This window comes from Dama dama, chromosome 8 (genome assembly GCF_033118175.1).
Source record: "Dama dama isolate Ldn47 chromosome 8, ASM3311817v1, whole genome shotgun sequence".
Classification (NCBI taxonomy): Eukaryota; Metazoa; Chordata; class Mammalia; order Artiodactyla; family Cervidae; genus Dama; species Dama dama.
The window spans coordinates 38,392,902-38,464,990 of NC_083688.1; the positions used below are offsets into that span (position 1 = coordinate 38,392,902).

A 72,089-nucleotide genomic window follows, 5' to 3' on the forward strand; every position below is an offset into this window, starting at 1 on the left:
CTAATTCAGATTATTTCTCCTAATCAACAACTTACCAAGAACAAAGTTAAAAGATCTGACCTTAGGTAGTGAATTAAGGTGGGTGAAGACACAAGAATACTACCAGGAGTGATGGAGTACTGCGAGAGTGCAGTGACCAGGGTCCTAGAGAAACCTGATGGTGGTCTGGTTCATCACATGGCTTGTTTAACTTCACCCTCTTTATAACAACACAGTTCTACTTCCTCTCCTTCCATTTTCTTTCCTGTTCAGTGGCTTGAAATCCTCAAGTAACTCATGTTCTGATTCAACAGTATTTCTGTAACTCCTTTCTGTGTTTTACCTTTTATCTTCCAATGTGCTTTTTTCCCCTGTTGGTACAACACCACACAATTCCAAAGTGCCATCTAATGCACTATGCCACTGAGCACCACAGCCAGTGCTTTTAAGTGTACTAAATTATCTTCTGGTTGAAAAGAACTTAAGCCAAAGAAATAAATGCCCACCTCTTAACTGAAGGTAACGGTCAAAACAACTTTTGAATGGTTAGTCGGAAAATGCTTTCAGGCCTGCCTATCAGAGCTGAAGAAAACATTTGCGCTAAGCAGAACCGTGATGTTATGTGAACAATGAGAAGGTGCACAACAGCCATGTATTTTAATTAAAATAGAGTTTATTAGCTTTTCTTTTAATATAAACATGAGGAAGAAAAACCACATAAGTTGTAGCATTCTTTTCAAAATAAAACTGCAATCAATACTTGAATCTCCAAGCTCCATAAACAATATTTTTTGAGGTGGTAGATTGTAATATTTTATATCCATTATTTATCATTTATGTCTCTGTCCTTTAAAAATGATGGAACCTGTGGCACTCAATATAATGTGAAGCCTTGCTATAAAGAGAGAAAAGTATTTCTGGCCCAGAAATGCTTTGTTTACAGGCAAAATTCCTAGGATTACATTTGAGAAGGAAGGAGAAAGATTTTACATAGTTGAGAACACTTTTTTTTTTTAATGTTTCAAGTTTAGGTGACATCATTACCCATTTCCTAAAAGTCTGATTACTGGACCTCCCTGTCTTTTAATGGGCTTCCTGGTGGCTAAGTGGTACCCTGTGTTTTAAAAAGCCTGAGGTAAGGGTTCCTAAGATTTATCTTTCCTCAAATAACAACTTGAAGTGACACACCTATAGCCAGGTTAACACGCAGAACAGAAACGCTGTTTCATGTCACTTACTTTCTTGTCACTACTACTAGGGTCCAATTCCTTTCAATTTATTACAGGAGAACTAATGCTATTCATAATTCCTTTACCAAATCTAGAAAAAAGAAACTTCAGTGCTCAAGCAGATAAACAGCCCAGCCTGGCAAAGGACTATTTTAAAAAGAGGAGGCCAGATCTATAAAGATACAAGATATCCTCCTGAAGTCTTTGTGCAATTTGAAGCTTTGATACTTGTAGAAATATAAATGCTACAAACTTACAAAACATCACCTGAGAGTTTACTTGAATTTCTTCTAAACTCATTTAGTTTTGTAAATTTTAAACATTAAGCTCCTAATTTTAATCTTTTGTTTCAGCCTATTGTTTGCCATCTTCAAGAGGGACTGAAACAAAAAATTCAAATTAAAAGCTTAACATCTAAGATTTACAAAACTAAATGAGTTTAGGAGAAATTCAAGTAAACTTTCAAGTGATATTTTGCGTCTGTAGCATTTATTCTTCTGCGGCAGTGTCCTGGAGTGTCCAAGCACACTGTATTAAAGCTTAAAATTGCACCAAGACTTTTGGGACACCTTCTTTCACTATCTGCTTATTCCTGGACTAACAGGTTGGCTGGAATTATGAAAATATCCTTTAATACAAGTATTTAACAAAGAGGACAATCATCAGAAAATGAGAAGCACCATTAGAGTTAACAAGAAATGCAGCACGGACCCAGTAGAAGTAGGTAACAACATACTTTCTCTGCTTGTGATCCCAAACATGCTAATCTGCTAATAAGTAGTGCTTGCAAAAAATCTGAATGACAAGTGTTATTCAGCAGCTTTTTGGTTTAAACTGATTGCCAAAAATGACTAGCAGCTTCAATGAAATAGTAGGGAGGAAGAATCCTTCAAAACCTAACAATGCTACAACAGTCTGTCCCTAAGTGGCTTTATGGGTTGTCAGGAGTCCCGTGTTTGAATGGCAATACTGCAGTGATTCTAAAGGAATATGCAGCAATATGGGCGAGAAAAATAGGAAAAAGTAAAAGTTATATAGTTAGTGTCTTTAAAGTCTAAAAATTTAAACTATTAAAAAAAACCTCACATAGTTCACAGTTATCGGCCTACATAGTAAGCAAATAATCTGTGGGTGGGTTGGGAGCTTTTAGCTTTGGAGTGGTTTTTGTAACTCTGTTTACATTAAAAAGGACAGAAGAGTGTGTTGCCTTGACAAGGTCCAGTTTTTTCCTATGACCATAATCTTTGCTGTCCGCAAGTCTCTTGAATTCAGTGTCTTTCTTCTAGGTGAAAATACTAACGTTGCTGGTTTCTGAGCAGGAGAGGTGGTATTTCTCCAGTCCTTGTTATGAGGGGTTCATGATGTTACAACCCCTCACCTCCCTCTGTTTATGAGAGGATGGCATTGGAGCGCTGAATACCAATGAAATTATCAGCGCTGAAAGACCTTCTCACAGCAACTCTGCACAAGTCTTTGTATTTGTCTTCACACAGTCTGGAGATGGCCTAAGAAAGTCAATCAGACAGAACATAAGTATAATTGGGAGAAAAAAGTTCCAACCTTAAAGAAAGCAGCATTGAAGATAAGCCACACATCTGCATTCATTTAGGTTCACAGTTGCTGCTACTTTGGATAGTTCACATCTACACTGCTGATTCCCTAAGATAATATTCTTCAAGGGCTATGATGAGATTGCTGGGGCAGGGAGGAACATATTTAAAAACTGGGTTCCCAAAATAGGCCCCATCTAACAGCAATATGATGTTACCTACATACTAAATCCTTAAACATAATGAACATACCTGAGCAAAATCAGTGTTTACCCAGCTATTCAACTTCTATTCAGTCTTCATTATTTACTACACACTCTAACAAAATTTTAACGAGGTAGGTGTGTGTTAAAGGCAAGAAGGGTCTAATGATGAAGCACTACAAGGTGCTATTTCACATGCATGTAAATTATTGTAGAAAAATGTCTTATTTCTAAAGTACCAAGGTACCAGAAAAAGTGTCAACTTTATATGTATTCATTTCAGTTGTAAATTTTGCTGTATACCCACCAGAAATCACAAACTACTTCAAATTACTCTTCAAATCACTACTACAAATTACTTCATTCCATGTATGTTACCACTTCCATTAAAAACCCACCTACACTATATCCAGTTTCTGAACCCACATTATAATTTCCAAGTATAGGTCTCACAGGTTAGCCCCTGATGCTTCTGGTCTAATAAACTCATGGGGCTGAACTGTGATACACCACACACACTGCAAGCTCAGACAGTTAACAATGGTAAGTAATTATCAATGTACATATGATTAGGGATACAATTATAAGAAATTATTCCTGTATGGTTATATGTAAGTGGAGGTTCAAATAGAAAACCATTAAGAACAATTAAATCTGATTTAAAATATTCTGAATTATGGTTACATAAGAGATATCTGTAATTTTTTTTTTTAATAATGTGAGATCCCTGTCTAACCCATAAAAGACACAGGGAATAAGATGCCAGTGGGTTAATAAGCTCTTCAAACTGTTAATTTAACAGCTTTCCATAGTGTAAGTTAGCCACAGATGCTGGCTTTGGTGGCTAACAGAAAACCCAGTTAGTGAATCCACAGTCTTACCTCTAGGTTCTGTGCTCTTTCTTTGCTAAGAGGAGCAAATAGAAAACTCAGGTTGTTGTCATCTGCTAAGGAGCGAAGGTCAAAGTAGTATTTGGCATAAACACTGGCGGGAACATTAATATTAAACTGAAGGAGCTCCAGAAAGTGCCTCTCCATCTCATTCCTGGGGGAGGAGGAGAAGACAAAACCAACATAGGACAATTTTAGTCAACTGGGCTATCTTCAGAAACCCCATTCTGTGCCACGACAGCTCTAAATACAGTTTTGAAACAAATAATGGCTCCCCAGCTGGATTAATACACTAATGTTCAAACAAGGTGCAGCTATTTGTGGTTCTTCCTGCGTCCTGGCACTTGGAGTTTGGGACAAGGGGGGGAGGTTACAGCCCTCTTATGCACCCGTGCTGCTGACTCGGGGGCTCATTCTTCAGAGTTCCATTAGTGCAGCCGTGCATTCATGCTCCACGCTCACTCACAAGGCCCCGCTATAGTCATCAGATGAAAGGAATGATGTATGCTGTTTATTAGCTCTGGAGAACTTGCAGACATTTTCACCGGGCGATAACAGGAAGGGGCTTATTGAAGTAGAGACACGCCAACAAAAGGAGTAGGCACATCACCACGGCAACAAATGGGGCCATGGAGAGCCACTGCTATTATCTCTGAGGGGAGAAGACTCTTGAGGCAACAAGGATTCATCTCAGATAAATAAATAAATAAGCTACACTCGATGCGAAAGGGAATCCCCTCCCCCGGCTCCAGTGCAGGGGACTGTGGCAAAGGGCAGAATCCAAGTTTCTGTTCCTCTTAACCCCAGCAGGATGAGAAGGTGTTCCTGGGACAGGATGGGATACACTTTCTAAGCTATGGGAGGCAGTAGGATTAAGGGGAGACGTCTTGGCTAGACTAAATGCACCTGAGCAATGACCCCGATGGAGCAGTTCCCCCTGTGCACCATCCGCCAGCCCTGACTAGGACAGAAGGTGCATACGCATGCAGGGGGTGAATTCAATGAAGTGGGAAAGTAGGGTGCTGGGAGCAGGTCTTTCCTATGGGACCATACAGAGTCATTGCTTGTCTAATGTTTAATAAACAAAATCACAGTAAGTCTTACCACTTTCACAGCAATCACTTTAAAGAGTTAATTATATAAAAATGATAAATACCCAGACAAATAAAAATGACTTATTTTTCAAAATATTTGTTTCCTGGTTTTAAAGTCTTAATATTTTATCCATTGGTAAGTCATCAAATGTTTGATGTTCTCCTGCATGGAGAGCAGAGTGTGAGCAGAAATGAGGTTTCTCATTTGTTGAACTTTAAACCTAACTGAACCTACCTCCAAAATTAATTTCCTGTTCATATGGCCGTAAGTCTATAGAAATGTAAATCAGATAATGTTTTGATAATCAGCTAATCAGGACTTAATTTACTACAGGAATAAATGCACTTCACTATCCCTTTTATATTCTCTTCCACTAATACATTTTAATTGTGTGGAAATACAGTACTTCATAGGATTAACATGTCTATTAACAGAGCTTTACCTACTGAAGAAAAAAGCATTAGGACTACAGAATACGCTTCTGCGTTTTTTTTTTTAAATGACTAGATGACTGAAGAGCATGCCATTTATAGGCGCAGCAAATTTTCTGAACAGCAGCTGCTCAATATATTCAAACAAGATACATGGATGTTAGAAAACTTTTAAGGAAAAGCTGATAGATGCCAATTTTTCAATTGAGACTCAAAATGAGACCATTACAAATAGCAGCCAACAGCAGGGGGATGAGACAAATGTGACTTGAACACTTGGTTGTAATGCTTTCCAGTTTCCAAAGATCATAAACAAAAGCAGCCTATTACGAACACAGCTCCTGGTGATTCTGTTTTACACAGAAAAGTGCTGTTTACAATTAGCTCCTTCCTGTAGCTAGACACTGCCATCAGTGCTATTGGGCTCACATCTATGAACACCCACACACTTCCCTGCATATTCTCTGATGCTGTAACTGGACCCAGAGACCCCGTCAGCTTAGTTGCAGGTTCTGAGAAAATTTCAGCTGCCATCATGGCAGACCTGGTGTTTATGATTACACATTTTCCTTCCTTCAAGGAACCAGTTTAAAGATGGATGATAGTGGTGCTCAATGTCACTTTAGTTTCTACAACTTCCAAAAGTACTTCTACTTATCTCGAATTATCTGCCGTTAACACTAAAGTGGCTACCAGCAATATCACCATGACACTTTTTATCATCAAAGTGGACATTTTCACCAAAAGCCACTTGGACAGCTACCAACAATCACTGGTCCCTTCTCTTAGTCACAAGCTTCTTTGCTTCAGTTGTAAATATGCACTTTGGTAATTCTGAATTAAGAGTCAGGGGCAAAGGTAACAAAAACAAACTCTTGCCACTGCTGCCTGCCATGACCTTGATCGTCCTCTGCTGTTCACTATAATAAAGAGGTACCCCTTTACGTTTTCCTAAATGCCACCCACAAGGACATTTTCGCTGTCAAGTGAGCACTTCTAGAGTCTGCTGCAAATACCTCTCTGGTTCCTGCTGCCTCCCACCCTCGGGGCCCTTCCCCGCAGCCAGACTGCAAGCCTGATGTTTCATGCCTGTGTAAGCATGCCATCTGTGAGGAACCCCCCAAGTTAACTCAAGGCCCCACCAAGTACCGCTGTGGTTGCTGAGTGCCCCGGGTGAGGCCCCACTGACACTTCCTGGGCTACCTGAGACAAAGGAGTTTCCTAACTCAGCAGACCTATTTCTAAACATGGGGAACACTCCTGACAGTGGAGGAGACAGAACACAGAGATCTGAAACCTTTCTGTTTGGTCATCTGTCCCATCATGGTTTCCGTAACAACAGAACCTTAGAGACAACCTCAGATTACAAAAGAAGACAAGACCTGCAAAAACAAATATACAATGTATGACTCAAGTTGAAGTTATAACTTCAGTAGTCTGGAGGTGCTAAGACCTCAGCAGTGACCACTTAACTTCCAAGGCCGGACATGTGTCTCTTAAAAACAGACTGGACCTGGTAGACAGCTTTAAGAAAGACGTGAAGTTATTTACTGCATCATGTTGTTCTGGTAGTGAGCTTGTAAAATGGCAAAAACCACCAGAAAAGTAATTTCAATTTATCAAGCAGAAATATTACAACAATAACACACCAAGATTTAACTAATTAATGATGGGAAATACAAGTTATACTACAGCTAGACAGAAAGAAGTCTAATTTTATATTTATACCTAATTCACCTCTCTGCGCAACGTAACCTTTCTTAAAATGTAACATTTCTTAAGATGTAAACTTTATGGGAGCAAATAAGGTATTGGAAAATGGTTAGACAGTTCACCGTAACCTTACACACTCACATGTCCTCAACTGTAATGTCCTTGAGGATCTGGCAGTAGTCCACATTCCAAACAGCCTGATCGTCCCAAACCTTGGAGGCAAGAAGAATGGCTCCCAAAACAATTCTTTTCCAGTTAGTGGGGCAAATGTCGATCTCAGCATAAGTTAAAAGCCTCTCTAAGTAAACCTGCAAAAGTAGAGGACTGGTCTTTGATTTTAGTTCCGTTTAAGGGCGGTGATAGAACTGTTAGGAGCGATAGGTTTCATCTGTTTTTAACAAGTCTTTTTTCTTTGGTTCTGCAGAGACTTTTGCTCGGCCAGCCAAGGCCAAAGGCCAGGTCACAGTTGTAAGGCAGATATTTCTGTTAGTCTGGTATTTCTACTCTGCCCATGTGAATTTCCAACCCAATTTTGGTCGCAGGAATGAAAGGACATCTCAGCATTCTAAAGACAGGCATTGTGTTATTACCTTCCCACTTGTAAAAGGCAGCATGTATAGCCCAGCATCAATTCAACCGTTCAGTAAATGCTTGAGTGCCTACCGTGTGCAATGAACCTACCATACTGGTGGTGGGTACGTGGCAATTTTACATAAAGCTTGAGTATGTAAAACTCTGGTAAGACTGAGCAGTTCTTTATCTTCTCTTCAGAGGATGAACTTGAAGATAATAACTGGTGGTCAAGAGAGCCTCCCAGTGGCTGCTGCATGGCACAGCAGGACAGGCGGTACAAAGCAGCTTTACATCACCACATTTAGTGCCTTTTTAGGGAAGATTCATGCACAAAAAGAGCTTTTTGTTCATATCCCCTATTTTTCACATCTCCATTATTTCATAACTCATTTGTCTTACATATTCTGCAACTTAGCCAATTTGTTTGGTTCTAAGGTGGTTAAGAGCTGCCGGTGTCTGAATCCCTGGGGCTCCTCTAAATCTGCCAGGTAGTTTGTGGGATGACTTCATGGCTTCTTTTATATGTGTCAAATGGCTATTCTATAAAGAACCAGACCAAGTTAACAGCTGAGTAAAGATTAAAGACATAAGTTGTGATGGTGTTACCTCTGCAGAAGAGAATATATGCCATTTGATAAAAAGAAAAACGTCCCGTTATCAGACTGACATCTCCGATCTGCCAAAGCTCTCCAAACTCAATTGTGTTTCAAACATGGTTACTGAGATTACATACCCTTAGTGAACTTCTGCCCCTGACTCCCCAGCGAACTCTGCATGCGCCAGTACTCTCTAAGAACGAGTCTCCCACAGGGTCCGCCCCTCTACTTTATGGCACTGATAGAAGCAGTTCAACCTTAGGGGCATTCCCTCAGCTTCCTCTCAGCTTCACTAAAGGCAAACCTGGTCTCATTTACACCACTTGCCCTCCTGTCTCAGTGGAAGTGACATCTCTTTCTTTTCCCTGAAGCTAACTCTTCTATGAATGAAGTCAGTCCCACCTCTCATTTCTGCAGGACACTGTTCCCACAATTCATCTCTTCTCCAACAACCCCCCTTCTCTGTCAGAGATTTTCTCCAATGTTCTCTTACATGTTCTCAGCCCATCCATCACCACCCCTTAGAACACTTCCCTCAGGAAATGTTCTGACACTGGCTCCTCATGACCCATCCTCTCCTTAGCCCACTTTAGTCTGCCCCTGGCCGCCACTGCCCCACTGAAACTACTGAGGCATGGTCACTGCTGCCTTCATGACAAACAGCCAGCGCTCTTCATTACAGTGCCCCACTCCCCAGGCATGCCCTCAGAGCTGAAAGACACTGCCACACGCCTGGCTGCCGGGACCAAAGACCTCCACTTGAGTTATCTCAGTCCCATCTGTTGGGAATTCTTATCTCCACTTTCACTGGTCACCTGCCGGCTCTGCTCTTCTGTCCGTCACTTCTGGCTTCTCTATCACTGCCATTGTCTCCTAACTTCCCTGCTTCCACTGACCGCCAACCACAGTCTGTTCTCCCCAGAGCAGCCAGGAGAGCCTCTCAGATTAAGTGCACTTCACGGGCCTGCCCAACATCTGCCAGGGCTCTCCCATCAAACAGGTCACTTCTGTGGCCTGCTAGTTACGAGGTCCTTCTGTGCCCTCATCGCCTGTGCCTTCCCTCATTCCCTACTCTGATCACAGCGGCGCCTTGCTGTTCCCTCAGCACAGAACCCGCTCCTGTCTGCGCCTGGTGCTCTGCCCCCTGCCTGTGCTATCAGGCCCCTCATCTTCCTCAGTCCAGCCAGGTCCTGGTTCAGATCTCACCTCTGTAAAGAGGCTCTTCCTGGTCTTTCTAGCGTGCATGCATTAAGTCGCTCAGTCGTGTCTGACTCTGACCCCATCGACCCGTCTGGCTCCTCTGTCCATGGGGAGTTCTCCAGGCAAGAATACTGCAGTGGGTTGCCACTCCCTTCTCCAGGGGATCTTCCCAAACCAGGGATGGAACCCGAGTCTCCTGCCCTGCAGGCAGACTGCTTCCTGTCTGAGCCACCAGGGAAGCCCCTCTAATCTCTCCATCCCTCTACCTTGCTTTCTCTTTCTAGCTTTCACTACCACTTCAAACAGTCATCTTTTTAAAAATACTCATTTTAAAAAGTCTTACTCTCTGTGGTACACCTGATACTTACACACACTGTAAATCAACCATACTCCAATAAAAACTAAAGAAAAAACAAAACCCTTATGTCTGCTATACTTACCTCAGAAAGGCAAGAACTCTCCTCTATGCCCAGCACTTAGAACCGTGACACGGGCAGGTATCTGGTGTGTATTTATGCCCTAAGGATCTCCTTGGCAGCACTCAGCACGTGCACCATGCTCTCCTTCTTCAAGCTCTCCTGGCACCTTCTGATTCTCTCCTGGGTTTCCTACCACTCCGGCCACTCCTCTGGGGATGTGTCCTGTTAAGTGCTGACAGTCCCCACAGATCTATCTTCTCCTCAACTTTTATTTAACGTACTTTCTCTGCGTTTGAACAGCTACACGTAATTCCTGCCTCCCGCTCAGCTTCAGGCTCCAATCCCATATAGTCAAATGACTGCCAGACACTGTCACTCTGCTGTCTCACAGGTCCATCGGGCTTAACTTGTCTACAGAGAAATGCCCCTCTTCCAACCCACACACCCTCTCCTGCCTGCATTTCCCAGCTCTCCACGTGCCAGCGCCATTCCTGCGTCTCTCAAGCACATGCTAACTGAGCACTGTAACTGGCTCGCAGCTCCAAGAAAAGGCCTGCGTCTGACCCGGGGCCCACTGAGGGGAAGCCTCCTCTCCTGCACTCTGCCTGCAGGGGCGCAGGCAGCGGTGGACGCAGGCCCTCCCTTCAGACCATGCAGCTGACCTTCCCCTATAGGTTTGCTATAGGGAGGAGTTAGGCAATCCCAACTACCTCTCAGCTGAATATGATATGTTATTCAAATGATAAAATCTTACCATAGGAATTCAGTATGGATGACAGAAAGGTCCTCACATAGCTGGAGCTTGGCAGGCTAACTTGAGTAAAGCCTTTCCAAGCACTACTGAACCCCAGTCCTGGGTACCTTCACACGCCGGCACCAGAGGACAGTAGAGATGGTTAACACTATCGTCCAAGGACAGGGAGGTGAAGGCAGTCGGTCTCAAGACACACATCACAACTGCCTAGGCAACACAGCCTGAGACTCAGAAACACACTGAATCTACACCTGCCGTGGGCCAGGAAGTTCAGTGATCGCCTCCATCCTACCACCCAGCACACTTTGTCGGTGTGTACCTGTGTGCACTGTGTGTGCATGCGTCCTGAGGTGTGGAAGGAGAAACCAGAAGTTTCTCCTGCTGCCTTTAACACCAACTGTTGTGTGATGAGAAAAGCAATGGCAACATTTTAAATCATGATGATTACTAAAGCTCAAATCTATATTTTACTTCTTTTTGATACATTTCTCTTTAATAAAGTTCTGATGATCATTTCAGGAACCTACTTTCATTTGAAAAACAGGCCCATACCTTCTGTACAAGAAAAAAATTTCTAGAGATGCTTCTATTAAGAGAAAAATATATTACCAAAGTCACTATTGCACATTCAGCAGTCAGCTGGGCGGCACTGAAAAGAGTACGAACAAATCTGTAAATGAATTTGTGTTCAGGATCATGCTTAAAGTACTCCTCCGGAACCTTTTCTCGCTGAAAGAAGAAAAAACACATATTAAGTATCCACTGAACAAAAATACTTAAAACTACCCTCAAGACAGCAATCTTCACACGTGGGCCCATGTGCTACTTAAAATAATTTTGACTAGGTGACATGTCTTGTAGTCTTTTAAATATAAACAATGGGATCCTAAAGTACCATAGTGATTCAATACTCACTACCATTCATTAAAGAAAAATGCAAGCACAACCTCAGAAAATGTATTTTCACCTTCTTCCCCAAAGAATTCTAACCAAATGCAAACTATTTTTAGGCTCAAAAGTCTTGCTGATCATTGTACGTCATCACACTTTTCTGCAGTCAACTATGAAAACACCTTTCCAGTGTCCTGTAACCAGAGGCGCTAAGGGTGTGCTCTCTTACACAGCAGTCACCAGTCACATGTGTCTACTGAGCACCTGAAGAAGTGAGTTTTTAAACCCTATCATTTTAATTAGTTTAAAATTTAAACAGTTTTTAAATTTTCTCCTTAGAGGTCTTACATATTTGTTAGGAAATGTTTATATTGTGTGATGCTATGGAAAATCATCCTTTAAAAAGCTACATTTTCTGTTACTTGGGTATGTTTACTTACCTGCTCACTCGACATACAAAGCGTAACTCAGTTCTTATCAGTTACACCCCTGACACAACATGCCTTTGGTAAAATGACTAGACATAACATGGGGTGGGGGAAGAAGACTTAAAGGAAGACAATCTTGGCTTTGAGCTGGAGGCAGTAATTTTCTTCTAGTAATTAATTTCAAAGCAAATCAGCATGAAATAAACACAACTGTAATAAGAGAAAAATACACCTTCAATAAAAGTGACACTTACTGTGAGTGGATGTGATCTCTCATCAAAAATGTCCAAGGACCTATTGGCATCTCTATAAAATAAGAATGTGTATTTTAAAAAATTAATTCAGGAGTTACTAGCTTAGTAAAGTATCTGCTAAAAGTAGAGAGAGGAGTAGAGGAAGCTTAATCTTAATAAAGCAAACAGTTTTACATATTCTCCTGGATTCTGCCCTTAGAAAGGTTTTCTGACCTATTTTATACTCAGCACACCAAGTTGCATAAAATCTCTTCTACAACCAGCCAGAGCTGCCTTTACCCGCACAGACCCCTTCTAACAGGCAATGTTCGTAGACCAGTACATTTCCACTTCACTAACCTCACAATGGAATATACAAGAACATTTTATAAAGTGGTAGTAGTAGGCAATAGTCTTCTAACTTCAATGAATGTAAATATCAGATTCATGCTTTTTGTCTCCACCCCCTTTTGTTCTTTATATTATATTCTTATTATTTCTTCTTGTCTCTTTTAAATAGTTTGAGTTAAAAATGTTAATTGTCTTTTAAGAGAGACCAGGCTTTTTATTTTAAATTCCACCACACTACTACACTGTGCCCATTTAAACAGCAGTTCTGCAAATGTGGTCTATAGGCCTCTGGGAATCTCCCCTGGCCTCTCTTCAGAAAGCCTGTAAGTCCAAGAGGTCAAAACTGTTTTGTATAAGAATACCAAGACATCACCTACCTTTACACTGTTTGACACTTAACTATGATTGTATAAAAGCAAAAGTGGGTAAAATTGCTCATTTCTGAGTATGAATCAAGGCAGTGGTATGAAACTAAATTAGAAGTCATTCAGTTATTCCTGGCCAAATGAATGTAAAAAATCTGCTTCACTTAAGAACATCCTTGATGAAAGAGTAAAAATTAAGTGTTCTTAAACCTTTACTCTTCTTCTTCATATTCTGAGTAAGCGGAAAGTATGCATTAAGCACTTGTATGTACTGAAATATGGCTGTGCTAAGGGAGAGCACTTGTAACTTACTGGTAACCAAGTCACTTTTTCCCCCTAGAACATCATATTTAAACCACTTTTTTCATGAAACACCAACTGACAGTCATTTTTTCAAAAATGAACAAAGTGAGCCTGTCACTTCAAAGAAAACTCTAAACTATTTGTTGCCAATGATAAAATTCAAACCATCAAGCTAAAAATATTAGGATTTTTGGAAAACCTGTACCTTCCAGTGTGAGCTTTATTTATGGTGAGCTTGATTTCTCAATACTTAAAGACTTTTCCGATAAGACTGGTAGTGATACTAACAAGAGTGAGTTTTTGACACTGTCTAAAGACATGTGAACCAATACTTTGCAAATGACAATGTATAATATTATAAAATCATGTACAGATAAAAAGATCCACTCAGTATGCATGACAGATCAATGGGCATTAATTTAACATAGTATCTACTTCAAGTTCACTGATAATGACTTGGAACTCCATCTTAACTAATTTAATAAACTAGCACATGTGGATTTTGGGGACAGTATCAAAGAATATGTCAAATTATCTCAAGGCTTTAAAAATTCACCTTTTCCCAACTATATGTCTGCATGTGGCTGGATCTCCATATTGCTTCTTCAAAGCAAATGACTGAAGACAGTGTTGACATGAGAATCAACTGTTTCCTATTAATGAGATACTCTCCTCTCCACTATTTTGTTGTGGAAAATGGTTATTTTTCATTAAAAAAATGACTTATGTTAAACACTGGGGTCCCCAGTCAGATGGTGATCTCATCCCTCAGGAGACAGTTTTCCTGTCCTAATGTGGAGAGAAGCAGAACACCTTACTTGCACCTACAGAGCAGAGGCCAGGGTGCTGCTAAATACTCTGCGATGCACAGGGCGGCAACCCACACCAAAGCCTCATCCAGCTCAAAACTTCAGCAGTGCTAAGGAAAGCCTGTTTTAACATACAGTGGATTTAATTTTTTAAATTTTCAATTTCAATTTCTAATACAGTAAATATCCATATAAACCACATAAAACTTAAAGAACTAAGAGTCCCAAAATAAAAATAAATGATTCACTTCAATACTGTAACAAAAGCACTCTAACAGTAAAAGCTTACTCTAATACTGTCTATAGTTATTAACACTAAACTTGATACTGTGTAAATTAATTAGCTGGAATAACAAGACAGGTTTTAAAAGAGCTCACCTGTTCTTTATGTGGTAATATATTGCTAAGGTCACACTGTGGAGGAAAAAAAAATATTGTAGTAATTGGTTTTTATCACATTAGGCCTGAAGACATTTTAAAGGGTTGGCAGAGAGGTAAGACCTTCCAGATGCCCAGTGGCCCCCACACCCTCTAATTCAGAGCAGTACCCATAGGTGCTATCCCCCATGTTTTAGGTTCTTTGGCTTTTAGCAAAATTAGGAGACCCAAAATGTAGATGTGCTCTTAGAAGACATGTTTGGGTTGATTATTATAATATATAAATTATTATATATTTCCCCGGTCATTTGTCCTCCTATGCACAGAATCTTTCATCCCATACAAGTTACACCATCTATCCACATGGTTAAATTTAAGCCATACAGCAGATTTTGTGTGTGTGGCTTTTTGTTAGGCACTGCATTTCAGTTGATTTAGTTTGGTACCCCCCTAACACATCTATTTTCCATTATTTATCTAAAAGTAAGTAATACAAGTGCTCCATATCAAATAAAATGGATTTAAAATCATTTTCACACTTTATTAGAAAATTTAATAGCAAAATTTTATAGTCACAAAATTGATGATAGGCCTAGTTATCCTGAAATAAGCACTGCTAATAAGGCAGCACAATACAGCACAGTACACTATTAATGACAGGTATTTCCACATTATTTTAAAAAAGTATTAACTAACCAACAGGAACAAGTCCTCAGATACTTTTTACATTACTATAGCCCTAAGTTATTCACAGATGCTGTGTATCAGGAAATTAAGGGGTTCTCTGGTTAAGTTATTTGCTTCCCTTTGTTCTCAATATCTAAAATGAAACTCAATAGAGAGAAGGCAAATCTGAATTTTGTAACTCGTCTATACAATCTTAGCATTTGCAGAAAGGCCTGTAACACTGTTAGCATCAAAGATGGATACTTCTATAGTGCTTCAAAGTTTCAAATTGATTTTAAAGTCACAGAATTAAAAGTTACATGATAAAAAGGGCAACTGAACCTAATATGACACTTAACCCATTTTACAAATAAGAGAATCAAGGCTTAAAATTGACTTACTCAAGGTCCCACCAATTATCAGAAGTAGTTCTCTTTCTCCTACCCTCGAAGCGGAGAGTGGTTCCCAAGGTCAGCTGCACACTGGATCACCCGGGACGCTTTAAACACTGCCTGGCTTCTGCTTCAAAGTGTTCTGATTTAACTGCATTAGGTACGACCTGGGCAACAGGATTGTATTTAAAGCTCCCCAGGTGACTGCAGCGTGCAGCCAAGTCTAGGAATGAATGAGTCAGGGTTAAGATCACAATCTCTCAGGATGCTTTTGTCTATGAAAACATGCCTCACACATCATTCCCCAGCTTGTCAAAAGGGGTGTGTGTGTGTAAGAGAAAGAGACAGAGGGACAGACAGAGAAGCAGACAGACCCACAGACTCTGTGTCTTGGGGGCAGGGAGGAAAGGTGGAATTCATGAATGTGTTCAGAGACATACATCTTGAAAAAGTGGCATAAGTGATTCTAATAAGGCTCACCTACCCCAATGAAAACTAATCCCACGGTATTTTTCAAAATCATTCCTAAAAGCCAATTTGCCCTATTAATTTTCTCAGTAAACCTTTATTTCATCAATAATGAATGTGCTGAACGGTCATTTTTAAAACTTAATGAGAAAAAAATTTACTGTATTTCCAAACACTAAGACTAGGTTGAGAATAAAAAGCATGAAACCTACTCGTCTGAGCAAGGTTAATCTTTAAAACTACTTCTGAATTATATACTGGAACATCAGGCTCTTTTGAATTCAAAAGAAGCTGTGAGTGTAGCCACAGTGAGAGTAGTTTTTAACCCACAGATTTAGTGTCTTGGCTGAATAAAAACATTCAGTGATTACGAGAGAAGTGCCAAAACTCAGGACTTTAAGGAGCAGTGGGGCTCAGTTTTTGTTGAAACACGATTTGACCGAAACTAATATTATAGGAAAGTTACATACATTATTATGATTGTGAACTGGTTGTTTTTAATTAAAGTTAGAAGTTACTGATCATTTAAATAGCTAAAAAATAAAAAGCCTTGCACATTAAAAATGAAATTAAATTTATAAGCTAATTATATTTTTAAGACAGAAAAGTAAAATTAATGATAAGGATACTAATATTTTCAAGTAGCATTTCCCAAACTGTTCTGGAAAGTCAACATTCATATGCTAAGAAGACATTAGTTAATGTTCCATGGACAACCCCAAGGGAGGTAGGAAGGTCTGCATCCTGTTTGGTTTTTAATTCTCTCTCTTAAATAAACTTGAATGTTCCCATCATTAGGGCATTCTGAACTGTGCATCTCCAATTGTGGAACATGAGGGGCTTCCAGAAATTGAGGAATACTTTTCGTCATCGTAACACTGTTCGTGTCTTCTTAAGTATAAGCCTGACACAGCCTTGTTTCTGAAACTTCATCTCTTTTTTTGTTCTCTGCTTTGATTGATACAGTGTGTTGGAGATACACATATATAAACACAAATTAAAAAAAAAAAACAAAAATTAAATGTGTCTATTAAGTTAAAATCTCAGTTGAACAAATTTCATCTATGGAGAAATTAAGCTTGAGAGTATGCCCCTTAAAATGGTTTTGATGTATTTTCCCCCTCTTTGGGGGAGAGGAAGGAGAAGTAAAATTTCATACAGAAATATTGCAGGAAAAAATGCACGGTGGGATAAATCTGACCAAGTCCAGTTAAATTTAACTGCAGATTCGCTTCGGTGCCAGTAGGGGACAAGCTGTTCCTTCTTCTAACGGTAGCTTCCAAACTAGTATACATTGTTGTAGGACTCTCCCAACTCATAAAGAAATAATTTTTTTCTAGAAACATATAATAAAAAGGTACCTCTGTTTCTCATTATGGTCAACATTGTCTTAACAATAGAAATGCATCAAATAAGATTTACATTGTTCCTGGGATTTCTCACTTGCTAACTGACTTTCCCTTCTATCATGTACTCTATGATTAAAATGGAAACTGAAGACTCATATTTGGAGGTCCTTGAAACCAACATAGAGTTGACACCAGTTTCTTAACCTGATCACTTAAAAGGACAAACCAAATGAATGAAATTATGTATGGCAAGGATGCTTTCAGCAAGAAGGGGGTCTGCCACTCAGCCTTGGCAACCTAGTTGTACTCACCATTTTATTGTGGTTCTAAGATTAGGCTGGCTGACTGTGCTGTCATCTAGAAATATGGTTGAGCATGAGCTATACTTTTTAGTAAGCTGCCCTGGAGATACCTGAAGGGGAAGGGAGATAGAAGAAAATGTCACAGTAAGTTAAACCTATAAAAGTGTGTTTTTTCCTTGGTTAAAATGTCAAACGATAAAGCATTAAGATTTTCCTTACACTCCATGAACTGCTGAGTGTTGCATCACCTGCAGCTCCATGGGAAACCTCTGTACTCTAACTTCCACAGGCAAGATCTGAGAAATGTGGTATAAACTGCTGCTCTTGAAAAAGGACCCACAAATGAACCTGGCAAGCACCTATTATAAATTGCCTTTATAATAATGAGAAAGCTTTTAGTAAGACTTCAGTGTTTCTTCCTTAAGCAATGAAATGCAGCAGAGATTTCTATTTCTATTCATTTACTACAATAAAACACAATGCTTTATATAATATCGATGTGAGAGCATTTCATTGCAGTAAATGAACGCCAATCATAAATGTATTAGTTTGGGAGACAGTGTGAGGAAACAAGCGTTTTTGAATCAGAGGCTGGGCATGCCAGTGCTGCTCTATCACTAGTGACCTGGAGGCCATAGATCTCTTTGAGCCTCAGTTTCCTTATCTGGAGGATGAAAGGGTACAGCTTTAAGATTCTCTCACAGCCAAGAAACAGACAAAGCAGCTCTGAGAATTTAACTTCTCACTTCATGGTTAAGTAAGACAGCCATTATATTATACAAGGGAGAGCCTCAGAGAATACTTTCCACTCATCTCACAGTTTTATTAATTCTACTCTACATGTTATCTGACACTCATCATGGCACTCTGCTGCCTTGCACATGCTGCTCTCTGCCGGCAGTGGCTTCTTCTTCCTCCTTGTCCCAGCAAGTTTGACCCCATCGACCTCCAGCAAACCTCAGCCAGCAGCCACACCACCAAACTTCCACCTTTCTGCACACTTACACCTGTATTTCACCACCTGTTACATGGTCTCAACTGCTTGCCTGGTATCCCCCTCCTAAGTAAGCAAGCAAGCTCCTCCAGGTTACAGAAGATTCTTACTGCTCCTCCTCCAGCTGCTGAGCACAGAATCTGGGACAAATTAGGATTCAACAAGTGTCTGACCAATTATTTAAGATAGATTACAACTGGAAGGTAATCATGCTAATGATACACATTAGAACTATCTGCAGTGGTGCTGGATAGGTGACAAAAATCTCTGTCAGACCCTCTAGAGAATAAGCTATCTTTAAAACACTTTAGAAGTATCCATTTATTTGTGAAGAGCCCAAAAACACAGCCATAGTCAAATACTAAAACAGCCTGAACTATGTGAGGACAATTCTCTTCCTTTAAGTAAAGGCCAATAATCAAATCCCAGTCACTGTCAGTAGCTCTGAGTAATAGCATTCTTTAATACCACAGAACACAAACAGTTTTAACACTTGGTTTTGTTGGTTTTTGTTTACTAATTCAGATGAGCCTTCCTTCCTTCTATTAAAATAAAGTAGTTTTCACCACGCTGTCACACTCTATCAGTGTCCTCCACAAACGCATCAAAGGTGAAACAAGGAGAAAATCTAGTCAATGTTTTTTTAAAATACAGAGCATTTAAATAAACATTGCCAGTAGCCAATAATAAGAACTATCCAAATGGGTGTATAAGCCACCATTTTGCTTGTTTCAGATATTTTATGGCAAGGCCACTTACTCCTTATCAACAAAAAGTTCTAGACATAACATACCTGAAAAGTACCACTATTTGGAAGAATTTCTCCTTCAAGCTAGAAATGATTTAAACTGAAACTCATATATTCCTTAAGCTATCTGGTTAATGTGTAGTTTTAGAATCTCAAAAGAGACACAGCATGAAAACTGAACATTCATTCAAATAGTTATATTCTAAATGAAGTTATCTTTTAAAAGGTCACCACTATTAAGAGTATGACACATTACACATAGTAAAAGTCAGTTCTGACTATAAAATCTATCTATGAGGGGAATAAAAATAGTAAGAAAATGCACCAAAATATAGACTAGTTTGTAGAGCTTTGGCTTTGGGTAACATTTATCCCATTTTCCTCTATTAAAACTTTTTCTTTATTATGAATTATATCTGTTTATCTTTGGAAATATTAGTGCTAAAACATTTAAGAAGTTTAATCAGACATGGCCCTACAGACTATGGGTGCTCATTTAGTCTATCAGCAACCTGCAGACTACTGGCTAGATCCTACCAAAGAAACAGTGAACACTTCTCCAGGCCTACTCCTGAAGCGATTCAAACTTTTGGCATCTACTATTCACTAAAGGATGGCAGAATTAAAGCCTCTGAGCAAAGCCTGGATGTATTAGCTGCGAACAGGTTACTTTCCCTTCATCTCACTTTAAAATTTAAGGTAACTGTCCTTTATGATTAAAGCCTTATCATCACTGGCTCAAAACCTCAATAAACTACACTGACAAAGATTAATGATATAAAATGCAAATACAAAAATCAAACAGCAGAACCCACTGATAGTTTAATGTTCAATGAAGAAGAGTATTTACCTTCATTCAGAGCTAAGGACAGAACAGATGGACTTTTACAATCTTTACAAGAAGGGAAGAGGCTTACTTAGTAGACTTCAGGTTTAATGGCAAAGACTAGAAAATCATCATACTGGAAGACTAATAAGTAACAATCCCCCCCAAAACTTATCATTAAAAGTCAAGCACCTGTTGAAATTCTGCCCCCACCCAGTGAATCTTCCCATCCTGCCTACTGCCTCTGAGTTTAACCCATCAAAAAAATTAAGCTGAAATTCACTTTTTCCCTCCCCTTTCCACAAGCTTTAGATGTGTTTATTAATAATTATTAAGACTCTAATTTAAAATTTTGTAATACTCTATGCATTAGCATGGGGCTTCCCTGGTGGCTCAGTGGGTGAAGAATCCACCTGCCAATGCAGGAGACGCAGGTTTGATCCCTCAATTGGGAAGATCCCCTGGAGAAGGAAATAGCAACCCACTCCAGTATTCTTGCCTGGAAAAGTCCATGGACAGGGGAGCCTGGTGGGATACAGTCCCTGGGGTTGCAAAAGAGTCATGTCTGACTTAGCAACAAAACAACAAGAAGTGCATTAGTGTAAACTACTCCATCTACATCTACTAATCTGCACATTAATGGACAATGTGGCAGGATGAGTAGTTTGGACAGGATTCTTAATCAAGGCCTTAGTAGAAATGTACAGTATTCTAATTACAGGTATAATAGAAAGTATTGTCTGAATCAGTATCATTAATTATACTGAATTAAAACTTTTAAACTTAGAATTTACATTCAAAGTATAAATCCAACTTTGAGTGGACTAACCACAAATCTACTTCTCTTCCCCCTTCCTTCAGAGATATCATCTCATTAGAATTAAAAATATTTTTTAAAAAAGCTATACCCAAGACAGGATAAACTGCAGATGATTTTTGATGTTTGAAAGATGAAAAAATGAGATAAAGGAGTGGTAACTGACACGGCAGAACAGAGGAAGCACAACCTTGGAACCTACAGAGTGACTGGGCCAGGAACAACAAAACCAATCTGTCTTACAGAACCCAAGGCAGGTTCAAAATTCAGAGGCGTGGTCGCCAAATCCATGCAGTGAGGTCTATCAGTTAATGAGTTAGCAAAGTGATGCTTCCAATTAGATCTTAACAGACAGTGAGGGATTTGAGGGAAACCTCCAAGAAGTCACAGATCAAAGCAGGAAGAAGGAATCAATGGGAATGATAAAAATCAAGGAGCAAATAAAAACTTTAAAAAAAATCTTCACCATCTACAGAAAGATGAGAAATTGCATCAGTGAAAAAAAGAATGAAAGGATGGAAGAGAACTCTATAAAAATAAGGTAGACAAAACAATATATTCAATAGAAGGATTAGAGCAGAGTCAAGGAAACCTCCATGAAGTAGGACAAGACAAAATGGAAAACAGGAGGGGAAAAAAATCTGTGCAGAAATCTTGCTCTAAAATTTTCAACATCTGACTAACAGGAATCCAAAAGAAAAAAAATAGAAAAAAACAAAGAAGCACACAAAAAAATTCACTAGAAGAAAAGATGTTCTGTATGTTTAAAGGTCCCAATAGAGTGACAAGGTCTATACCAAACCATGTTATGAAATTTCAAAACCCCACAAAGACAGAGGGTACCTACAAGGTTCCACAGGAGGAAGGAATGGAGAAAAGACTAACTTGGTAATATACCATGTATCAAATTCAACAGATTTAAGAGCAACACTGTAAATGAGAAGACAAGAGGGAAATGTCTCTAAAACTGCAAAAATTAGTTTCAACCTAGAATTCTACACTTTATCAAATAGAAGGAGTTTCACAGAGGCTAGGTCTTTATAAAAGTTTTGCCCATGTGCCTTTTTCCAGGAAAATGTGCTCCAGTAAAACAAGGGAGCATAACAAGACAGAGGGAAACAGAATCTAGGACACAGGGGATCCAACACGAGAGCGCAGTGATGTGAGATCCGAGGTGACTTCAAACAGATATCCCAGGAAAACAGGCACAGAGCCAGCCCAGGAAGCACTAGTATGTAGCGGGTAGGAAGGCAAAAGGTTGGCGAAGAGTGTCTCTAAGAAGAAATGGAACAGATGTGGTTTTGTGGATGGTAAATATTTTTGATAGGCATGTGACAAATGTTTCAACATTTGGGGGAAGAAATAGCTGTTAGAAAACAGGCAAGTGAATATAGTCAGGAAATTAATTCCACAGAAAAAAACGAAGAATGTGAAAACAGGGAGACTGGCCAGGGAGCTACTCAACTATGTTTGGCTGTATGAGATCATGTTTGCTAGAAAAAGCAGAACTGGATTATCCTGAGAAGTGTGGAAGTGCTCAGATTTCATTAATATTGAAGAAAAAGAATGAAAGGTGTACAAGGAGGTGGCACAGAGAACTATATGGCTCAGCAATGAACAACACTTGCTTAGTCATAATAATGTAAACAGGGATTCCGATTTAATAAAAACTGATGCATGTAAAGGGAACAGAAGGAGGGAAATAAAATCACGGTGGACGAGGAAGTTAAGCTTTCACCTGTTGTGCCAAGAAGTCAATGGACGGTGCTAAAAATTAAATTATCTATTACACTTTTATTACTTTGGTTAAAAACTAAGATAAAAAATTTAAGGCAAAAGAATTTAAGGTAGATCTTTATACTATAACCATATTATTGAAATTTAACTTAAATGTCAGGACCCTTAAAAAAAAAAAAAGGGAACTACTAAGTCAAAAACCTTTCTGAATATACTTGATAATTAGGAACTAGAGATTCAGAAAATTTATAAATAAGAGGTTAATGCTAACAGTATTGGATCCATCATACTTTTTAGGAATCATGGCAGACATGCTTTTAATTAATCAAACTATTGATTTCTTAACTTTTCAACTATTTACTTACATGGTTTAAATGGTTGCTCTTCCTCTTTTCTCGCACTAAGAATAAAAAAAATTAACTGATGAATTCCGATACAAATACCATAGAAAAATAAGTCACTAATTATCTGATGGATTACCAATATACACAATGAGTTAAAATTTCATTCTATTTTTTAAAATAATTTCCAACAAAATATATAATTTAAACCACCCAGCAAAATGAATCCTAAAAATAATATCTAAAAACTTAATTTTACTATTTGACTAATACTAACAGATACTCTGTATTAGGTACAAATCAAAGACTCTCCATTTACAAAAGAAAAGGACAAAGCAAATTAGGCCAGGTGAGATATTTAGCTAATAAAAAAATTTACCAGCTGCACAGTATGTAGTATTTTCTAGTTCTACATGTACTTTAGTCACCAGGATTAACAGATGACAACTCTAAGAACCAGTTTCTGGTCAAGCACCCATGTCTCTGGAAGCATCCTGAACCACTTATTGGTCACCTACTCAAACACCCAACTTAAAAAATACAGGTTCTTTACACACTGGAAAGTAATCTATAAATTTTAACATGTGTGCTGACCTCACTGAACATACATGACAGCACATAGAACTGCTTTGCTCCAACAAAGGCCAGAAGAACATAAGCTCAAAGAGGGTCTTAGGCCACACACTTTCCCATGGCATCACAAGCACAAATTCCTTTAGACTGAGGAGAGACAGGGGCATGGGATAGTGTTTCTTTTACTCTCTCCACCGTCTCTCTACAGTGTGAGCAGCTCATGACTCTGGAAAAGACTGAGAAATACAGTAATCCTAACTAAAAATAACTGCCTCAAGACAAAGTACACACACTTTAAGAAAATGCAAATTAGAAACCCCAGGAGCTCCCAGGTTGGAGAACACGTGGTACACTCTGGGCCCTGCCCCCATGCCTGGCCCTCTTCCGTCTGGCTGTTCCTGAGACAGACCCTTTGATAAAAACCAGTAATCTAATGAAAATAAAAGAGGAAAAGAACCCTCTATTTTTTACTGTGCTCCATTACTTCAAATATTATAGAACGTTCACTTCTTGTATTCCTGCTCTCATAAACAACCGAAAAACCTCATCACATATGGCTTTTTAGCAAATAAACTAGGATTTAACATATATTAAGGAAGACAAGCAGGCAAGACAAGCAGAGTGCAAAAACTTCTGATTCTCATCTTAAAACAAGCAGGACACCAAAATTTACACAAGGTTTCCCATACTGAGGATAACCTCCTGGAAAATCCCATATGGCAGGCACGTTGGTCCGATTACCCTGGCCCAGCACTACATCAGGATGAGAGAACTCTGAAGAGCTAAAAGTTCTTAAGAACTTTTAAAAGAACTTAAAAATTCACATGAATCTGGATGTGAGAGAGGTTCAGCTGGTTGAGTACTGTGCAAAATGGTGCCAAAATCACAAGCCTCGACTCCCGTACATAACAACTGATTATGAAAACCTAACTGTGACCGAAACTGTATCATTCATCTTTAACTCATGTGCTCTTGGAGCGAAAGGAAAAGGACAAAGTAGCATGGAAAAACAGACCACAACTAAATCATGTGGCAAGCTGACTGTTGATAAAGAAACAGCAAAGTGTATAAACAGATGGTCTAAGTGTTTCTCCTCATTAAAACAGTGACACCTAAATGAAAAATGTATCATCACATATTAAAATAAAACATCACATATTAAAATATTATCACATATGAAAAAAAATATTTAAACCATTCTAAGTGTTTTTCTGTATCTTACCATAATACACAAAACAAAAACAGTTTTCAATCATTTTCTCAGGGGGGAAAAACACTGTCTTACCGTCCGTTTGAGATTTGCTCAGGAAAATTGTGCTTGCCCTTGGGTGGTCAGAAGGGTTTGATTCCAAAGCTAAGTCTGCACAGGAAAAAGAGAAAAAGGTATGACAATTTAGTTGAGCAGAAAAAGACATGACTTTTAAAACAGCTACATGTTGATTTTAATCAAGTTTAATAGTCTTAAGAAGAACGTTTAGTAATAACAAGAAGGAAACTGTAGTAAAGGCAACAATATAAAAATTCTATTGGGAAACAGAAAAATTGTAGAAATTCTCCATACATGTGGATTAAAACCAGGGCTATGTCTTAGGCTTTTTTTTTTAACTTGCACCTAATCTATGCCACTTTTAGACGAATCATGTATGTGATTCCCCTCCTACTTATTGATTAAAAATTCAGTCAGCTCTCTTTAAGCTGATATTACTAGCACATTTCAGAAAGTCTCAAGAAGCAAGTTATGCTGTAGTCAATTACTATCAGATACCAGCTCAATCAAATATGCTATAACCAAATGAGCTGCTTTTGGCAAACGTCCTTCAGACAATCTAATGGCTAATTCCAACTACACTCAACAAACGAACTCATTTAGTTGGCTGCCGTTTATCCAGGGGCTATTCATCATGGCAGATTTAAGAGGATTATGTAAGAGTTCAATGTTCTGATCCATAGGAACACCTCCAGGTTAGTGAGTTTTAACTTTGCCCTCTATTTCCAAAGCTAAACTCTCACTTCTTCCTTTTAGGCTGCATGATTTAATAGAGGGCTTCAGTAAGAGTACTTCCTGGAGCACATCAAAGGGCTGCTTGAAAAAAATTTTGCCCATACCTACGTAAAAAAGGTGGGTCTGCTGGCAGTTCACCTTGCACCAAGGTGGGACAGTCTTCTATTTAGGCAGAAATATCAAGCAAGCACAAGCTGCCACGCTGGACAGTAAGGTGGTTGTTTAAAACAAACGTAAAAGCCCTATGGGCAGTTACTCAGTGAAGTCCACCTCAAACCAATTAAACAATCTTTTAAGAAACTGGACCAAGATTTTGAAAGAGCAACAGTTAAGGCAGTATTTCCCAAACCACATAATAATTGGCCTATTTTTAAAGGGGACTTTGGTGGTCAACGTGATTTACACATTATCCCTGAGAATCAAAAGAATATATACATTGATATATTAAAAACTAACCATGTGTTCCCCATCCCGTATGGCAAAAACTACTACAATATTGTAAAGCAATTAGCCTCCAACTAATAAAAATAAATGAAAAAATAAATAAATAAAAACTAACCAGTCCCATAGTGAATTCTGTCTAACCCAGCATTTCACAAATGTTATCTACCTAGAATCCTTTTCTTCCCCAAAGAAAGAATTTTGCATGAACAGTAATTTGGGACTTCCTGGTTTAATGGGAATTTTAAGGTTACTGCCAGCACTAGAAATTTACATAGCTAAACCGACTGCTTTGTTCTTCGTGAAAATTCCTTCACTGAATTTGGAGTTTATCAAGCTGTTTTTGGAGAAAATATTCTACTCAACAGTTTTATGTAAAAGACCCATAAAATTATTTTAAAGTTTTTTCCCCCCCTACATATTTGAAAAGTAGGACACTGGGAAAATAAATTATTTCAGTTATACACAAAGTTGACAGGCAGAGACTTTCGACCTAAGGCTTCTGAAAGGATTCATGACTACTTACCTGTACCAGAAAGTAAACAGACTACACTGGAATCTAAAAAATAAGCAGAAGTGCTTGCAAAGTAGCCATATTTTTCATCAGGGTTTATGGAATGGTAAAATTTAACAAGAGTCAATGGAAGTCCAGGAAAAATAAGTGTCAGGATCAAAGAGAAGCAAGCTTTAACACACACACACACACACACACACACACCCTGCCAAAGCAGGGTGTGCTACAGGTATGCCATGATGTGCTACTACGGATCTATATACAGAAAGCAAGAAGGCTGGGATTAAAGAAATGACAACATGCAGGAAAAAAGTAAACTTGCCCAAAGTGATCAGAAAAGAGCTGGCACTCCCCCTACCCTACCCTAGAGGTTTCAAGGGTGGGCACATGACCCAGAACTGGCTGACAGATCACAGCTTTCCTGGAACTTCCCAAGAAGCAGAAAAAGGCAGAGCGGTACCCTAGGATCCTTAGCTAGTCTGGAGCTGCTGGACACTCCTCTTGCCATCATGAAGGGAAAGGCTTTTCAGGAGAGATCAATAGAGGAGAGCAGAACTGAGACAGGCTGTGAGGTCATTGAACTCCTGGGTCAAGTACTGCTTAATTTACTCATTCAACTCCAGTTATATAAAAGTCAATATATATATTTTTTAATTTAAGCTATTCTGAGACATTTTCTCAAACTTGCAACTGAAAGAGACCTGGTTAACCAGCAGTACTGATGATCACAATGAAGGTGGGGAAAGGTAAAAGTCACTTGCTCATTCCTTTAACAAATGTCATGAACAAAAATTTGCATGAGCCAAAATGACCTTATTTAAAAATTAACCCACAGATTTACAACCCTTACTTTTAGTTGTTTTCCTTATACATTAGAAAAAGCTCTAATTAGTGTATAATTTATGTCTTCTTGTTACTAACAACCATTCTACATCTGACTGTTGCATATTTACTGTTTAATGAATACACAACAGCCCATCAAGCGTTATTCCTGTGCTGTACTTAGCCAATCCCCTATTGCTGGGGTTTAGGTACTTAAAACGTTCTAGTCTTTGATGAGGAAACTTTTCATCTATTGTTATACAGCTTTTTAAATAAATAATGGTTTTATCTCCTTAGCAAAGATCTTCAAAAGTGGGATGTCTAAGCCAAAAGGTTAGATCATTTTCATGGCTCAAGGTACAGTGCTAAACTGCTTCCTGAAGAAGGTGGGGCCACATTAATGTATAATACTACCAATCATGACAGTTTTAGTTCCTACCCCTGCTCTGTATAGTTGAGAGGCGGGGGGGAAGTCCTACTAATAGAAATAAGGAACAGCACTGTAGATCTAATCTGTATTTCTTTCGATTACACAGTTTTTACTACTTTCCCATAATTATCAGCATCATTTCCACTTTGGTGAGCTGCCTATCATTCATACATACTAAACATACCAGGATCTTACTGCTGTCAATTTGCATGAGGTTTTCAGAAAATATTAATCTTCTGTTTACAGCCTATATAACAATTTTCTATACAACCTGCACTTTTTGCCAGTGAAAACTACATCACTATTTAATAACAGACTTGACAGGTAAGCCATTAGACAGTAAACTCATACATACACACAATATTTCTGCACACTCCATTAACTGTTTTGCCAAGAGTCTAAGGAGATGATGAAAAAAATCTACCGTACTCTTCACTGTCACAAAGGTTAAGACTGCCAACTCTGAAGCAAAGCATTACCACCCACTCTTCCCCTCATCCCCTCTCCCATAACAAGCACACACAATAATGTTAGAGGTATTTTGAGAAATTACTGTGCTTTTTATATGTGAATTCTTCCTAAAATTACTTCTTTAGCAATCTTTAAGAATGTTTTAACCCAGGAGAAATATTCTTGAGCTTATGATTAGGGGTTATCATTAAAGTTATATTTTAAGACCCATCACTTTATTATTACCAATTTAAATTGCAACTTATTTGACAGCATGATAGACTTATGTGGAAAAAGGATGACTAAAAAAAATAAAGTTCAGGTCTTAATATAAACACTCCCAGGAGGAAACCTGTAAAATACCAGGTCACTGAACATTACTTTTCCTCCAACCTAACATTCTATCAATCGTGAGATCCATCTCAATTGCAGATGTTAAAAATATGAAAATAAAGGCAACTTATAACAAACAAAATGCATTACTGAAGCCTAAAAGTGTTAAAATTATGCTGTCAAACTGTCAATAAATGATTTTTCCCTGTCAAAATATCAGAGAGAGGGTAGTGACCAAGAAATCATCTGACAGGAGGAGACTAATGCCAACATACTGACTTCAGTTCAGTTCAGTCGAGTCTGACTCTTTGCAACCCCATGAATCGCAGCATGCCAGGCCTCCCTGTCCATCACAAACTCCCGGAGTTTACCCAAACTCATGTCCATTGTGTTGGTGATGCCATCCAACCATCTCATCCTCTGTCGTCCCCTTCTCTGCCTGCCTTCAATCTTTCCCAGCATCAGGGTCTTTTCAAATGAGTCAGCTCTCCGCATCAGGTGGCCAAAGTATTGGAGTTTCAGCTTCAACATCAGTCCTTCCAATGAACACCCAGGACTGATTTCCTTTAGGATGGACTGGTTGGATCTCCTTGCTGTCCAAGGGACTCTCAAGAATCTTCTCCAACACTACAGTTCAAAAGCATCAATTCTTTGGTGCTCAGCTTTCTGTATAGTCCAACTCTCACATCCATACACGACCACTGGAAAAACCATGGCCTTGACTAGACGGACCTTTGTTGGCAAAGTAATGTCTCTGCTTTTTAGTATGCTGTCTAGGTTGGTCATAACTTTCCTTCTAAGGAGTAAGTGTCTTTTAATTTCATGGCTGCAATCACCATCCGCAGTGATTTTGGAGCCCAGAAAAATAAAGTCAGCCACTGTTTCCACATCTATTTGCCATGAAGTGATGGGACTGGATGCCATGATCTTAGTTTTCTGAATGTTGAGCTTTAAGCCAACTTTTTCACTCTCTTCTTTCACCTTAATCAAGAGGCCCTTTAGTTCTTCTTCACTTAATATATTGCAATTAAACAGGACTGTCAGCATTTTCTGGGCCAACTTCTGGGCTCCAGTTTACTTAAAGGTTTACTCCATTTACTGAACTGCCCTATCACCCCTAGTAGTACAGTATATTAGTTTTATGGCTAATAATACATTTCATGTCTTACAGTCATCCGGTGATTTCATCTGAGTCCACACTTTACACCCTAGCCAAGCGGTTCTTGCCAGCCGATGCTGACCTGGGCTGTCTCACCGGAGGGCACAAAGCATGCTCCTGCAACCCCCTCAACTGACCTGCTTCCCCAGCTTTTGACCAACCTGGCTTCCAAACTGCTTCTCAACTTGCCTCTAACTTGGTTCTCAGTCCTGCCTTACCTTAATCCTCAATCAAATGCTGTAATGATGATAACCAAGAGATGATAATACAGGTAAGTATACCTGGCTTTATGTATTTCTTTATATACTTAGTTCAGGCTTCTTGGACAAATTTTAAGAACCTTTCTGGGTTGCAAGCTACGGTGATTTCATTTCACATTATGCAATGTTACTGTTTTAACTCTTCAAGTTTTATTACTTTAATACCCTAAAAATAAACAATTTTTTTAAAGGGGGCAAGAAAAAAGGTAGTATTTCAAAGCAGAGCACAAAATGTCATCAATAAATTTTATTCCTATATGTCATGTATATGGAATTTACAGTCCTGATCTATCAAGGTTTTAAAACTGAGTAAAACCTTGGACAATTCTATACCTCAGAGAAGAATCCCTACACTGCCTAACTCAGAACATGTTAAGAATCAAAAGAAATTCAAGAGCAATCTATACACTATAGCTTCACTGAGTTACACAAGCCCCTTCACCATGACAAGGCTGCAATCCATGAGGGGATATACTATATAAAGCATAATAAATGACGCATCAAAGCTTTCAGAAATTAACTCAAAAGCCAAAAGTGAACATTTAGCATTTCATAGGAAAACTGATATCCACTTGTCACCCTCAGCCAAGTAACATCTTAAATAAATAGTGCTTTGTTGTAGTTCAGTCACTAAGTTGTGTCTGACTTTGCAACTCCATGGACTGCAGCACGCCAGGCTTGCCAGTCCTACACGATTCTGTTTGTTCAAACTCATGTCATTGAGTCAGGCCACCCACTAAAGGAAAGAGGATAAGAGTACCCAAGGGCAAGCATTTCTCCTAGTGTTCTTCCTTTTTCTTCTTTAATAAGCAAATACTTATCATTTCTCCTGCTTCTGTCATGGAGATTAGTGTATATTTTCTCCCCATTTTTTTTTCAGGTTAACATCCCCTGGAGATGAAGTCATTAACAGTGGAGAGAGCTCCTTCACAGCTCCCTAATTCTTCAGTGTCTGGATGTGCTAGTTTACCAGTCCCTTACTGGACATCTGAATTATTTCCAATATTTTGCTACTGAGGATAATGCAACATATGCGGCCTATACCTTCAGAATAAATTCCTTTAGTAGGATCTCTGGATTAAGTGAGACTGTGCCAACTTCCCCTTCAAGGGGTTGACTGATTTCCCATTTCTACCAACAATATATGAATGTAACTTTCTTCAGTATCACCAAAGAATGCAGTGCCAAGTTTCTGAATTTTCTCCCAACACAAGCTACAGTAGTTGTATTTTCATTTCTCTTATGTGTGAGGATATGTTTAAAAGCCATCTGCATTTCTTTTTCTGTGACTTGTCCCATTCATATTGTTGTTAGCCTACTTTTAGATTCACTCAGTTTCTTCAAGTCAGCCTATTTTAGGCCCTTATTAATGTTGCTTTTTTGTTCAAACCACTGTTGGCTCTCAGCTGAGTGACTACACCAGCCTCCTAGCTTGTCTCCCTGCTTCATTCTACCCCTGCCCACGTTAGAGTAGCTGGTCTGATCTCCCTCCCCTCTCCCCACGCCTCCTTCCCCTTCTTTAAGAATTATCATCATTCCCTTGCATATAACCTTTCAATGGTTTCCCATTACAATTAGACTAAAATCTGTATTTTTTCTTGTCAAGGCCTACTAGACACAAGGCCTTAACCCCCTGATATTCCTCCTGGCATTCTTTCACTCAGCTGCAGCCACCCTCTTTCTGTCCTCGGTCTACACCGAGCATATTTCCTTCTGAGGACCTCACACGGCTCCCCCTCACTCCTAGGATGCTCACTGTCACTTAAGGAGACCACCCCCAGTAACACTGCCCCCTCCCCAGTCCATGACCATCATTTTCTTTCTTCTCAGTGTCTCGCTACTTGATATTATTCCTGTGTCAACAGGCCCCAGGTACCTCTATGAAGTAAAGACCAGAGTTAGGGTTTGGGTTTTGTCTGTATAACCTCTGTTTGTCCTGCCCCTAAATGGTGCCCAATAATCATCCATTTCAGTGTACCCCAAATCATTTATGCTTCTCCCAATTTTCCTTCATCATCTAAGATTTCTTCTAATGCTGTCCTTTGATGTGTCTGTCACCCAAGACCAGCATTAATTTCAGATCTCTTAGAGTGGTAGTTTGGTTACTCAGACTCAAAGACACCAACAGGTTACCAAGAACCGCAAAAACCTAAGAGAGGAAATCTACTGTTCAGTGAAAAATCAATGGTAACTTTAATTTGGAGAAAGAACATTTAATGTTAAAATACCTTAACTACAAAATGACTCACCCTATGAATTTAATTAAGTCATAAGACAAAGTCATAAGACCAGAATTCTACAGGCCAGTACAATACATCACTTTTTATGTCTGTGCCCAGAATAAAGCAATATAATGAGATTATAAAAGACAACCATAAAGGGTGGGTAAATAAATGATGCTCCAACCATTACACAGGTGGTAAAAAGCAGACTGCACAGCTACATGCAGCTGCATGGAAATACGTCCTGGAGCACGCTTGAGGTGTCAGCACGGTTCCAGGAGCTTCCTGTCTTCACTTTACAAGAGAAAGTTACAACGTGGCACACAAAGAACAATTCCATACAATAAACACAACGTTCTGTTTATACGTATACAAAAGGTTCAGGAAGAACCAACACCAAAATATTAATAAAAATTCTGGATATTCTGAGTATGAGTGAACGACTTTTTAGTTTTTTGCAAATCTTTTACCTCAAATGTTTATTGTTATCAAAAAAGTAAAAAAAAAAAAAGTGTTTATAATAGCTACTGAAAGAAGGAAAAACCTGTTGCTCAGAGGTTTTCCCCCATTACGTTGTCAATTCCTTCCCTACCCACTCCATGGAGGATGGAAGGAAGGAATCACTTGGGAGAGCAGCTTGCACCAGAGAATGAGCAAAGTTCCTGAGAGGAGAATATAAAGGCTGTTTGAAAAGCTGATGCATAATAATAAAATCAGATAACAGGACCTCAGCACCTTATTTTCTATTATTGACACTAACATCAGCTACATTAGATACACTGTGAAAGGCAAGATAGTGACAAAATTCTTTTGAGTCTATCTGATATTTATTCTAGGTTCTTAGGAGTTATTGAAACAGCTTGAAGAAATCATGTTCTTCTCAAAGGTTTCTGAAGAAAAAAACACAGCATCATTTATGTTTGGTTTTGTCTAAGTAACCAAATAATTCTTCATTGCAGAAAAGCCATAATGTTTTATATCAATGCAGGTATTTCTCAGTTTCCAGGGAAACTGATACAAAATTGTCTGAAATAAAAACATTAAGAGCAAACTTCCAATGTGCTTGCACTTTATATTCGTGTTCTGACCTCGTATCTATGGAAACTTAATAACAGGCAAATGCTGAAATTGAGGTTTCCCTCATCACTTTATTGAATGCCAAAAAAAGAGAGACAAATTTAAGTAAAATTTTAACAATCATGTCAAACATAAAAAGGTAAATTCTGTGCTCATGAACTCTCTTTTTCTAGTTCCCGACCTAGCACTCCTCCTCACTAAATGCTTCATACCTTACCTGCCCGCTTACCAGTTTCTCCTAATGTCCCTCTGTCCAGGGCATTCTCGGCTTCAATTCGAGTCAGCAGAACAAACTCTTTAAAATATACCAACATGTTTACCTGACTGGTAAATTGAGGCTATTTCACGACTTCTTTTATTCCTATCCATTGTAATAAATGTACAGACATAGAATGGCGAGCTATGTGTTGCTTCTGAGTTGTGAACAATAAACTCAAATGGAAATAACCAAACTGAAGTTGAGTTAGGCCTATCTTATGGATAAATTATAAAATAAAAAGTGCATTCCAAACTTTTTTTTAAGCACCCAACAATTGAATTTGGTGTATCTACCACTCTCAAGTCTGTCTCTTCTGTTCAGTAGCTATGTTACACAGTTATTTCAGAGCTCTAAGTCTTGGCTTCTTCATTGGCAACATAGGGAGACTATTCACAGGTCTTATTTATAGATGGAAGGGTCAGGTGAAATACACCCGAAAATACGTTGTAAATTGTAAAAGAATCATACAAAAGTCCAACTTTGGTCTCCCTACACTAGCCTACTACTGTTTTTTAAAATCACTTAAGAGGCTTACCTTATAGCAACAAGCTGAGCAGTTTTCACAGGTATGCACAAGCTTTGTTTTTAAAGCTACAATTAATTTACATAATTTGTTCTTTCACAGTATCTGACTATTCTGAAAAGGGAGTACTTTCCACTTACAAAGCCATGTCCATCATATGGGTGAGTTCACAGGCTTACCTATTCTAACTTTGAAAGAAATTAAGTAAACCCACATAAAATTTAAATAGAAGAGCTATAAAACATTTCCTCTATGAAATACAGAAATACTCTCTGGCATTTAAATGAAACAAGTGGGCCAGTGGGGCTTTAACATCTTCACGGCACAATGTTTTCTACTTTAAAGAACACAGTCTTTATTAATGAGCCACAGTGTTATCCAGAATCTTTTTTTTTTAAACCTAGAGCCGTCCTGTTTCAAAATTCTAGAGGGAAAAAAAATCAAACATTTCCTCTCCTCTCTCTCCATGACAACCCACCCCCTCCCCCAGCCATTTCGTCTTCAGAATTTTACCTGAACATTCTAAAAGTTGAATAGGATTCCACTGGCAGGAGGGGGTTGGAAGGAGAGGTAGCCATGGAGACAACTTTTCTGCAGGATCTGCCATCTTAACTGCCAAATCTTTGTATTACAAATTAAAGTCTGAATTTCTTTTTTCTTCTTTGAAACTTTTGACCAACAGTCTCAGGAACCACCCCCAATACTCCCTTAGAAGAGGCAACATGCAAGTGAAGTTGGTTAAAGCTGGGGAGCTGAAGACATTTTTGTGTCAAAGTGGGAATCTTAATCAGAGCTCCGTGGGGTCGTCTTTGGGTAGAAACAACAACAACAAAAAACTATTCCTTGCAGCCGTTGCAGTAACGTTTCACACCGTTCAGTTATTTTAAGCCCCCCTCTAACCTTTTTCTTTCTTATCGTGTTCAGATTATAGTTAGAATAAGGTCGCTTCAATCAGGACAACTCTAGACTGAATTTTACTTAACGCCACACTAACTCTGTCGATATCAGTTTTGATTTTAAATAACAAATCCTAAAATCTGTCTTAATTGTCCCGAGTATCAACTACCCTAACGAGTGGAAGTGTATCTAGATCCTTACCTCGTTCCTTCTCTTAGGTACCATCTGGATAGGTAAGGACAGGAAGATGGGATGGATATCGCCGAAGCTGGGAGTATTTAAGTTTTCATTGAGAAAAGAGAGAATACATCAGAAAGTCTTTACAAAGTCCCACGAGATGTTAAATAGAATCACGAACAGGAGGAGCCACAGACTTGAGGGTCTTGGGTCGGGTTGCGAAAAGGGAATGGGTAAAAATGGGCGTTCGGGTAGAGAAGAGGGAGAAAGACTGGCCGGACGCGACGGGGAAAGAATAAGGGGTGGGGACGTCAGGCAGGGCCAGCCTCCGTCCCCGGTGCCCAGCCCCGAGAGAGCCAACTCCAGGCAGGAAGGAGCCCTAGGCGGCGGCTCCCTCCCGGGGGACTTGGGGGTCGGCGGAGGCCAGAGGTAAGCCCGAGAGCAGACGGCGCCGGCCCCGCGAGGGGCGACGCGCGCCGGCCGCTTCCTTACCTTCGGGCATCTCCCGGTCGCTGATGTGCTGCAGGTGGTGGCCTTCACCCGCTCCGAAATCCAACTCGGTGGGTTCCACGGCAGCCGGCGCCGGTGCTACGGCCACCGCGTCTCCGGCCGCCGCCTCGTAGACCTCAGACTCGTAGTCTGGCTCCGCCGGCCCCGCGCGCCGGCCCAACTTGGGGCTGGCATTGGGGGACACGCAACAGGTCAGCGTGTTCCCCATGGGGCGCCTCCGCTCCTCGCCGCCGTCGCCTCCGCTCGGCCCCCGACTCCGCCGAGCTCAGAAGCCGCCCCCTCCCCCAACAATGGCGCGGCGGGCACCGGCAGCCCCGGGCTATGCCGGGGCTGCGCCGCGCATGTAGACGCGGCCTCGCCTGCCTTTCGCCTGTCCGCCCCGCCGCCGGGCCCGGGGCAGGGCTCCGGCCCCGGCCGCACCCCCGCTGTCTCGCCGCCGCCGCCTCCCCGGAGTCAACTAGTCTGTGAAGGCGGCGACCAGCCCGGCTTATTTAAAAGGGGTGGGGACCCGACGAGCGCTGAGACGCGCAGCCACTGCCGGGAGAGAGCGCGGCCGGAGCTCCTCCTCCTTCCGCCGCCGCCTCCCGACTGAAAGCCGCTCGCCTGGCCGGCCCTTGCCAACCGGAACGCGTCCTTCGGTCACCTGGTTACGACGGACCAATCACACACAGAGTTTCCTCCCAGCGCCCGCCTCAGAGAGCAGGCACGTGACTCACAATGCCCCGCCCCCGCCCCGCGGCTGCTCCGCCCCTCGAGTGGCGCGCCCCGGACTCCTGTTTCCATTCATCGTGAGGCACTCGGAGCTTTCCGGTCCTTCGGGAAGCGTTGCGGGAGTTTGTGAATCGAAGCTGTTCTGAGTCAGTGGGCTCTATAGAAGGCTTGTTAGTAAAGAGTCAGTTCCGTGAGCAACTCGGTTTCGCCGGGTCTGACAGCTGACTCATTTAATGCATTGCTCAACGAACTTACTTACACCCGAATTGTTGACAGTTTTTTGTAACTAAATGCTCCTCTCGAACGGACTTCGAAAGAGTGTTAGTTTCCGCCTTCAGTTTAACCATAGCAATCCCCCGGGTCCTCAATAAAGAGCTGTGTCCGTGTCTTGAATGAGACTCGAGGACACGTCACCCCTCCACTTCCTCATCGGTAAATTAGGGACCGAACGCCTCCCTCCCAACTCTGAAACGCTGGGATTCAGCAACTCGATTTTCTCGCTGTTTCTCTCTTCCACGGCACGAGTCTCCAGATTTCCCTACTTTCACCAGTAACATAAAGCATAAAGCACGATTTTCTCACACAAAACTGAAGAGTCGCAAAGTGAAGTACCACGGTTTTGATTTAATGGAGATGATGGTAAAGATATGTTCCCAAGGTCACATGATTGCTCAGGGGTATGGCCAGGATTTGGTCTCCGATTGTGTGGATCCCCAAAGGCACCTTATTGTGATTATCAGAAAATAAAGGTAGAAGTCAAGTTTGATTGGAAGTGGCATAGGATTTTCTCTAAGAGAGAACTTTTTGAAGTGGATTTTAAAATACTTTCCCTTCTTTCAACATTGGTTAGTCTCTCCCACTTTCTAGGCACTGTGTTCCTGCAATAGCCCTGCCCTCGATGAGCTCCGTCAGGCACATGAGACAACAGAGGCTTAGAAAGTCCAGTTGTCTGAGGTCAGTCACACTGCTGCCAAGTACTTGAACCTGAAATTCAAACCCTAATCTGTCTAACCCCAAAGTAGGTTCTGGGGTAAAGAGCTTCATTTTTTTCCCCCCAGAAACATGAAAGCCTTTGAATGTTGTGACGTTAAGGAGTCACAATCAGGTGGTTTCTAGTGAGGTCACTCTGGACAATAAGGAGGATTGATGGAAGAAACAAGAGCAATTAAGAGACTTAATATTCATCTAAGAGGGGAGTGAGAGTTCAAACTAAAGGCAGTGGCAGAGACTGGTGTGGTGGGAAAGGATTTGAGGTCATTTGGTGACTAGATACGGAGCAAGAGGAGTAAAAGAGAAGCAAAAATGGCTGCTAGGGTTCTGACTTAGGGAACTAGGGAGAGCACAGTGACTTTTTCCTAGATAGTGCAGAAAGAGGAAGAGGTTTGAGGAGGACGATCATTTGGGGCTCTGTTAATGAGAGCATGGAAGTAGAGCTCTCAGGTTGAAAGTTAGATGTAAACTTCTGTAGGCTAAGCCCATTTTGTGATATCCCATCTTATGTTTTTGAAAATAACACATACTAAATCAATTTTAAAATGTAATTGGGGAAATCCCCTAATGCTGTGCTGACAGTTAAGACTATAATATTTTTCATGGAGCAACTTGGAATCTATGGTTTTAGTAAATGACATGTCCTATGTAAAATAAAACTGCTAAATGAGAACAATATTAAAATTGTCATTGGAGTACATACAAAGTAGTTGAAGCCGTGGGTGTAGAAGTAATTGCCTTGAGAAGACATGTATAATAAGGAAAGGAAGGGAGGGAGGGAGAGAGGGAACTTCAAAAATAGGGAAACTTAAATGGCATTTAAGTAAACCTGCCAAAGGGAGAAGTGGAAATCAAGGGACCTGTGTATTAATCAGAAGTGGCTGATCAGCTGAGTTCCATGAGGGTAGAAATCACATCTGCTCTTTTCTGGAACAGAGCACCTAGCACAGTACCTGACCAGTAGAAGCTCTAATTTGTAATTCCCTAAACAAAGTCCAGTGTTGTCCAGAGGGCAGGAAAGTTACAAATACCACTGACTGTGGTACATGGGTGACTGGGGATGGGTGCAAACTGGAAGGCAAGCAGTGAGTAAAAGAAATAAATAGGAGGTGATAAAGTGGAGACAAGGATTTTCTTCTCAAACATTTGGCTGAGAAGAGAGATGTGCCAGTCATTAGAAGGAAATGTACAGTTAATAATTTTTTTTAAGATGGAAAAAAAATGTGAGTATATTTATATGTTAAAGGGTATGAACCGATGGAGAAAAAAGGAGTTTGAGGTTAGAGGAGATAGGAGAATTGACAGAGCAATGTCCTCAAGAAGGCAGAAGTGGATGTCCTCCAGGGCAGGCATAGATTAGCTTTGGATTGAGAGAAAAGCAAGGAAGGAAACAGGACCTGGGTGACAGATGCCTGTTCTGGGTCTGTCAGAACAGAGACATTTCTGATAGAGAAGATGTTTAGGAAGAGCTCATCTGATGACCTCTATTTTTCTCTGTTATAATAGGCTTCTTTTTTGAAAGCTACTCCAGGAAAGTGAGGATAATGTGTAAAGAAGTTTAAACATTAGAAAAGCTTGATATACCTAATAAAAAGAAAATGATAGCTTCCCTCAAAATCGGAAAAGTTGAAAATAAATTTGAGCAAAAAACCAAGGAGCTAGGGTACAAAACAGGTATGTCACAAAAGTGAATGATGGGAACATTTGTTCCTCCAAATAGTAAAAAGAAATAGCAACAACTTTGAAGGGGGAAGAGTTTTTTAAAAATTAAGAAATGACATGTAATTGCCAAAAATGTGAACTTTTACAAACCCTTTCATCACACATAAGAACAAAAGGAAAGGAAAAAAACCCAGAGGGTGTATTCTCCTTTATTAAAAGGATACCAGGATGGAAAGGTCACCTAAAAAATCAAGGAAGCAAAGATGATTAATATTTAATTTAATTCTTTAAAAGATATAAGTAAGGTTTGGATACAAAAAACAGGTAATATATTGAAATGTGGGAAACCATGGTAGAATGGGAAAGGATTCAAGGAAGTTCAGTTTCAGTGAACAACGTCTCGTTAAATCCTAGCGACTACATTCCATGACAATAATAATATTGTCTGAAGTCCTAGGAATGTCATTAGCTACCATTTTGGATGATTCTTATAGACTTGGGACAACGCCTCAGATTAAGTTTCAAAACACTGCCTGCATTTAACATCAGGCACATACAAAAATAGATATGCATGACCTTGAAAATTAAAGAATTTTAAACTTGCTAAGCAGAAAAAATATTCAGAAGCACCATTATGAAAGTATTAATAGATTTGAAAATATTTTGTTTTAGAAGAACATTGGAGGGAAGTGAGAAAAAACCTTATCCTGTTATGACTGTGGCAAATCTGGGAGAGAAAAGGGAAGCAGAGCAGTAATGACGTTTGAATTAAGCTAGAATCTGATTCTGTGATAGAACCTGACATTTGCATATGCCTACTGATGTATGAACATTCCCTGTTTTACATGGATCTGGAGTAAACGCATTCGTTAATTCAACTTATTCATTTAATGGCTGTTCAATACCCTGATGACTCAGAACGTAAAGAATCTGCCTGCAATGTGGGAGACCTGGGCTTGATCCCTGGGGTGGGGCAAAGAACCCATTCCAGTATTCTTACCTGGAGAATTCCCATGGACAGAAGAGCCTGGCAAGCTATAGTCCACGGAGTCACAGAGTCAGGCATGACTGAGCAATTAAGCACAGCATCTGAACTCTTGGCCTTCCCAGGTGGCGCTAGAGGTGAAGAACCTGCCTGCCAATGCAGGAGATGCAGGTTCAATCCCTGGGTCAGGAAGATCCCCTGGAGGAGGGAATGGCAACTCGCTCCAGTATTCTTGCCTGGAGAATCCCATGGACAGAGGAGCCTGGCGGGCTACAGTCCATACGGTCCCACAGAGTGGGATACAACTGAAGAGATAGCATGCACGCTCCCGAGCTCTTACTGTAAGCCACACTTTTTAGGTTCAGGTTTAGGTTGTTTTGACCAAGAAAAACAAGGTCCCTGTTCTCATGAAATTTATCTTCTAATAAATAAAGTCCACAAACCAGTCTTATCCATCACCCCTCAAACTCATGGCCCAGGATGTCTATTTATCTCCAGCTATTGTGTCTTCATTCTAGACAGCAGGGTGAAGGAGTAGAAGGGAGATATTTTCAGAAATCCACATAGCACAGTGCTTACATATCATTGGCTTAAAGCTTAGTCCCATGGGCATACATAGCTGCAAGGGAGGCTCAGAAAATGTAATTATATAGCTGAGTAACTAATGTAGAAGGGAGAACTAGACATTGAAACTAGATATTGAAAGCACGCTTTGTAAGGAACAATCTGTAAGGAAAGATTAGAGAAATTTCAACTTAAAGCAAGAATGATCATGATAAAATTTCAGAGCCTTTTGCAAGCATATTTGAAAAAGTTATACAAGGAATTCTATAATGATCTTTTCTTAAGTTAAAAGGACAAAAAAAATGCAGAAAGACAAACTGTAGAAACTAGGTCAGATGCAAGAAAGAATCTACAATGGTCAAGTAAACAGGATTATATATTATATGTGTGTGTTGTGAGTAATTGGATTCTATCCTGAGTATTACAACTTGTTGGTCTTATAGGAGAGAATTTTGTGTGTAATAGGTACATTTTTTTCTGGATGTAGAGTCTACCCTTATCATCATATTCTCAGTGGCATGTGTGAACAAAAAAGTTGAGAATTACTATTATACCTGATTTCATGTGGAACAACTTGACTTCTCTCATTCCCAACTTCAGAACATTATAATCCAGATTTTGGAGTAAGTGGGGGCATTAGACAATACTGGGAGTCATATTGTAATAAACTACCCCGTGTCTGTTCCAGCTCTCTTCCTTCCCTACTCCTTCTGAACCGTTCTCGACCTTCTTTCTCTTCTCACACCATCTAGGTTTCCTTCTGCCAAGTGAGTATGTTGAGATGAGAATGCGAATTTAGTTGAAATGATGCTCTAAAAAAATAAAAAAGTCGTTAGTTTACCATACCATCAGGGCAATGAATGCTCACTGGACAAGTCACTGTCCCAAATATTGAGGCATTTTGTCAGACAAGTTCTAGGAAAAGTCTGCAGTTCTAGAAGAGTCAAGGGGTTTCCTTTTGCCTTCTTGGGGCCATTATTTTCCTCTGCCATTTTATGGTTTATTTACTTCTAGTTCCATTTGTCTAAGTATGATAGGAAATCTAAAATCTTGCTCAGCCCGCCAGTGCTTCCTCTGATCACCTCCAAGCGAAGGCAGAGGAGCTGTTCTCTTCTGGAAGTGCCTTGTTCAGGCTGCTGGTTTCCTAAAGCAGATGCCAGCTGCTCCCAGCTCCAAAGACTGGAACAGTATGTGGTCTATACTTAACTGGTCTCATAAGAGAGCTCCTCCCCTCTATACTTACCCAGGAAATAACTTACTGCCAAATCCACTTAGAACAAGGCAGTGTTTTTTTAAAAACACTCACATTAAATGCTTTCAGTGGTTTGTTCTTAATCATGCCAACGCTCCTTTCCCCCCAGCATTTCCAAATTTCACTATTTCCACTTGTTTCCCTTGTGTGTTATCTTGGGATGTTTAAGATGTTTATTCTCTGCACTTCCGTTTAATTTTATACTCTTAAAACGGAATCCTTGGCCTAGTTGCCTTATTGAAGTTAGAACCATTTTCTTGCAGTGGTTCACCATATTCCCCTCAGTGTCTCCTAGCCGTTTTGACAACGGCCTCCTGAAACAAAGTTGATGTTAGAAACACTGCAGAAAAAGGAGTTTCATTAAACTTGGCAGTAGGGAAAAGTTTGAAGATGTCTTTTTTACCAAGTTTGTCTCCTAGAAACAAAGCTCATGGATTTTTAGGACATGAAATTTTTCTCATATGAATCTATTGCCCTTTTCTGGAGATAAATCAATTTTTATCCTCATAGCATGGCATTCACCCTGAAGTACTTCTAGAACTTTTCTATCAAAAGGGATTAAGACAGCAAACTGGAAGGAAGTAGGGGCCAGGGAACTTGTCTAAAGAGTCAGATTTGAATAGACAGCACACTTGAAAAAAAAAACAATAACACAGGTTACATTGGGGGTGGGGGTGTAGGGGGTGGGGAGGGCTAAGGCCTTGTCCCCTCTGGTGAGTAAGTTTACCTTATGTAGGGCACTTGTTTGACAAGCCTAGGTTGAGTAAGGCCATACACCCCATGAGCTGTATTTTTCCAGTCATACTTACCATGCAGATAAAACCAAATACTCATCTGAAAGTAATACTCTGGTTATGCAATCAATGCTTTGCCCAGGAGACGCAAGGAAAAATCGAGACCACAGGAGCAGCTGAAGCTACTGTCCAAAAAAATGATTTCACTGTTCTTTGTAGTCATAGAATTTGCCCTGTCCCACCTTGGCCATCTGGTAAACCTCTACTCATTCTTTTGAGGCTTATCTCAAGCAGAACCTCCTCTGCAGTGCTCTCTGACTCTTAAAGCTATGAAACCCCTGCATCTTCAGTGCAATCACTTCCTTCTCTAAAGCAGCCTTGTATCCCATTGTATGGTAATTGCTTGACATCCTCTTTAAACTAGCCATTCCCCTGAGGACAGAGCTATTTTATTCAGCTTTTTGGTATCCCCAGCACAAAGTATAATGCCTGGCTTGCAGCAGGCTCAATATGTTTTTTCTTGAATGACTAAATGAATGATAAAAGTTGGAAAAATGAAAAAGTTGGACTAAGAGTACCAGCAATCACAGTTTGAGAACTGATACAATTATTCTTTACTTTTCAGCCTTCTCTATTTGTGTGTGTGTCTGTGTGTGTGTGTGTGTGTGTGTGTGTGCCTCGCCTTCTAGTTTCTGTTCCTCTAGAGCATTTTTTAAGAACAATCATCATTTTCTAATGGTATAGATGACTATATTTACAAGGCAAAAATAGAGACACAGACATAGAGAACAGATGTGGGGACGCCAAGGGGGAAGGGGAGGTGGTGGGATGGGTTGGGAGGTTGGGGTTGACATATATACACTACTGTGTATAAATAGATAACTAATGAGAACCGACTGTGTGGCACAGGGAAACCTACTCAGTGCTCTGTGGAGACCTAAGTGGGACAGCAGTCCAAAAGTGAGGGGACATATGTATGCATATAACTGATTCACTTTGCTGTACAATAGAAACTAACATGACATTGTAAAGCAACTGTACACCAGTGAAAATCTATGTAAACAACAGTCGTTTTCTAATGGTCACAATTTTGTGGGTCCTCCCGGGCAGGGCACGGTGGGGACCACTCCTCTCTGACCCAGAAGAGTTCGGGCCTCATTTGGAATGGATCTAGCTGCTGGACACGGTTCATGCAGGGCCACGCAGCTGGAGGGTCTGTTCTGGCTGTCAGCTGGGTTCCTCACTCTCCCGTCAGATGACTAGTCTCTGAAGGCTGGGACATCTGCGACTAGCCAGACAGCCTTCACCACGTGGTGGTCTCAGGAGAGTCAGACTTCTTACTGGATGCAGGTATGTAATCCCGCTGTATTTTGCTTCCCTAGTAAGTGTATTAATCTAAAAATACAGAGGAGGAAGGGAGAGGTATGGTGAGCAACATTCCTTAAATCAGAAAAAAAAAAAACCACACCTCAAAGTTAACTTATTCACCGCAGTTCATCAACCTCTGAAGATCATCCAGACCACCAGCTTATAATGTATTATGCTAAACTTATATTATAACCAAATCTAAGTCTTATGCACTATTTGCCATTCAAACAATTCCTTTCCCTGCTTGGTCTCTGAGTTTTTTGGTAGCTAGAATAAAACACAGATTTGTGCAGAAACAAATTTGCCATAGGTTATGTTCATTTTGTGATGTCTCCACTTATGTGTTTGAAAACAACATGATGGTAGTGGTTAGTTGCTCAGTCGTGTCCGACTCTTGCAACCCCCGTGGACTGTAGCCCGCCAGGCTCCTCTGTCCATGGGATTCTTCAGGCAAGAATACTGGAGTAGGTACCCGTTTCCTTCTCCAGGGGATCTTTCCCTCCCAGGAATCGAATCTGGATCTCCTGCACTGCAGGCAGATTCTTTCTTGAAAACAACATATAGTACATTAAATGGAGAAGAGTAGTAGGAGAAATTTCCTAAAGTTTATATGCTAAGAATAGCTTATTTCTCTAGCGATTACCTTGACAGAGCAACTTAGAATCTACGGTTTCAGCAAAAAAAAGTATCCTGTAAAACAAAACCACCGATGGAAACAAAACTCCAACCATTATTATTGCGGCTACTTTTTCCCCCTTTATTTACTTCTGACTGTGCTGGATCTTAATTGCTGCACAGGCTATTCTATAATTGTGGCTAAGAGGGCTACTCTTCGTTGTGGTGCATGGGCTTCTCTTTGCGGTGGCTTCTCTTGTCGTGGAGCACAGCCTCCAGGCACACTGGCTTCAGTAGGTGTGGCTCCCCTGCTGTAGGGTACAGGCTCAATAGTTGGGGCACGCCGGCCTAGTTGCTCCATGGCATGTGGTATCCTCTGGGGCCAGGGATCAAACTCCTGTCTCTTGCTTTGACAGGTAGATTCATTACCACTGAGCCACTGGGGAAGCTCTAGAGCTGCTACATTTAACTAGCGATTTCCATGTGAATGTATACTGTGAGGTGTTTGATGTGCAGAAGAAATATCCACAAACCACCCCCATAATACAGTAATATGAAAGCCCTTCAGGAGAACTCTCCACTTGGGACCAATGGCCCATCTGATCCCATCTCACGAGGATCTTCCCTTCTCCAGGGAAGTAGGTGGAGTGAACACGCTGTTTGCTATTGCCTGTTTCTGAAACAAGGTGTATGCCAAGGTCTGTGTGCCCTTCCCCAGAAGCATCAGGGGAGGAGTTTGCAACATCTGCAAATTCTGTTTAGTCCTCTTTTAGGTAGAAATCCTGCTTTGCTGGCATTTTATGTTTCTATAAAAGAATAGGAAGAAACTTGCCCCTCAGGGTCTTCAACAAGATAAGGTTGTGTCTAGGTAGCAACTGTGATGAGGTATCTACTGAGGAGAAAGAAATAAATAGGATCAGAAAAATATACATTCCCTACCTTAGAATCACAAAGAGTCAGACACAACTGAGTCACTGAAACACACACACACACACACACACACACACACACACACACACACAGAGGTATCCTTACAGGGCTTTGACTGAGGACCAAACAATCACAAAAAGAGCAGTGCTTGTTCTGAGACTCAGGACAATTTAGATAATTAATTATAATTAAGTAGCAATTAATAATGATTTGAATAATTGAAGCTTCCCCACCCTCAGTCTGTGGGCTGGGAGCAGTGCCATGCTGAGCCATAATGGAGCCTGAAACAAAGGAGGAATTAGCAATGCTTATCTGTCTCTGTTGAAGTTGTTAACATGTTGTTCATTATAGATTTTTGAACATATATTTATTAAAAATATTCCATCCAAATATTATTTCTCTTGATCAGTGAGTGTTTTGAGGTCCTCTTAAAACTTCGGCACTTGCAGGAAGTGCCTCATTATTTCCTGCTGCCTATCTCTGCCCAGCCCCAGAAGCAATGCATGGGGTACTCTGGATGTTGCCTGGCCTATTCTTGACCAGAGACTAAAGAAGAGTCAGATCCTTGGATTGGTCCTTGACCTTTGGTGTCTAATCATTGAGCTCAAAAGAACCAAATTCCAGCCTGGGCCAGTGATGGAAGGCAGCCCCAAGCCCCATGTGTACCACTGTTAGCCCATTGTACAGACAAGAAATTGAGACTCAGTACAATTGGCAAGTATGCCTGAGATGACAAATCTAGAAAGTGACACATGAGGGCTTGAATCCAGGCTGGGCAGATTCCATGGGCTGTGCTCTTAGTCACTGGGCTCCAAGAGACTGCCCGTTCACTGTATTTCCTACCATTCCCCAGTGAAAAGGAAAAATAATGTTTTTTTCTCTCTTAACATAACAGTCAGTTACAAGTTACGGGAAAATATGTTCTATTAACTTTTGATAAATGTATTGTCTTTTTCCTCTTACAGAGGTAATACATATTCACTAAAGAGAAATTAGAAAATACACATATATGAGAAATCAAAATCTCACCTCCAGAGCCACCCACTATTAGTATTTTGCGGTGTATCTTTTCAAGATTTATTTATTTTTGTTCTCTTAGCTTTCTTTTAATAAAGATAAATTATATGTGTATGATTTAAAAATGAAACCATGCTAAGCAGGCAGCTTTTTAAAGTGTGCTTTCCTCATTTAACAACATAGCTTGAACATCATTCTCTGTCATTGTTTTTTGCAGAGTAATTTGTAATGTCTTCATAATTTACATTCATCCTTTCATGAATATTTATTGGGGGCCTGCTACTTTCCAACTAGGCACTAGAGATACATCGATTAACAAAACAAAGAATTTGGCCCTTTAGGGTTGACACTGAGGTAGAAGATGACCTTTAAAAAGAAAAAGGACAATAAATGTATGCCACTTAATAGGGACACTATTTTGGATGTATCAGGGAGTCTTCCATGATAAAAGGCTTGTGTGGATGCATACTAAGTCACTTCCGTCCTGTCTGACTCTGTGTGATCCCATGGACTGTAGTCCCCCTGGCTCTTCTGGCCCTGGGATTCTCCAGGCAAGAATACTGGAGTGGGTTGCCATTCCCTCCTCCAGGGGATCTTCTTGACCTAGTGATCAAACTTACATGTCTCTGACATCTCCTGCATTGGCAGACGGGTCCTTTACCTCTAGCTCTACCTAGGAAGTCCATGTATGTGCTTATTAAAGAACAACAACACCAAAAAAAAAAAAAAAAAAACACTGGGAGAAATGCTTCTGGTTGTATATTCTTATCCTGCATTGCAGGCAGATTCTTTAGCGCTGAACCACCATGGAAGCCCATTATGGGCTTAACGGTTCCATAAAACTGTCCCCCTAAAATCTGTATGTTGAAGTCCCGACCGCCAGTACCTCAAAACGTGACCATATTTAGAGATAGGATCTTTAGAGTGGTGATAAGCTATGATGAGATCATTAGGGTAACACCTAATCCATTATGACTGGGATCTTTTCAAGAAGAAATTTGGACATCAACACACAGGAGGAGGACACTGGGACAAGTTGGCCACGTGTAAGCCAAGGAGAGAGAACAGGAGCTGATCCTTCCCTCACAGCTCTCAGAAGAAACCAGCCTGCTGGCATCTTCATCTTAGACTTTCAGCCTTCAGAATGGTGAGGAAACTAATTTCCTTTAGTTAAGCCACCCAGTCTGTGGTATTCTGTCATGGCTGCCCCGGGAAACTAATAAATTTGGAGAAAGAGGCCAGAATGAGTGGGAGGTCACAAGCCCTGTGAATCTGGGGACCACAAGGGCCAAGGCTTGGTAGCTTGAATTAGAGAAAAGCGAAGGCATTTGGGGCCCTGAGGGAAGCTGAGGGGAGAAAGGAAGTCAGGAGAGGCAGCAGGGCACCGCTGGGTCCTAAAGCACCCCGCAGACCTCAGAAAAAATTTCAGGTTATACTTTGGGGAAACAGGAAAGCCCTGGAGGACAGTTGGACCTGACATTTTAACAAAGGCCCTTGGCTCCTGAGTGGAACCCAGAAAAGATGTATCAAAAAGTTTGTAACCCTTATATTTTTTAAAGTTTTTTTTTTTTTTTTGTGGACCATTTTTAAAGTCTTTATTGATTTTGTTACGATATTGCTTCTTTTTATGTTTTGGTTTTTTGGCCCCTAGGCATTGGGGGATCTTCGCTCCAACCACTAAGGATGGACCCCTTGCCCCCTGTCTTGGAAGGCAAAATCTTAATCATTGGCCCACCAGGGACGTCCTTGTAACCTTTTTAGGGGTCCATAAAATGATTTATCAGTGCATCTTAGTGAGAGGAATGGGAGGCGGGGCGGGGGGGTTGCTTCTCAGACATTGGCCCCAAGCCCTAAGCCTTCTTTGTACCCCCAGCACCTCACCCCCCAATCTGACAAACTGTCAGCTGTCGCCGTAAACCAGCCTCAGATTTTGCCATGAGTCCTTCTCTACAGGCCTGTGGGGCCTCTCCTCCCCCAGGCTGAGGCCAGCTGGTTGCTGGCTGCTTCCTTCCCTGATGTCTGTTCCTGCTCACTGGGTCTCACACCCAGGGTCCCCATCCTTAGGCTCCCTCCACCAACTCAAACCTCTTAGCTCATGGGCACCAACTGCCATCTGCCAAGATTCCATCTTGCTCTTCTCTCTGTCTCTGTTCCTCCTCCTTCTCTCCCTCATTCCTAGTTTTTCCTGGACAATGGAGACAGGGAAGCCACCTCTGATATCTGCAAATGAAATTTCACGGAAGTGGACAATCCCCAGGTGAAGTCACAGCTACTCAACCCAGTTGGAAACTTTGGGCCTTTCTAACAAACCAGAGGTAACAGCTGCATGGGCAATAACAGTGCAGGTTGGACCAAACTTTGATCAGTGTGCTGAGCACACTCAGGAGGTTTTCATCCGTTTCCAGACTCCTCTTATGCTATTGAGGGGTCCTCTCTCATAGAAAGAGCCCCCATCAGTAACTTACTTTAAGAATACGTGTGTTTATTGTTACCTTCTGCTCAAAGTCTTTCCATATACTCCACTACCTCCCACCCAAGGCCTATTGACTCCATCAGTGTACACTTGTCATTCTATTTTGGCTGTATTTTGACTGTTATTCATTGAAAATAAAGGATGAAACAGATCATCTTTCTCAAAGCACAATAAACACATAAAGCTGGAAAAAAAACAGATTCCATTAGTAAGTGTGCCTGTGCAGCCCAGACTTGAAGGTTAATCCCCTCTTTGACCACAGGAGAGAGTTGACATTAACAGGTGGATATATAAGCTGGATATTCACCAGTGCAGATGCCCTGAGCCTGTAGGAAAGGGAAACACCAGGAGGGTCACTGGCCCTGGTCCTCTCTATCACAAAAGAGCCTCAATGCCACCCAGTTATACCTATGATTAGAAGCATTGGCAGGTTTGAAGAAAGAAGACATAACTGCTCAACCTACCTCTGTGTCTCATTACTGGGCCACATCTGTTGTGTATCATGAATCAATATTTTTAATAAATCCCTTAATAACTCCTTTAATCATCTTGGGAATGGCGTAATTATACTGAACTGAATAAATACACAGGAGCATGTGTGGGTTGAAACAGTTCACTCCTTAGAAACTGACATTCAAAATATATCACAGCTTTTGTAACTCTGTTTTGCATTTCTTTTCCTTCTTTTTCTTTCCTTCTTATTTTGTTTTGATTTAATATGGAAGTGGCCTGTGCCTGTCTTGACCTCTGACAGGCCCCATGAAAACCTGAAACCGAGGTGAGGTGACAAAGTCTGGTCCCTCAGCACTAAGGGCCTCCTCATGTTACTTCTTTACTTAGAAAACTAAAACGCTATCGCAGAAGACCCAGAGCCACAAATATTCTTCCCAGGCGAATTTGTTTCCAGAATTCTTAGCTTTTTGGTTAAATTTAGCCATCAGGGAATTGTCTAGACTGGAAATATCTCGGCACGACCAAAACAAAATCTCAAGTGTGCATCCGTCTCCTCCAAGCTGAGTTAGAATCAGATATGCCTTTAGGAAGAAGCAGGCTAGGGAACTCTTCCCACCACACACAGTCACCTCAAAATCAGATGGAAGGCGAGTAAACAGTTACGTGTCTGTTCACACATCTTACCAGAGTCCCATTTCTACTTTTTTGAGCAAAATAGCAAAAAGTATCTAATACATATCATTAAGTATGTTTGCAAAACTATAATCTTTGTAACTACCATTGCTAACCAGACACCAGCATGCCTTTATGCTCAGTATTAGAAATGACAGCATGAAACTTTTTAGCAACTCCTTCTATTTCATAATGATACTGGGTCATCTTGAGTGTGAGGGATCATGACACCGTCTGTATGTAGTTTTAGATTCCCTAGTGATGCCAAATATATTCATGTCAACAGATACCGTTCCAAAATACCCGAGTTCTATTTAGCTGAATACCAAAGGACTGACTCGAATTACTGCAGAGGAAATAAATATATCTTTAACTCAGATGGCTAAACATTAAAAACTCAGAAAATCTATCTTGCAAAGAGCTGGAAAGTAGTAAAGTAAGACCTTTCCAGAAAGGCCAGTCAACTTTGTGCTTTCCTTAACTATATTATTATAACCCTTTTCAATTCACATCTTTTCTTAGCCATATGTGAAAAACTGCTTTTTTCTTTTTTACTAACGTTATGATAGCACCTAATTCAGTTCAATTCAGTCGCTCAGTTGTGTCTAATTCTTTGCGACCCCATGAACCACAGCACGCCAGGCCTCCCTGTCCATCACCAACTCCTGGAGTTTACCCAAGCTCATGTCCATTGAGCCGGTGATGCTATTCAACCATCTAATGAATGAATGAATGAATAATAAATTATTAATTAATTGATTATGAATAATAAATCATTAGAAATGTAAAAATCTGTTTTATACTACTCGATACAGTGGTGGTGGTGGTTTAGTAGCTAAGTCATGTCCAACTTTTGTGACCGCATGGACTGTAGCCTGCCAGGCTCCTCTGTCCATAGAACTCTCCAGAGGAGAATACTGGAATGGGTTGCCATTTCCTTCTCCAATGTACTCAATATAGTACAATACCAATAATCATAGTAATAATAATCATTGATGTAATATGCAACTCTGATTGAGTACTTAGCACGCGCTAGAAGCTTCGGTAAGTACCTTTATGGATGGTCTTATATTAACCTCCCAACAACCTTGATAGATAGGTAAAATAATTTACTAATTCCTACTGTGTATGTGTGTGTGTGTGTGTGCATGCATGTACACACGTGCACACACTCAGACATATTCGACTCTTTGCGACACTTTGGACGGTAGCCTGCCAGGCTTCTCTGTCCATGAGATTTTCCAGGCAAGAATACTTGAGTGGATTGCCATTTCCTCCACCAGAGATCTTCCCGACCCAGGGATCAAACTCATGTCTCCTGTGTCTCCTGCATTGCAGACAGATTCTTTACCTGCTGAGGCACCAGCGGCTCACTGCAATGAATGGCTAAGATTTTTTATTGAGAATTTATGGTGTGTCAAGCACTGTACATGTATTAGGTGTTTTTAAGTATAAGTGTTAGTTGCTCATTCTTATCTGACTCTTTGCGACCCAATGGACTGTAGCTTTCCAGGCTCCTCTGTCCATGGGATTTCCAGGCAAGAATACTGGAGTCGGTTGCCATTTCCTCCTCCAGGGGAATCTTCCCAGGCCAAGGTTTGAGCCCAGGTCTCCCACATTACAGGCAGATTCTTTACTGTCAGCCACCAGGGAAGTTTATTTCTCACAGTTTCCCACAAAGTACCTCATGAGGAAACTGAGGTACAGAGTTGAAGTGACGCGCCTAGGGCTATTAAGCTGTAGGTGACGTAACTCAAGCCTCCAACTCCATTTGTCTAGCAGCAGCTCTTACTAAGCAGCTGCTCATCACCTGCTGTATTTTCTTTGAACTTTTTGCATGCCAGCCACAGTAGCAAATGGTCTTCATGTGTTAATGGTCTCTCCTTGAGGAGCTCATTGTTTGCTCATTTTTCAGATGAAGAAAGGAAGGCGCTTGCTCAGGGTTTAAAACCCAGTCTTACCTGACTCACAAGGAAAGTGCTGGCCCCAGAAACAGAAAGTAAAGAGGCTGTCATCTTCAGCAGCCAGCGCTCGATAGCACCCATCAGTCTCCAGGCAAACCAGACTTTTTATGGGCATGCTTAGGCTGAGAGACACAGGGTCAGAATCTACCCTCCTGGGTCCTGATTCCAGTCCTTTCTTAGATTTTTTGAGTTGGTTGTTTAGGCCAGTGGGTTTGAAAAGATTCAAGTCATAGGTGGGGAGTAGAAGCACAAGCGAAACTATTCTTGTCGAGTGAAAACCTTCAGCTTGTAGTTTTTCCTGTTATTCATTTTGAACTTCCTCTTCCTTACCATTGAACATTGTTTGAGGAAATATTTCAGTACTAAATGGCAGTAATTTCTATTTTCTTAAATTTCTTCTGACATAGGTTCATAGCCTAAAGCTATTTTTTAAAATATCTTGTGCTTTTCTACTGTATGTATTCTTATATGCTTATATTCCAAATCAACTCCAAGCTACATGTATTCGAGGTCTATATCTTACTAAAGCTCTTAATCCTTATAGAACCTCACATCTTATATTGCACAAAGTGGGTGTTTAAGAAATATTTGGTAATCAATATGAGCAGCATATTTGGAACTTCATTATGCCACATAAAACTATCCTAAAGGGCAAGCATCTATATTTCCAGCACATAAAATCACATATATAAAGATACAGAATCCATCTTTTTGATACATAGCTTTAGCTTTTGACAGCCATTGTTCAAAAATTTGGTGATAGTTCCAGCTCAGCCTGGTGCACTGTGCAAAAGACACTTCCCTTGCAAAAAGGTGTTTCACTTTTCTGAACTGTGTGCAGAATTGTCACTTTTCTTTGTTTCTTCAGAAATGAGTCCCCTCATACAATAAACCATTGTCATTTCTTCTCTCTGAAGTCATCTCAATCTATAATATTTAGTAGATAAATATATATTCACAAATTAACATAAAGATGTTGTTTTTAAATGTAGATAAATACATAGATATGTGTGTGCTAAATAGCTTAAAGAGTAGCTTAAAGAGTCTTGTCTGACTCTTTGCAACACTATGGACTGTAGCCCACCATGCTCCTCTGTCCATGGGATTCTCCAGGCAAGAATAATGGAGTGGGTTGCCATGCCCTCCTTCAGGGGATCTTAACGACCCAGGGATCAAATCTGGGTCTGCTGTGGCGCCTGCATTGCAGGTGGGATTCTTTACCACTGAGCCACCAGGGAAACCCAGATACATAGACAGACACAAATAGACTTACGGAGCTTGAGTCCTCAACCAGAGCTCACTGTGAATGGCACCCCCTAGGAATATTCAGTGCACAAATGCATACCCACATGCAGTGCCCTTGCAGTTAGAGCTCCGTGCTAGAAGAATTCTGGCTTCCCTGATGGCTCAGCAAGTAGAAAGAATCCTCCTGTAATGCAGGAGGTACAAGAAACATGAATTTAATCTCTGGCTGGGGAGGGTCCTCTGGAGAAGAAAATAGCAAGTCACTCCAGTATTCTTGCCTGGGAAAGTCCATGGACAGAGGAACCTGCGGGGCTACAATCCACAGGGTCCCCAAAAGTCAAACAAACTGACCAATTAAACACTAGAAAAATCCAGCACTAGAGCAGAGAATTTAATAATAGGAATTTACTGTCCTTTGATTTTTTTTCCCCCTGCTCTATCTACATAATCCTTTACCTTATTTCCAGATTTTAGCATTCTGACTTTTAAATTCTTTTCTCTGCAATGCAGAACCTGAACAGACAAGCAGAACAATATATCTACCTATGGGTAAAACAGAAATTCAGGTGTTGGCCTATTTGAAAGAGGTTCAACTTAATTTTTTTAATTTGGATTTTTCAGGAAGTTCTTGCTGTGGGATAAATTTGATTCATTTCATCACATTAGGTTAGTGTTGCTTCTCTGAGTTGAAATGTAATGAAAAGCTTAGAGTTTATATATGTGGCTCTGATGGGTGTATGCTTCAGATGAACAGATATCTTGGTAAGCGAATATCATTTTTGAATGTGGCTACAAAAGTTGTCATCAAATCCTAGAGTTATGACGGGAGAAATTCTGGGAAGGAAGTAATCTAATTTACCTGTTGCAGTACAGATATATTCTAAAGATTGGGGTTTCCCAGGTGGCACAGTGGTAAAGAATTCACCTGCCAATGTAGGAAACACAGGAGACTCCGGTTCAATTCCTGGGTGGGGAAGATCCCCTAGAGTATGAAATGGCAACTCATTCCAGTATTCTTGCCTGGAAAATTCCATGGGCAGAGGAACCTGGCGGGCTACAGTTCATGGGGCTGCAAAGAGTTGGACACGACTGAGCATGGGTAACTGAGCAAGCATTCTAACTGGAGTTTTCTCTTTGCTGGCTTAGATCCAGGAAAGTAGGTGAATTCCCTTATACATCCTCTTTCCTGCTTTGTCCTTTTAAACACACACACACACACTTGCACATGCATGTACAATTGCCAATTTTTCTACAGTGCATGTGATAATTTTGACAATTAGGAAAAAAACATAGTAATAAGTGTATGGTTATCTGGCACACAGTAGATATTCAATAAATTTTGTTGAATGGAAAAAATACATTTGAAAACATGAATTATGAAATCAAGACTTGTCCCTTGATTCAAAAAAATCATAGATATAGCCTCAGGATATAGCCCCATAAAGCAAGATTTATGCACAAATGTTTATTGGAGAGTTTTAGCAATAAACTGGAAGCAATCTAATAGGGCAATAATAAGAGAATTATAAAATAAATGGTATATCCATGAGGAAATATTATGCAGGTCTTTAAGCTATATTCATAACAACTTTAAAGAACATGCACAAATGCTTATGATATAATGTTTAATTTATAAAATCAAGGGCTGGCTACATTATATTTCTGAACAAATATTTTCAGGGTAGTGAGACTATTAGAATGTGGTGGGGGGTTTTTTTGCCTCTTTTCCATATTTCAGAATTTGTCTCAAATATGAAGATGAATTGTTTTGATAATGAGAAAAGAGTTAAAAACTAGAAAAACATTTATATGAAAGAAAATTTATTCATATACCAGCTCAAAAATCAATGAAAAGCTTATGTAATTATAATCTAAACTCAACCTTTTTGATGATTTTAATATAATTCTATGAGAGTCACGTAATTAAGTTTCTGTTATCCCTGTAGGTAATCTATTCTGAAGTATAATGATCAAAATATGTCAAATTTACTTTTAATTCTTTGGCTTCCATTTGGATCCCTTGTGACCTAGTGACTTGATAGGAATATGTGTGCTTATATCACATTCTAACATATTTCTTTTACTAAATAATCTATTTCATCTCATCTTCTTTCCTTGATTATTTTATCCCTGTTATCTCAAATTCCTCGAGTGCTAATTCCCCCATTTATTGTCTCCTGACTCTCTCTTTCATCAACAAAGTTCTGTCTAGTCAAGGCTATGGTTTTTCCAGTGGTCATGTATGGATGTGAGAGTTGGACTATAAAGAAAGCTGAGCACTGAAGAGTTGATGCTGTTGAACTGTGGTGTTGGAGAAGACTATTGAGAGTCCCTTGGACAGCAAGGAGATCCAACCAGTAAATCCTAAAGGAAATCAATCCTAAATATTCATTGGAAAGACTGATGTTGAAGCTGAAACTCCAATACTTTGGCCACCTGATGTGAAGAGCTGACTCATTAGAAAAGACCCTGATGCTGGGAAAGATTGAAGGTGGGAGGAGAAGGGGATGACATCACCTTCATGTCAGAGGAAGGTAGATGGCATCACCGACTTGATGGATTTGAGTTTGAGTAAGCTCCAGGAGATGATGATGGACAGGGAAGCCTGGCATGCTGCAGTCCATGGGGTCACAAAGAGTCAGACACGACTGAGTGACTGAACTGAACTGACTGACTCTCCCTCACAGTGGATCATTTCCTCACATAATCTGTAATTTTTAATTGTGAGCATGTCTTTAGCAGGCACATTGGTTCTTTAGATGTTCCACGTGCTTTGCATCATAAAAGTGCCTCAAAGAAAGATTTTGCGTTTGCTTCCGGTCTAGCTCTCAGAGATTCCATCCCACTCAGGATACATTTTCATACTGGTTTCTGAGCTTGAGATTCTCATACCTCATGGACAATATCAACTCAGATCTTACATCTCTGCTTGGGGTTTTAGTTTCTCAGTGGAGACTCCTGTTTATGCACAAAGCGCCAAGGGCGCTAGCTTCCTTGAGGCCGCTGGTGTGTTGTGTCTAATACTCTCTTCACAGAGGGACCAGACCTCCAGGACTCTGCTCTGAAGTAGCAATCTTGGTTCCTGTTCCCCACCTGGTGTGAGCCGTCAATCATGACCTTTATTCCTATATGGTTGCTAAAATGCCAGCCCACAGCCATTAGGACATGTGTCTGGCCCCAGTGCCCCAGGGGCTTGGATGTCATCCCATACACATATTGCTCTAGTTTTGAATTCTATCTTCTGTTCTGATGCCTTAGTATTTCCTTTTCAAACTTATATGTATTTTAAAATTTTTTGCATCTTATCCAGAAATCCTATGGTTTGTAAGAGTTCTGTGGGATTCTTGGAACTCTAAAAGGGGAAGAGTTTGTCTCAGCTGGATTTCTCAAGAGATTTTCTGGACAAGATCATCTCAGAATATTAAATTAACACACCTGGTGTGTTGCCCTCATTTTGAGGAGAGTCACTAGAGAGTTGTCACTAACAACAGTTAGAGCATCTAAGTTTTTCAGTTTTCACAGCTCTTCGTGTATGATCACATGACCTTCATTTCCTTAAATTCTTTCAGTTCAGTTCAGTCGCTCAGTCGTGTTTGACTCTTTGTGACCCCATGGACTGCAGCACATCAGGCTTCCTTGTCCACCACTAACTTCCGAAGGTCGCTCAGACTCAAGTCCATCGAGTTTAAATTCTTTAGTAGGTAGAGATGCTCTAAGTATGTCACTTTTGTATGTTGAAGTAGGCAAAAAAGCTAAGAAATTACTCTGGACTGTATTCACCATTCTCTTAGGCATCAGCTGAAGACACCCTCAACACCAAATGATGGTTAAGGTAATTCTTTAAAACTAAACATAATGACCAGAGGAAAACTAGATATACTTTTTGTGTCTTTCCAAAGATTATGATAAATTCCAAAGTGACATTTCATCCAAATGAAACATAATTGGTTAAGTATATGCTATAGTTGCTCAGTTACCATAATAGGGAAATGATTTGAGCTTCTTCCCTCACCCCAAGTCTAGCCCTGAGCTTAGGCAAAGAGCCCCAAAGAGGAAAATGAAAGCTACCTTAACGGGGCACCTCTCACCCACACCTCTTGTCTGTGGCTAGTGGCCACTGGCCACTCTCACTCCTGAGATCTCTGCCATTTGCACCCATGTTCTCCTTATTGTTGATGAAAAATTTCAGAGGGCTGGATACAGATAAGCACAACCCAAGGGCAATTGACCAGTAGGTTCTGATTTTTAGCTACATCACTAAAATGAATGAAATGAAAGTTGTTCAGTTGTGTCTGACTCTTTGCAACACCATGGACTATAGAGTCCATGGAATTATCCAGGCCAGAATATTGGAGTTGGTAGCTGTTCCCTTCTCCAGGAAATGGCAACCCACTCCAAGATTCTTGTCTGGAGAATCCCAGGGACAGAGGAGCCTGGTGGGCTGCCGTCTGTGGGGTCGCACAGAGTCGAACACGACTGAAGCGACTTAGCAGCAGCAGCAGCAGCAGCTGCTCCCTTCTCCAGGGGATCTTTCCAACCCAGGGATGGAACCCAGGTCTCCCACGTCGCAGGCAGATTCTTTAGCAGCTGAGCCGCAGGGGATCACTAAAATGAGTTTTCCTGAATTATATGATGCTTCAACAGAGAGTAATGGTAGGAAATATCTTTTTAATAAAGATATAAAATTTGTTTCCTGTTGTATAGGACATCACCAAGATTTGTGTAAGATCTTATTGTCACCAGTCATCTCATTGGCTTTAAGAGAGTCCTCTGAGAAAAGGAAAGGGAGTTATTATTCATCTCACAGCAGAAGCTGCCTGAAGACCTTCTGGGGTCCCCCGGGCAAACCTGCGGCATCTAGGTTAGCATTGACCTGACACCTTCCTTGACTCAAGTTGCCTTTTGCAGCTGTGGTCTGGATTCAGCGGTTCTTTCTAAACTTTACTTCTCTCAGCCCAATAGTTGGGTTTTACCCTCTCATTCTGATCCCTCTGCATCTCAGCTCCACAGCAGCTGAAATTCCCACACATATTACTGCCTTCTCACCATAAATCTTCCCCGTTACTCCTGAAATGAACCCACATGGGCTTTCACACGAGCCAACTGCACATTTATCATTTCGATTATATTGACCATTTGCTGCAATCTTCTCAGTCATAACAGACGAGCCAGGGTGATTCATGCAGGAATGGTAGGAATGACTGTGACAAATCTTTGGAAAGACAAACATTACATGGTACCTCATTTGTGATGGGAAAATGTCCTAGCATATAAAAGGGATCTGAGTTTGTTAGCTTGGTGAAGCTATAATGTAGTCACTAATATATGGGATTTTTTTTCTCACAGTCTGATAACAGCTTTATTGCATGTGAGTCTTTATCATTTATTGCTTCCTATGACTGTAAAAAGGGGAAGAAGCATGCTATGCCTTGACTGGATGACTTAGATTCATGATTTGTTTGATCAGAAGTATGCCCTCTAACTATAGTGCTTCAATTTATGGTCACCGTTGGTTTGACAATAAATGAAACACATAATTAGACAGCATTTAGGAAACCGAGCTGCTTCCTTAAATTAGAGCTTCTAATTTGGTCATTATTTTAGCCCCAAACTCTGCTTGAGTTTTGATTTTTGCCCTATAACTTTATAAAAATGATACGAATAAATCAAAAGGGCTAACTAGCTGATGAAAAGTCTTCGCTGGTGGCTCAGTGGTAAAGAATTTGCCTGCCAATGCAGGAGACGCAGGTTCAATCAGGAAGATCCTCTGGAGAAGGAAATGGCAACCCACTCCAGTATTCTTGCCTGGGAAATCCCATGGACAGAGGAGGCTGGCGAGTTACAGTCCATGGGGTTGCAAAGAGTTGGACATGACTTGGCGACTAAACACGACAACCACAGATGATGAAAAGACCATGAAGTCTCTTTACGTTGCTTCAGCCTGAAGAGGAGGATCTGTCCAGGGTCACACATTTGTGTGTGAGAAGCGGGAAACAACAGAGAGATAAAAGGCAAGGGGCTGCAAGCAACAAGTCTGTGGCACAAAGATGATATACGAGATTTCTTTTAAATCTTCCCCACTTTTTTTTTTAAATCAAAGGATTGGTTTAAGAGACAATGACAGTTGTGAGAAAAGGTGGGAAATTTAGAGTTTGGCACTTACAGGTTCTTATTCAGAAATCTCGCAAAAATCCAGAGTAGACACATATAAAGAGATGAGAGGCATTAACAAAGACAGTAGTGTCAAGCCCATGAGATCAAGAAAAGGCTGAAGCAATATTCCAGTAAGTAGGACACTGCAGAGGCAAGACAACTGCATATAATACCTGACTCTGAAGTGGAGACTTGCTCTAAAGCAGTTATTAGAACAATTGGCCGACTTGAATGGGTACTATGAATTATTAGATGGTAGTAGTGTATCAAAGTTAAATTCTGGACTTGGGTTTTTATTTTATGGTTAAGTGGGAGAATGTTCTTATTTTTAGGAAAGCACACAGAAATATTCAGGGGTGATATAGCATCAGGTAGATAACTGACTCTCCAATGATTAAAGAAAGTAAAATTCTTTGAACTGTACTTAAAACTTTTCTGTAATTGTTTCAAAATTTAAATCTATTTCAAAAATTCTAAAAATTCAAAGTACAGTCAGAAAGGTCAATGTGTTCATATCTGTCCACTGCAGCATGATTTATATCAGAAAACTAAAAACAATGGAAATGTGTAACAATTTGTACTGATGATCACAACTGTGTTTAAAAATATGGAAGAAATGATTATAAAGAAATCTGTGAAAGTGTTATAGTTATGTATATCTATGTGGAAGAACTATGATTTTGTGTTTTTTGGAGGGGCATGTATTATCTACAGAGGAACCTTATGGTTCACTACGACTAGATGGTAGAATTTAATTATAAAGTAACAGAAGTGAGGAAAAGGATTAGATGACATAGTATTAAATAAATAGTAGAATTGAATCATACAGAGAAATTGCATATATATGTCTTTAGTTTCTGACAAGTCAACTGTGAATATTCAAATTGTAGTTTTCGTATAACCTAGGCCTGAAATGCAAGCCAACAACTTTATCTGTTGCCTAACAATAGGAACGGTGAAGGACTCCAATGCTGTGGGAAGAACTGGCAGTGCTGGATTCATTAAGAAATGCTAAGACTAAACTAATACTGAATATTACTGTATCCTGGGCAATTCATGGACTTTTGCAGAGTAATTTTCATTTGACATGCTGTGTAGGATGTAGCCTTTGGTTAGAAAGTGACTTTGATTTTAGGTTAAGTTCATAACATTTACTTTAATTCTTTCTAGGGATCTTAGCTAGATCATCTTATTTTTTTTTTAAACTGAGGTAGCTCAGACAGTAAAGAATCCACCTGCAATGTGGAAGACCTGGGTTTGATCCCTGGGTTGGGAAGACCCTCTGGAGGACAGCATGGCAACCCATTCCAGTGTTCTTGCCTGGAGAATCCCCATGGACAGAAGAGCCTGGCTGCTACCGTCCAAGGGGTCGCAAAGAGTCAGACATGACTGAGCGACTAAGCACACAGCACATGATTCACAAAGCGTAAAAATTTCATTTCAATGATCCATTTTTAACACAGTACAGGACGGTGAAAAAAGAATTTTCATTTCCAATAGCTCTACAGATTTGTTTAAAAGAAAACTCACATTTAACATTTGGAAAGAAAAGTGATTAGATCAAATCACTGGGGAAAGGCCCTTCAGTAATGGCGATCAAGATAGCGACCCATCTGAGCCTGGCTGCTGTAGCCCAAGTAGAAGTAAAGACTTTCTTTAGAGGCATGAGGCCTCCGCCTAAAGAGACTAGGTAAAATAGTATGAAGATGCACACAGGGACATACCTCCACACGACATACTCCTCCCCCCGCCCCCCGCCACACCCGTTTGTCTTTCTCTCTCTTTAGCAAAACCTTTCTTTTTCCCTGGGTGCCTGCATTTGTGCTCAGTTGTGCTGACTCTTTGGGACTGCATGGACTGCAGCCTGCCAGGCTCCTCTGCCCATGGAATTTTCCAGGCAAGAATACTGGAATGAGTTGCCAATTCATACTCCAGGGGATCTTCCCCAACCAGGAATTAAGCCTGTGTCTCCTGTGTCTCCTGCATTGGCAGGCAAATTCTTTACCACTGAGCCATGTGGGAAGCCCCTTTTCTTTTTCCGTACCTATGGACAAATCCCCTTTCCCCACTCAGAATCCTCCCTGGGACGAAGTTGTAGTTTACTATGTATACAGACTCTCATAGCATTTTCACAGTCTCTCCAAGCTTCACTTTCCTCATGGTAAAATAGCTATAAGAGTAGTTCCAGCTTTGCTAGGATGTTGTGAATATTTTTTAAAGGATTCACGTGAAGTGCTTTACATGAATCCTTTAATGTTACTTCTCTTCTGTATTAGTTTCCTGTTGTTGCTGTAACAAATAACCACAGACTTAGTGGCCTAAAACAACACGCTTCGATAACTCACAGCTGTGGAGGTTAGGAGTCTAACACGGGTCTCCCTGAGCTAAGATCAAAGGTGTGGGCAGAGCTGTATTCTCTCTGACTCCAGTGTTAGCTGCTTCCGTCGTGTCCAACTCTCTGCGACCCCATAGGCGGTAGCCCCCCAGACTCCTCTGACCATGGGATTCTCCAGGCAAGAATACTGGAGTGGGTTGCTATGCCCTCCTTCAGGGAGGCTGGAGAAGATCAATTTCCTTGCATTTTCAACTTCTGGAGGTTGCCTGCCTTCCACGGTTCGTGGCCCCCTTCTTTCTACCCCTCCAAGCTCTGCTTCCATGATCAGATCTCCTTTGGACTCTCCTGCCTTCTTCTTCTGAATAAGGACCCTTGTGATCCCATTGTACCCACCCAGATAAACCAGGATTATCTTCTCATCTCAACCTCCATAACTCACATCTGTAGAGTCCCTTTTGCCATGTAAAGTGACACTTATGGTCCTAGGTGTCTTGGGGTCAGCATGGATTATTCTGCCTACCACACTTTCCCTTTCTGCCCATATTTTTTAACCCCCAGGTGCTCCTCAATCTGGCCTAAACCTCCCTTTCTTGCTTGAATTCTCTCAGGTTTCCTACTCATTCATCCCGCTTCCAGCTATTAATTTTTCCTTCTCTTCCAATTCAAATCCTACCCATTCTACAAGTCCCAGTCAAATCGTAAGCCCTTTAGTAAAGCCTGTCCAGGCCATCAACTTATAAGGATAGCTTCCTAAACCCCATTGCATGTAGTAGCTGTACCATTCACTTGACAGATACTCTGCCTTCTTGTCACATATTCATGGCACATGTGAAAGTTGTTCAGTTGTGTCCGACTCTTTGTGACCCCATGGACTTTCCAGCCCACAGAATTCTCTAGGCCAAAATACTGGAGTGGGTAGCCTTTCCTTTTTCCAGGGGCTCTTCCCAACCCAGGGATCGAACCCAGGTCTCCCACATTGCAGGCAGATTTTTTTACCAGCTGAGCCACCAGGGAATCCCATCATGGCACATAGGAGCGGCATATGCATTGAATAAATAAATGGATCTCCACCACCAGACTTTAAGAAATTAAGTCTTTGTGTCTTTTTTCCCCAGCTTTATTGAGGTATAATTAGCATATAATATTGTGTTAGTTTAAGGTATACAATATGATGATATGATATACATATATATTGGAAAATGATTGCCATAATAAGTTTAATAAACACATCGATTGCCTAACCTAATTACCATTTTTTGGTATGGAAACATTTAAGATCAACTCTGTTAACAATTTTCAAGTACACAATACAGTTTTGCTAACTGGGGACATAAGAAACCCAGAACTTACTCATGTATAACTGGAAGTTTGTATTCTTTGGCCAACATCTCCCCATATCCCCACCCCAACCCCTGGCAACCACCAACCTACTTATAGAACCATGTCTTATGCTACTGTCTAATTCAACACTGAAGGATGGTAGAGGGGAGATACATGGCAATGATGAAAAGATAAATCATGTCCTCCAGGGAGGAAATATTTCCAGAGTCCCATCTGCTTCCTTAATTTAGAGCAATATCAGCTTACCTCCTACAAAAACATCTGGGGCAAGGGGTCTTTATTCTCTTTGAGCTAGTGTCTATGACAAACTTTAGTAACAATTTTTCCTAAACTCTTCCTGCCCAACTTCTCACACTCTCTTAATATGGTACCCATGCGTATGGTCAATAGAAGCTCTTACAGAAGCACAATGTCACTGCTGAGAAGTGCTCCAGAGGCCACCATTGCCTGTGCAGGGTAGGGCAGAAGTGAGACGTGGGAAGACTCTAACCTCTCATTCCACCTGAGGATGACATTCTTAAGAATCTGTGACCTCCTTTAATTTGCATATCACTAGTATATTATTTATTGGCTGATAGTTTTCATTATTTAAAGAGTTTTGGAGAGGAGGCATTTGTTATTCTCTTTCACCGCTGAAGATAGATATCACTACTTCACATGTAATTTTGTCTTCCCAGTTTATGATGACCACTTTCTGTAAGTAAATATTTTTACTTTTCTACTAATATTTTGAAAAAAATATCTTTAATAGAACTTTCTTCGTCAGCTCATAGCATTTATTGAGCAGTTTTTGTCAGTCAAGGAAAAGGGAAAAGAAAATTTGGTTTCTTTTGTCCTTATGATTCTAACTACCAGCCTAAAGTTCATATGAAAATACACATCACACAATGCTATTTGTTGAGACAAAATTTGTCTCACATTTTTGAGAGATGAGTTGAAACCTTTTTATATAATTCAGCAAACAATTAATACATGAGCACTTCATTGGGTTTTTGTGAAACAAATAGATGAACAAGAAACGGTTCTGGCCATAATGGAAGATCAGGCATGAGCATAAAAAGCTGCCCATGAACTATTTCAGGCATCCATTCTTGCTCACCACTCGTGATAGATTGGGCACTAGACCAAGAAAAATTAAACCCTAGATGTAAGAAAAAAAAAAAAGTTCCTTTCAACTTACTGGGCAAACAACCAAGACTGCAGACCTCTCAGGTTTCAGAAAACATTACAGAGAATCTTTACTGATGGTAAATTTGCTCTTCCAGCAATATACAACTTTTTCTGTATCTGTAGTTATTGTCCCATTTCTGTGACTGTGTTTCACAGTTGGCCACAGATGTGGAGTTTCGCTTGTATTCAACTGTAGAAGATTAATTTGTAACTTTCCCCCCCTCCCTTTGGGGAAAAAAATCAGGAAGGAACTTAAATACAAGGCTTTTCCTCCTATTTTACATTCAAACATGTCTTGCAGGAAATGAACAAATAGTGATTCTCAAATATAACATTGTGCTTCTATGTGGTGCAGTACAAAAAGAGCTTTACTGGAATTTTGTGTGTTCCGGAAGTTGAGATTTTTTAAGGACAAATGTGGGACTTGCATTTTTTCACTTCCTGTAGAATATAAATGCCAGATTCCTTAGCCTAACACTCAAGATCCCCAAAAGCTCATCCCAGCTCACTTCCAATCTTATCTAGGTCCATCCTGATTCCATGAACCCAGCAACATCTTGTGAGCCATGCTAAAGATTTTTACCTCCAAACTGTTTTTCCCTCTGGATTATCCTTTTATCTTTCCTTCCCTCACCCCCCAATCCCACTGTCAAATTATTTATTCTTCAAGGTACATCTTCAGAGAAAAGGCATCCATAAAGCAACCCATACATCATCTCCAAATTAGAATTTCTTCCTTTCTTGTGTTTTCATAATTTTGCATAACTAAGGATTACAGCTTTTGTAATGAGGAATAAAAACTAAAAACTACTTAACAGCTTATCAAATAAAACTTGAACATAGATTTTTTTTTTAAAGGGCAAGAAATTCTTTCAGAACCAAAGAGGTACATTCATACCTTTAAATGCTCTCCCCAGTAAGCAAAAAGAATAGAAATGCCAACCAACATAGAAAGCAGTAACAAGATAGAGTTGCCCTATGGGTCAAATGTTACTATTTTTAAAAATAATGGAAAGGTGGGGAGAAAGCAATTAAAAAGCTAAAATTAAAAAATTGAATGTGACCTACAAGAAGAAAGTCAACAACATTTTAATGGGAGATTTAAAAATGATAAATGAACACATGCATACTTCTGCAAAATTTCTTCAGTTAATGTGTGGGTTTAATGCAAATACTAATAAAAATTTCAATGCTATTTTTTTAATTAAAAAAAGGAAGTGAAGTTTATTGGGGGAAAACTAAACAGACATTATTTAAACCATATATTGGAAAAAGAAAGAATAATGCAGTGACGTTAGTTCCGCCTGATACTAAAACATATAAAAACTACACTAATTAAAGTAGAATGCTGTTGGAAGATGACTAGAGAGGTAACTGAACAGAACAGAACATATAGCCTAGAAATAAATCTCGTTATATGTAACACTTTAGGAAATGATAAAGAGAAAACAAAGGAATTTTCAATAACTGGTGTTGAAGATTTAGCTCTCTAGGAATTTTCTCCTTTCACACTTCAGAATAAAATGTGTTCTAAGTAGAATTTTAAAACTAATGATTAAAATAGTAAAATCTTCAGACAAAGTAGAAGAGGTGAATATTTTTTAATGTCTGGAGGAGAGAGTTCTTTAAGGTTAGAAGGAGGAAGAGGAAGCAAAAGAGGAATGAAGTAATATTTGATCACATAAGTCCCAAAGGTTTGCATATTAAATATAAACAAGTAACTGATTGATGTCTGGTCAGTTGGTGAAGCAGCTTCAGGCTCTGATAAAATGCTCCCTTCCACCTTTAGTGCCTACATCTATTCCAAACACATAGTAATAATAAATAGGATATGAAAAGGAAAAATCAAAATGATATAATTGAGTTCAAGAAAGGAGATCAAATAATAATAATAAAGAAAGGAGACAAAAGCAAAAATAAACAAGTGGGACCTAATTAAACTTTTTTGCACAGCAAAGGAAGCTGTTAACAAAATAAAAAAGAGGACCTACTGAATGGGAAAAACATTTGCAAATGATATGACTAATAAGGAGTTAATATCCAAAATATATAAACAGCTCTTACAACTCAGTATCAAAAAAAAATAAACAACCCAATTTTAAAAATGGCCAGAAAACCTGAGTAGACATTTTTCCAAAGATATACAGATTGTTAACAGGCACATGAAAAGATAGTCAACATTCCTAATCATCAGAGAAATGCAAATCAAAACCACAGTGAGATATACCTCACATTTGTCAGAAAGTTCAGTTCAGTTCAGTCGCTCATGTCTGACTCTAAAGAACATAAATAAAAAATTTTGGCAAGGATCTGAAGAAAAAGTAACTCTTGTACATTTCTTGGGGGAATATAATTAGTGCAGCTACTGTGGAAAAGAGTATGGAGGTTCCTTAAAAAAACTAAAAATAGACCCACCATATGACCCAGCAATTCCACTCTTGGGTATATATCTGAACAAACAAAAACACCAAAAAGATACAGGCATCCTAGTGCTCATAGAAGCATCATTTACAATCACCAAGACATGGAAGCAACCTAAATGTCCACCAACAGATGATTGAATAAATAAGATGTGGTATATATAAACAATGGAATACTATGCAGCCATAAAGAAGAATGGAATTTTGCCTTTTGCAAAAAGGGATGGGCCTGGAGGGTATTATGCTTAGTGAAATAAGTCAGATAGATAAAAACAAATAGTATATGTCACTACTGATATGCAGAATCTAAATAAAACAAACAAATGTAGCCAAACAGAACAACTTTCATTTATAAAGAACAAACTATTGGTCACTAGTGGGGAGAGAGAAAGGGTTTTTTTTTTTTTTGGAAGGGTTTTGTAGTAAGAAAAATGTAGGTGATTAAGGAATATAATTACTATATATAAAATAAGTAAGATACAAAGATATAGTATACAGCATAGGGAGTATAACATAAAAATTTAAATGGAATATAGTCTATAAAAATTTTGAATCACTATATTGTACACCTTTATTTTCTTGGGCTCCAAAATCACTCCAGATTGTGACTGCAGACATGAAATTAAAAGATGCCCATTGGAAGAAAAGCTATGACAAACCTAGGCAGTGTGTTAAAAAGCAGAGACGTCACTTTGCCGACAAAGGTCTGTATAGTCAAATCTGTAGCTTTTTCAGTAGTCAACTACGGATGTGAGAGCTGGACCATAAAGAAGGCTGAGCACCAAAGAACTAATGCTTTCATATTGTGGTGCTGGAGAAGACTCTTGAGAGTCTCTTGGACCGCAAGGAGTTCAAACCAGTCAAACCTAAAGGAAATCAACCCTGAATATTCATTGGAAGGACTGATGCTGAAGCTGAAGCTCCAATACTTTGGCCAAAGGCAGGAGGAGAAGGGAACAACAGAGGATGAGATGGTTGGATGGCATCACCGACTCAATGGTCATGAGTTTGAGCAAACTCTGGGAGATGGTGAAGGACAGGGAAGCCTGGCATGCTGCAGTCCATGGGGTCACAAAGAGTTGGACACAACTTAGCGACTGAACAGTTGTATATTGTAACTATACCTCAATGAACAAATTAAAAAAAACATAAATATAAATACCACCATGGAACTGAAGCAAACAAAATCCACCACGGTTGAAGAGAGCAGAATTTCAGCTGTATACCTTCCAGTCTTCCATTCCCACGTCCAAGGCTCGTACGGATACAGCCTCATACAGAGAACACTGAGGACAAGGATCAGGGCTGAGACTCCCTCTAGTCATATGAAACTGAAAGGAAAGGTTGGCTTACCCATTGCTTAGAGGTGTGGGTTCATAGGAAGCTGCAGATGTTCGGAAGTAGGAATTCAAAGACACAACCTGAGGCATGAAAGAATTTGTGATATCTCCAATGTCTCCTATCCTGGTACTAACCAGATTCAACCCTACTTAGCCTCCAGGATAAGAGGAGATCAGGGGCATTCAGGGTGGCAAGGCACGCTGAGGTCTCCAGCTCAGAACTGGGTATGTAGTAGAAGTTTGATGTTCCTGACTTACTTTGATATTGTAGGTTTCAGTCTATGGCCATACCATCTAAAACAAAACCATATGAAATTTGAAAGAAAAAGAAAAAGAGGATGGGAAAGAGTGGTATGTGCCAAAAGTAATGTTGTCATATAGGAAGGGGTGAATTTGGAGGGAAAGGGGAAGAGAAGAAATAAATAGAAGACTAAAAACCTTTCTACTAAAAATGAGCCACAGTGTTCTCATGTCAGTAGACCAGGTTGAGGCCTTGACTCAGAAGGAAAGTCAGCTTCGAGGTGACAGCCAGGTTCACTTCTGAGCAGGGAGGGGGAAGGGGAGACAGAACACACTCACATGGAAGACGGTATTTTTAAAGTCATATTGTGTCATTGTAGATGAGAGTAACTACAGCCTCCCTTGGCTGAAATGTGAACATTGAATGGCTCCAATAATTTAGGACAAAGCAAATCAAAGGACCCTAAAAGGATGTTAATTACTGGAAGAGTACAGAATCTCAGAACAGACGCCCTTTCTGAAAAGATAGCAATCCTAGTCCTGAAGGGGTAAATTTAATACTGAGACCACACAGAAAAGTAAGATTGCAAAGGAGAGCTAAATAACTTTAAATAAGGATTTTCCATAGAAAGCATTCTTCTTCAAAGAAAATATTTTAAAATATTTTGGCCTATTTTACAAACACATTCCTAGACATCCCAAAGTTCTCCCTAAAGAGAGACAGCAACTCCAAGACAAGAAATAGGATTTTGCAAGCTGTTGAAAAAACACATCTATGAACTGAACATTTGTTTTGTCTCAATGGTTGAAATGGGTTCTAATTCTACAAACGTGGATTTGGTCCTCCTACAGAATAAAGCACATTTTGATTATTACAGTATTTGCCAATATAGCTACAGTCAGAAAGGAACATGTCTACTTGCTGGATTTATCCTTCTTCTCTCTCTTTCTTCATCTTTCCTGTCTTCCTTGAATTACAAATTCCCACATCCATAAGGGCCAGGCAAGTTGTGTAAATAAACACAAGTTGTGGATGTGAGTGAGTGTGGGAAGTCTGGGGCAATGGTGGGCTGGAGAACACGGGCTCCACGGGAATGGGCAAAATTACTGGCCAGCAAGATCCAGCAGGCACCTTGCAGGAATGCAGGCCCAGTGCTAAGAGATAGTCCCATTTTTGCAATAAGCTAGAATTATAGGTATTCATATGAAATCCATCAGGTTTTGAAATGGCTGCAATTGATTCAAATATTGTTTAAATTGGGCAGGCCAGCTTTGGCCTTTTTGGCTACTTTGCAGTCTCTGATTTAACCTATTTAAGGCTAATGGTCATATTATCAAGTGTGAAACAGATCGCCAGTCCAGGTTGGATGCATGAGACAAGTGCTCAGGGCTGGCGCACTGGGATGACCCAGAGGGATGGGATGGGGAGGGAGGTGGGAGGGGGGTTCAGGATGGGGAACACATGTAGATCCATGGCTGATTCGTGTCAATGTATGGCAAAAACCACTACAGTATTGTAAAGTAATTAGCCTTCAACTAACAAAAATAAATGGAAAAAAAAATGGCTAACGGTTTCATCTACCTCACAGGACTATCATATAGATTGATAGATTTCTATTTTTAAATAACAAAAGCTATACTCATTGAACCTTTACTTTTTGCTAGTCAATACTTGAAGTGCTTCAAAGGTATTAATTCATTTTTACTGCATGTCAACTTCATGATGAACGGACCTTAGAACCTCATTTTGTAGATGAGAAATAGAGGTACACAAAAAACAGATGAGATGATGCACAATTAGCATGCTAGTAACACTTTATGTGCTACCAGAACACAAGGCAGTATTATAATTATTAATGAAGGATGGGACTTTCCTGGTCATACAGTGTCTAAGACTCCACGCTCCCAAAGCAGGCGTGTGGATTCTAGCCCTGGTCAGGGAACTAGATCCTGCATGCCACAATGAAGATCAAAGATTCTGAGTGCTCCAACTAAGGCCCAGTGCAGCAAAATAAATTTTCAAAAAAATTATAATGGTGGAATAAGGGGACTCTTTTGAAACTGGAAGGAAAAGTTGCACAACAGTCTTCTGAAGAGCTGGGAGTCTAGATGTGTTCTAGTTATCTTGCTGTGTAACAAATCACCTCAAAACTTACCAGGTCAAAACAATGATTTACTGTCTTTTCTCATGGTTTGGGGGTTGATGGGTTCATCTGAGCAGCTCTTATTGGGGCCATTCATGCAGCTGTAGTCAGATGGCTTCTGAGGCTGGGGTCATGTGAAGGCTTCTTCATTCACACGTTAGGCACTTGGGCCAGGATGGCTGGAACCACTGGGTGCTGGCCGGGCATGGGTTTCTTCGCAGGACCTCTCAATGTGGCTAGCTTTGGCTTCCTTACAGCATGGTGGCCTCAGGGTAATTGAGCTTAAAGGGTGCCTCGGGGCTCCAAGAGCAAACCAGCTAAGGGACAAAACGTGGAAGAGGTCTGTGAGAGCCAGGCGCTGAAACTCGCAGCCACTTTGACTTATCCTTGGTCAGAGCAGTCACGGAGCCTACCCGGACTGAAGGGACGGGTCACAGGCTCCACCCCTTAGTGGGAGAAGTGACTGAGAATGGACAGCCGCCTTTAATCTGCCAAAGGATGGCTGACCAAATGGATAGTCTCCATTATCCCAGCTGACAGGCTATCGCCGGAGTGAATCACTGTCAATTTTTGTCCTTGTTTTGCCTGAGTTCTGTCTCCATGACAGCGAGATTGTCCAGGCCAAGGGGACATGCAACAGGGGAGTCGCAGTTCCCCAAAGGAAAATCATGTAGTCCACAGTACAAAAAAAAAAAAAAAAAAAGATGAATGGATGCTATAGAGGTAAAAAGCTTCAGGCATTTATTATTTGATTTAAATCTATTTTTGATCAACATGAGAGTCTTCACACAAACCCTTGCCCCTCCTTCCATGCCCTTCACACCCAAACACTGTCTGTGTCCCTCATTTTATTCAAATAACAAATGTTCACCAGTGGCAATGCTAGGCAGGCCTAGGCTAGGCTCTCTTTGTGGGGGTCAAAGAAGAACCAGCCCTGGAACTTGCCCGCCAGTTGTTCACTCTTGAGTAGGGGGAAAACTCAGGAACAACAGTAACATCAGAGAGGAGAGAGGAGGTGCCATAAGAGGCACAGACAAAGTGCTCTGGAAGTTTAGAGGAAAGGGAGATTTCTCCCAGCTGCACCCTAATCACATACTGCCTCGCATCTCTTGCATTGTTGTCTTGTCTGGTTACTGATTCCCATGTTGTTGAACAACAGCAAACCAGTCACACTGAATAATTAATTCACCGGGCTGCTCCTTCCTCTGCCTCCAGACCATCAGCTCCTCCGAGACAGGGCTGGAGAACTCTGACAGGCATATGGCAGGGGCTCATGTCCATAGACTGAAGAATGCAGCTCCAACAGAAGAGAACATCAATAAGATGCTATCTGAATGTGCAATATATGATCGTAAATATAGGCCTCTATTAGCTTCCTCATATTTCTTCAATGCACTAAACAGGAGATTAAGAGGAGATAAAGCCACCTTGCCTTGCCCTCTCCACCCCCACCACCCCTTCCCCTTCCCCTTCCCCCCCACCCCCCTGGAATGATATATCTTTCTAATGGCGCCTCCTGCTTCCAATGAGTGACATCTCACTTGGGTGTGTCCTCCACTGCAGCTATGGAGAGATGTCAAATAAAGGTGATTGACTGTCGTAGTAAAACACAACTTGGTGACGGCTCTACAA

At 40.3% G+C, this 72,089-nt stretch overlaps 1 protein-coding gene across 2 annotated transcripts; it reads right to left on the bottom strand.

Annotated features, from left to right (window-relative positions):
- Nucleotides 1-630: 630 nt before the first annotated feature.
- CCNYL1 (cyclin Y like 1) lies at nt 631-35,993 on the bottom strand. Of its 2 annotated transcripts, XM_061148892.1 has the most exons (10): nt 35,662-35,993; nt 24,889-24,963; nt 23,055-23,089; nt 17,577-17,677; nt 14,391-14,426; nt 12,206-12,257; nt 11,242-11,361; nt 7,232-7,398; nt 3,843-4,005; nt 631-2,713 (listed from the first exon to the last, which is right to left on the bottom strand). In XM_061148892.1, exons 1-10 carry the CDS (start codon nt 35,885-35,887, stop codon nt 2,597-2,599), a joined length of 1,092 nt encoding a protein of 363 aa, XP_061004875.1. In that variant the 5' UTR covers nt 35,888-35,993; the 3' UTR covers nt 631-2,596. The 2 variants fall into 2 exon arrangements, with proteins under 2 accessions (XP_061004875.1, XP_061004876.1); XM_061148893.1 differs by lacking the exons at nt 12,206-12,257; nt 17,577-17,677 and having other exon boundaries at nt 35,662-35,988.
- Nucleotides 35,994-72,089: the final 36,096 nt, after the last annotated feature.

Coding starts and splice junctions, on each gene's coding strand:
- CCNYL1 (XM_061148892.1), bottom strand. CDS start 35,887: ATGGGGAACACGCTGACCTGTTGCGTGTCCCCCAATGCCAGCCCCAAG. Junction 14,427..17,576: donor CTTAGAACCACAATAAAATG/GTGAGTACAACT, acceptor TTTCCTCCACAG/TGTGACCTTAGCAATATATT. Junction 2,714..3,842: donor AAAGAGCACAGAACCTAGAG/GTAAGACTGTGG, acceptor TGACTTTCTTAG/GCCATCTCCAGACTGTGTGA.